We start from the raw sequence: 69,501 nt of genomic DNA, 5'->3' as shown, positions 1-69,501 counted from the left end.
CCCCTCGCCAGCTTAGTTCCTTCACTATCTACTCTCCCCCACTTGGCCTCACTGCCTCATCTGTTAGAATCAGTTTTTCATCACTCTCTCAAAGATATCTTCCAGGATGCCCCTCAAGGTGCTCCAGTGAATTCTCACAGCACCTTTACTCCCATGTGGTTCCACTGGTCACCCTTCATTCTGATAGCCTATTTTGCCCACTAATCTGTGAGCTCTGAGAGGGCAGGGAGTATGTCTTGTTCAGTGTCTGCTGCCCCAGCACCCAGCCCAGTCTCTGCAAAGGTAGGGGCTCAATAAAGATCTGTTTGATGAATCACTGAAAAAATGGATGAATGGGCTTTCACCTTCTGTGCTTGAGCCAACTAGATACAGTCATGTGTCACTTGACAAGGATATGTTCCGAGAAAGGTGTAGTTAGGTGATTTCATCATTGTGTGAACATCAAAGAGTGTACTTACACAAACCTAGGTGGTGTAGCCTACTACACACCTAGGATATATGGTACCAGTCTTATGGGACAGCCATCATGTATGCCGTCCGTCATTGACTGGAACGTCATTATGTGGCACATGACTGCAGTTTGAAGGGCCTTTGTTGATCCTGATTAAATTAAGACAAACATGCATTCCTGGGCTCCAAAGAAGTAAAGGAAATGCACAAGGGCATTAACGAAATGAGAAAAAGAAAGGACATCAAGATGAAATGAATTAGGGATCAGAGAGCTGTAGGCAAAGAAAGTTGAGGTGGCCCTCAGGGCAAATACCAGAGTCCATGCGAGGAGGTTAAATTTAGGCTCTGTCCCTACTCCCATCCCCAGCCCCAGGGTGAGGGAGCTGACCTTGACCTTCAGGTAGGAGTGTCCTGGGGCTCTTGGCAGAAGCAAAAGCAAATCATCTCCAGAGAAAACCATTCACAGTTGAGGCCCTTCGGTTTCCCACAGATTAGGTTCAACCAAATATGACTCCAAAAGAAAAAAAAATCAACACGCATGAAAACAAGCCACCTGAATGAGAGTAGAAACAACAAACAGACTTATATACCCCAAAGACTTCACATCATATTAGAATTATCAGAATATAAAATAACTACATAGGAAATGTTTAAAGAAATACACAATGGAACGAAAAAGAGTGGGCAAAAAATATAAATGATAATCAGATATGTTTGAAAAGGAACCAAAGAAAACTCTTAGAAATAAAAATACATATGATAATTGAAATTAAATACTCAGTGGATGGGTTCAATGGCAGATTAGAGCCAAGTGAAGAAAGAATTACTGAGCTGCAAAATAAATATGAAGAAATTACAAAACAGAAGATTCCAAGAGTATTGGAACTGAATATATTCCTGCATGGCTCCCTCTGCACTCTGCCTGAGGTAGAGCACTAGTCTTGCCAGCTGTTTCTGCTTCCAGTTAGCCTTCATTGACCTGGGTGGTGATGTGGTGGCTCCCTGTCATCCAGGAGGGTACTCTCAAGGCCATTCTCAATCTTTTGATGCAAGATTGGGAAAACCTTTCCCAAGATGTGGCTTCAGGGAAGCATTATTGACCTTAGGTGGTCCAAAGAGAAGCTGTTTAAGGGACTTCAAATAGGTAAAGTTCTGTCTTGGGGAGAAGGAAGCAGGCAGTATTGTTCTGTGTAGTCGTAAGTTGGTAGAACTTGGCCAGTGGGTAGGAGTTGTAGAGAGGTAGAATTGAGTAGTTTTCTGAAAGAGCCGCTCAAAGAAGAAATGAAGGGGGCTGGCCCAGTGGCCTAGTGGTTAAGTTTGCACTCCGCTTCGGCAGCCCATGTTTGGTTCCCGGGTGTGGACCTACACCACTCATCGGCAGCCATGCTGTGGCAGTGACCCACATACAAAATAGAGGAAGATTGGCCACAGATGTTAGCTCAGGGCAAATCTTCCTCAAGCAAAAATATGAAGATTGGGGGCTGGCCTGGTGGCATAGTGGTTAGGTTCGTGTGCTCCACTTCAGCGGCCCGGGGTTCGCAGGTTCGGATCCTGGGAGCGGACCGACACACCGCTCATCAAGCCATGCTGTGGAGACATCCCACATACAGAATAGAGGAAGATGAGCACAGATGTTAGCTCAGAGCCAATCTTCCTCAGCAAAAAATAATAATAATAATAATAAAAAAGAGGAAAATTGGCTAGAGATGTCAGCTCAGGGTGAACCTTCCTCAGCAAAAAAAAGAAAAAGAGGAAATAAAACTTCTTCATGAGATAGTGATCTCCCCATTGTTGGAGGCATACAAGTGTAAACCAGACCCCCAAAGTGTAGTTACATCAGAATCGCTTAGTATGGCATAGACAATTGTTCCCCAACATACTTTTTCTTCATCTTTTATTGTAAATAAGAGTCTCAGTTTTTAGCTGGATGTATGGTTGATCAGAATAAAGACTGCCTCCCAGGCAGCTAGACGTGGGCCATATGACTAACTTTTGTCCAATGCGATGTAAGCGGAAGTTGTGTGTGCAATTTATAGGCAGTGTCTGTAAGGGCATGCCTTTTTTCCTTTCCTCTAAATATTTGCTTTCAGATCTCTCCTAGAACTTGTCACCTTATCAGTCCTTCCCTGACCATCACAGATCAATTAGTGTCCCTCCACTTCTGGCCATCATTCTCAAGCTGTTTATCCATTTATCCTGCCACATTCATAGCACTTAACCCCACCTGATATATACACCTACGTTTCCGAGCCCAGTGGTTCTCAACTTTGAGCATGCCTCTGATTCGGATTCAGTAGATCTGGGATGGAGGCCTGAGGATTTGCATTTCTAACAAGTCCCCAGGTGGTGCTGATGTCAGTGGTCTGGAGACCACACTTTGTCTGTTTAGGTCACTGCTGTATCCCAGCACCAGGAATAGTGCATAAGTGATGACGCTCTGTAAATATTTGTTAACACAAATTACGGGCATTAGCTCATTCAATCTCTTTGAGGTAAGTACCATTATTATCCACATTTTACATATGGGGAAACTGAGGGGCAGAGAAGTTAAGAGATTTGTCCAGGGGCACACCGCTAGAAAGGGGCAGAGACAGGATTCAAATCTGCACTTGTCTGTAACCACAGATGGTGCCCTTAATCACTACACAGTCGTACCCCTGGCAGGCTGGAGCTCAGCGCAGTCAGGCTGGCAAGGAGGCTGAAGAGGAGGAGGAAGAGGAGGACCCTCCCTCTCCCAGCGTCTCTGCAGAGGGTTGGGAAGTAGATGGCGGTAGAGTGCTGAGGGAGCCCCGCAGCTGCAGGAGATTGCGGCTGTCATAGGTGGATGACACCAGGTGGCAGCATTGCTCTAACAGGAAGCCGCCTGCTGGGATGGGGGCGGTGTCTGGGTTCTGGTCTGGGTTCTGCCACCATTAATTCTGAGGCCCTGGGTATATCCCAGTTCTTATGGGCCTCAGTTTCTCCATTTTTACAGAGAGACTATTGGATCTCTATAATCTCCAAAAAGCCCTTGCAGCTCGAATACCATCTATCAGAGACAGGTGCAGCTGCTAAAATTCAAATACCTCAAAACCAAATGGACCGTTTCTCTTCTCCTCCAATGACAAAAAAACAACCACCACCACCACCACAAAAAAAGAAAAACCTACTATAGCACTGTCCAAAAGAAATATAATGCAAGCCACAAAACTGAGCCGCATATGTAATTTCAAATTTCCTGTAGCCATACTAATAAAGTACAAAAAATGACATTAATTGTAATAATATATTTTATTTAACCCAATACATCCAAAATATCTTAATTTCAACATATAGTCAATATAAAAAATTATTATGAAGATATTTTAGGAGCCGGCCCTGTGCCATAGTGGTTAGGTTCATGCGCTCCGCTGCTGGCGGCCCGGTTCGGATCCCTGGCACGCACCCATGCAGCGCTTGTCAGGCCATGCTGTGGCAGTGTCCCACATAAAGCGGAGGAAGATGGGCACGGATGTTAGCTCAGGGCCAGTCTTCCTCAGCAAAAAGAGGAGGATTGGCATGGATGTTAGCTCAGGGCTGATATTCCGCCCCCCACACACACAAAAGATATTTTGTATTCTTTTTGTGTACTAAGTCTTTGAAATCTGGTGTGTTTTTTACATGTATAGCACATCTCAATTAGGACTAGCCATGTTTCAAGGCTTCAACTGCCACATGCAGCTAGTGGCTGCCCTATTAGACAGCACAGCCCTAGAATATTAATGGCAAACGTTCATTGAGGTAGGCACTGTGCTGAGGGTTTTATATGTATTATCTTAATCAATCCTCACAACATCCTATGAAGGAAGATTATTATTAGTCTCATTTTGCAGATGAGGAAACGGAGGCTCAGGACAACTATGTATCTTGGCCAAGATCACACACAGCAAAGAAGAGGAAGAGTCTGGATGTAAACTTAGCTCTGTCTAGCTCCAGAGTATGGGCTCTTCCTCATGACATAATCCTGCCCTGATGGTAGATGCTTAGGATATGCAGTCAATGGGGCCCACTGACAGGGATTCCAAATCCAGGGAATGCAAAAGCCCGGGAGCCAGCAAGCAGGCCTGCGAGGGCAAGAGGCAAGGCTTTGAAGCTGCCATCCTCCCACCCCGAGTTGTGAATTTGGCAATGTCAAGCTTGCCTGGCAAACAACCAGTGACTGTCAAGGAGAAATCATGATTGTAGGAAAATCATATTTGCAAAAAAAAAAGTCTGGCGTCAGGAGAAAATGAAAACTGAGAAATGCAGAATGATGGGAATAACCTGCGGGTGAGTGCAGAAGAAAGTAGAATCCCGAAGGACAGGGCTAGGCCCGAAGTGTGGAGGTTACAGGGAGGCAAGTTGTAGTTCTAGCTCAGGAAAAATAACAATAATGATAATGTCAATAGCTAGAATTTATTAAGCACTTACCAAGCAACTTAAATGTAGCATCTTATTTAGTCCTCATAATCATACTAGTACTAGAAGTAGGTACTACTGTTACCATTTTACAGATGAGGAAACTGAGGCACAGGATGCCAGTAGGTAGCAGAGTGGAGATTCAACCAAAGCAACTTGAGCTGGAGTCCATACTCTGGGTCACTATGCTATCCTACTGCCTAGAACTGGCTGCTTATGGAGGTAGTGAGCTCTCTGTCTCTGGAGGCATGCAAGGCAAACCATCAGGGATGTGAGGAAATGCTCAAAAAGAATCATTCCTGGGTAGGACAGACGCCTGGTGAACTGATATTAAGCTTGTCTGGAGAGTAATGGAAGTAGAAATTGCCCAAATGAAACAAAGATTGGGAAGGAATTCCATCTGCCTTTCTAATCCATCCCATGGGAATAGGGGCCGCAGGAGGCACGGCCTTGACTAAGACTGGTCAAAGTGAGTAAGGGTTCTGTGGGAGGCAGCATGGCATGGTAGGTAAGAGAATGGGCTCTGCAGACAGCTCAGACGTGGGTTGAAATCCCAGCTTTGCCACTTAGCTAGCACCTGCACATGTCATTTAATCTCCTTGAGACTCACAGGGCTGTTGTGACAATAAAAGGAGAAACCACATGGGAATAATGTATATTCAGTCAAACAGGTGAGACAGAGCTCCACCAAGAGACAACGAAAGTCAGGAGCTTAGGCCTTAGTGTAATTCAGGAAGCTTCATTTCTTCCTCAAACCCAGCGGATGGGGCTGTTTGTGGCAGCGTGTGGGACATGAGTTGGCAGGCTGAGGCAGGGGGTCTGAGTCCTGGGGAGCAGGAAAAGGGAGGTAGCAGGGAGCTGGTTTGGTGCCTTGGAGGAGAGGCACTCCAGGGCCACCCAGCCTGGGGAGGAGGCTGCGCGGCAAAGTGACCTTGCTGTGGAGGGCAGCTCTGCAGAAGCACCATGGGACTCGCTGGGTGGGACCCCTCCTCAGCATCATCAGTCCCAGCCCCCTTCTCCCCCGACGCCGAGTCACTCCTATATGCGGACAAACATGGACAAACATGCTCTAACACGGTGACTGCCTGGGTCCTCTTGCAGCTGCTGCCCGCCCCCACTGCTCCCCACCATGCTGGCACCATCCTTCCCCTCCCAGTCACCTCCCAACCCAATGCTCTTGTCCCCTGGTTTTAAATACCGTCTGCAGGTTGATCGTTCACAAATGTATATGTTCACTCTTTGTTAAGTTTCAGTCTGGTACCTTCAATCATCTTGATGTCTACACCTGAGTGGTACACAGAATACAGCCAGAACCAACCTCTGGAGTCTACCTATTTCAGAATGTGTTCTCCCAATCGTCCCCCTCTCACTGAACGCCACCATCCGTTGTCGCCCCAAACCCAGGTACCATCTTTGACCTCACTCCCACGGCGAGTCCTGACATTTGTACCTCCAAAACAGCCGTAGGATCCGTCCGCCTCTCCCCAACCCCACCACCGCTTGAAGTCGCCACCGTCTCTCACCTGAACCACTGCAACTTCTGTCGGGTCTGCTGGCTCCCACTCTGCGCCCCTTAAATCTCTATGGCACACATCATTTTAAAACACAGACCAGACCCAGCCCCTCCCTGCCTGACGCGCTCCGCCAGCTTCGCATTGCTCTCAGAATAACACCGAAGCTGTGACAAGGCCTGCGCAATCAGGCCCTGGCCTGTCCCTTCAACAGCGTGCGAACCCGCTCTCCCCGCACTCACTGGGCTCGGACGCATGGCGCTTCTTTCTGTTCCTCAAACGTGCTGAGGACTTCCTGTTTCTGTAAATGACATCCTCTTCTCCATCACCCAAGCAGGAAAGTGCAGCAGCATCTTGGTCCCAGCCCTCTCTCCATGCCCAGTCTGGCCTGAATCCTGTGGACTTTCCTCCTGACGTTTTCACTGTTTGTCCCATTTCCTCCATGCTCTCAGCCACAGCCTCCATCACGCCTGTCTCTCCAGCTTGACTTTTCACCACAGCCTCCTGACTGATCTCCCTGCCTCCAGCCTCAGCTGTGACCTGACCCTAGCCACAGACCCCTGACCCCTAAGCCATTGGTAGCCTGGTCTCTGACTGATATCTGATTCCTGCCCCACCAGAGACAGGCTCAGCCCTCGCCCTCGTCTCCAAATGGCCCTGTGTCCTGGTGCCTGGCATAGAACTTGTGCTTAATACATATTTGCTGGATGACTGAGTCACAGGGGAGCACTCGGTCAGTCCTGCTGGCTGCACTAGTCAATATCACGTGTCCCAAGCCCAGCCTATTTACCTACCTGCCAGATGGCAGCTGGGGGAAGAGTGCGGGAGTTCCAGATCCTAAACGGGTTGTAGAACATCTGACCTTGGGCAGATCAAACCCTCTCCTCACTCAACTGCCCCTTCAATAAGACAGGAAGGCGCAGAGCCCCTAGTCTCTCTCCCAGAACACTGTGCCGTGTTCAGGGCCTTTTGTGACACAGTGTCTCCCCACCCAGCCTCTCCCTGCACCTTCACAGTGGTCTCATGAGGCAGCGGGATGCTCTGCCCCTACTGTATAGATTCTCAACGCAACAGCCTGAGCCACCCTTTTAAACCACAGGTCAGATAATGACACTCCTCTGCTCAAAGGCTTCCTGTGGCTCCCGATTTCACCCAGAGTAAAAGCCAAAGTCATGACGACGGCCACAGGATCCGGCTCCTACCTCGCTGACCTCGTGTCCACTCACTCTCCACCTCAGTGGCTTCACTCCAGCCATGCTGGTCTCCTTGCTGCTCCCCAACCACGCCAGGCACATCTGCACTGTGGGACCTTTGCTCTGGCTGTTCCTTCTGCCCACAACACTCTTCCCCCGGCCATGGGCTTTGTTAACCACCTCACCTCCTCAAGCCTGTGCTCAATCTCACCCTGTCAACGAGGCCCATCCCAGACCCTATAAAGCACGGCACCCTGCCCCGTCCTGCTGCCCCAGCAGTGCCTTTCCTCTTCCCATCTCACTCATCGCTCTCCAGCAAACAGTATCGTTTACTTGTTTGTCTCTGGCTAGAGTGTCAACTCCTTAAGGGCAGGGATACTTGTCTGCTCCATTCATCGGTATAGCCCACACCCCTAGTAGATACGCAATAAATAATTGTTGAATGAGTGAATGAGGGAGGGAAAGAAGTGAAGTAAGTGACTTGCCTGGGGCAGGTATCGCAGATACGGGGCCAGAGCCCAGGCCTGCTCCTTCCCCACAAAGAGCACATTTTCTGGCCCCTTGTTCATGGCCAAGGAGTACTAGGGCCCAAGGGGGCCCCACACAGACAGGATGGCTGGGCCACTGGGGTGGTGGACAGGGCTGGACATGCACCGCCTGCCACCTGGGTCGGCTCTTCCCTTTCAGGGACTCGGGGACCAAGGAGGAGAATAGGATGGGCCAGAGGTCCCCAAGACTCCACCTCCTGGTTCACCCAGGGGAACCGGCCGGAACTCACACCTCTGGGGCCAGGAGTGCCCAGACCGAGTCAGGGCAGGCATCTCCACCTAGACTAGCTCAAGGGGGTCACCACTGGAGGAGACTCCCAGGAAGGCCCAGAGGGGTAGGGTGAGGCCCCCTCGGGCTCTGTTGAGCAGCTCCAAATCGCTGCACACAGGCACGGTCCCAGATTCAGATTTTAGCAAGTTTGCAGAAACAAATCATATCACTGAACTACCTAACATTTATTGCACACTTATTCTCTATACAGGCATGTGTGTATTAATTCATTCAATTCTCCCAACAACCCAACGACACAGGTTCTATTAGTATGCCCATTTTACAGATGAGGAAACTGAGGCACAGAGGAGTTAAGTAATTTGCTCAAAATCACACAACTGGTAAGTAGTGGAGCTGGAATTTTTTTCCTATCAAAACAAAACTTTTGATAGTTACTGAGAAATTTCAAAGAGGGTTATGACACACATTTTGTGCTTATGCTGTGAAAAGAGCCCATTGTCAATGTAACAATGTGTCAGTGTAACAATGATGGAAATACAGTGTCTTCTAAGCAGCTAGCACAATTCTTGTATAGGAGGAAATTGGATTTGTACACAATTGCCTTTAATTTTTTTCCATTTATTATGAAAAATTTCAAACATACAGAAAAGTTGATGATTCATACACCCACCACCTAGATTCACCTATTGTTAATTTTATCTACCATCTATCTTTCTATCATCTTTTTTTCTGAACCATTTGAAAATAAGTTGCAAACCTCATGTTACATCACCTCCAAGCACTTCATTCAGCCTTCAGCTCCTAAGAAGAAAAATATTCTCCTAAGCAAACTAAGATTCCCTTATCACACTTAAGAAAAGCAATAACAATTCCCAAATATCATCTAATATTCAGTCTATATTCAAATTTAGCCAGCTTCTCAAAAATATTTTTTACAGCTTTTTTTTTCCAGATCAGAATCTTCTTAGGATTTATGGATTACATTTGGTTATTTTGTTTCTTTAATCCTTTAAAATATAGAACTCTCTCCACACACACACCTTTTTTTGTGGCATTGACTCTCTGATGGGCGCAGTTGTCTGTAGACTGTCCCTGGACTTGTCTGTTTCCTCATAGTTTTATTTAACTCGTTCTTCTGCCCCCTGTATTTAGTGTAAACTGGAATTTAGGTCTAAAGGCAAATTCAGGTTAACGATTTTTTTATCAAGGATACTTCCCAGCTGATGCTGATTATTTTACCCCATTAGGAAACATGTAACGTCAGGTTGTCCCGCTATTGGTGATGGTAAGTTTGATCACTTGGTGGCGACTGCAGGACTGCACCGTTGTAAACTGCCTTTCCCTCTTTGCAACCAGCAAGGGCCTTTGGGATGGTACTTTGGCATGTGAATATCCTGTTCTGCCCCAACCGTTTGTCTCGTGGTTTTGGCATCCGTTGGTGGTCCTTGCCCGAATCAATTATTACATTGGGGATTAGGAACAGGTGATTTTCTAATTCTATCTTTTCTTTTGCATTAATTAGCTTGCATTCTTCTCTAACGAAGAGTTTTTCCTCGTCAACTGAGACTGAACTATTGTTCCTTGTAAAGAGGCAGGGTAAATTATTCTAATTGATGCTGGAATTGTCCCTTATTTGACTGGCAAGTGCCCCTTCAAGTTGGCTCCAGGGTCCTTCTGACAAACCCCAGTAGTCTTTAAGCACTTCCTTGCTTTCTGGAAAAAACATGTCTCGGACTCACCTGTATTTTCCCTTCCTCAGCCCTGCGACCGCCATTTTGGAACTTGGATGTGAATCCAGGAAGTCTGCCCTAGAGCTCTTTCGTTTAACACTCACTTTGTACTTCAGTGGCCAGTCTCTGTTCTGTGTGACCTTACTGTGTGACTTTGGGCGGGTTCCTTTGCCCTCTCTGAGCCAGACTTTCTCCATATGAACAATGGGGGAGCTGAATCTGCCTTAACCCTGTATTCCCTAGGGGTATTTCAGATACTAGGCCTTTCTCCTTCGTATCACTCTGTCTCCTTCCCCATACAGGGTGGGTGGCTGAGGCAGGGCAGTGGGGCCTGTGTGACCACTGGGACCTCTTATCCTGTTAGAAGAGACAGAGGGAGCCCTTGGCTGGCCCACCCTGGGAAACTCAGTCTGGGAGCCCATTCTGGCTGGAATTATCTCCAGCGTCCTGAAGGCAAGGACAGGATGATCTTTAGGGTCATCCTCAGCCATGGCCAAAAGTTGCTTCACAAGGAAAAGGTCCTATTTTACTTTGTGTCAAAGTTATAAATTCATGTATTCAAAGGATCAAATCTTTCTATAAGACAGGCTGTGAAAAAGAGCAGTTCCTCACCTTCCTCTTCCTACCACTTTCAAACTTTTTAAGCCACTTCTTTTGGTATTCATCTCCATCTCTCTGAATAACTTCTGGTATTGTTATTTCCTGATTTTTCAGTTTTAAGCTTTATCTGGTTGGTTTTTCACTGTGGAAGATGAAGGTTCAGCCCTCTTTCCTCCTCTGTCCCTCGATGTCACCCTTCCTGTTCTCCTGTCTTCCCATATGCCTCTATTGTATGTTTGGTTAGATAGTCTTCAGTGGTTACCGTATTATGACAATGTAAATGCCATTCAGAGTTGAGCTACCTAGTATACTAGGGTTACTATTCATTTCCTATATAACTTTTGTTTTCCCAAGAGTTAACAGTTGTCTTGGTTTTTCATTTGCTTAATGAATACTCTCCAAAAATGATCTAAATTGCCTCTCAGTACATTCAGGTATATCAGATATGTATCAGTTTTATCTTGTTGCGGAAATGTCTTTCAGAGCCTTCAGGCCTGATCCAATGTGGATCTGTTGTTTTACTCCTAGGATTTCTCTGTATTATCATCCCAGAGGTCCCCATTCCCTTTCTGAGTTGAATTCTAGTTTCCTGTGTCCCAGCTCTTCCTTTGTTTTTAGTGAACTCCTTCATTTTGGTGGAACATACCTTCCTGAAGCTTTCTGAGCAAGAAAAATTTTTTGAGATACTGAATGTCTGAAAATATCTTAACAACACCCTCACCTATTTGATAATTTGGGTCAGTTAAGAGTCTATGGTGGAAATCGTTTTCCCATAGGATTTTGAAGGCGTTGCTCCATGATCTTCTGATTTCCAGGGGTGCTGTTAAGAAGTCCAAAGTCATTCTGATGCCTGGTCCTTTCTATCTGTCTTGTTTTTTCCTTTCTGGAAATTTGCAGAATCTTCTCTTTGTCTTTATTTTTCTGAAACTTCATGATGATGTGCCTTGGTATGAAATTATTTTCATACCTTGTCTTTGGTAATCAGTAAGCCCTATCAGTTTGGAAATTTATGTCCTTGAGTTCTGAAAATTGTACTGAATTATTTCACTGATGATTTCTTCCCCTTGATTTTCTCTGTTCTCTATTTCTGGAACTCTGATATTTGGTTGTTGGGCCTTCTGAACTGGTCTTTAATTCTCTGATTTCTTTCTCTTTGTCTTTGTGGTCTACTTTCTCAGAGATTCAAAAGAAGCTACAACAAAACTTTATCTTCCATCTACTGATTGTTTAATATCTGCCCTTGTATTTTTAATCTTCAGGAGCTGTTGTTTGTTTGTTTGTTTTTCTAATAGTACTTACATCTTTATAGCATCCTGTTCTCGTTTCATGGGTGCAATAGCATCCTTTCTCCCTAAGGCTATTAATGACCATTTGTTTCCTCCATGGTGCTTTTTTGGGGTTTTGTTATTTGTTTTGTTCACTCTCTTTTACGTTAGAGGCTTTCTTCAGATGTCCCATGATCCTTGATTGTCTAAAAAAACCAAATGGAAGACATGACCCATGAGAAGGGCTTATCCACTGAGGGTTTCCCTGTAGAGTTATCTGGCTGGGTTGTTTCATCTGGGAACCCCCAGTGTCAGAATCTTTAGGTAATTCCTCCGGGATGGTCATGCTCCCTGGAGGAGGAGCTTCCCATTTATTGCCTGGAGGGAGAGAGCCTGGCTTCTGGCATTCTAGGAACTGGGTAGGGGAGAAGGCTGGGACTCTCAGTTTCAGAACCGGGCCCATACTCTGCACTGTGCCTGGGGATAAACTTCCAGTATCCTTTCAGAGGGAGGGAGGGGGCACTTGGGGAGGGAGAGGAGGATGGTACCCAACTTTTCATGAACAGACTTCCAACAATCCTCCTCTTTTTGGAACCATCTTTTCCCCCCACCCAGTTGCCTAACACTTCAATCCCTGAAGCTATTCTGCTGTGTAAATAGGGAGCTTCTCAGCTTTTCTACCTGCAAGTTTACGATTCTGCTTTCTGGGGTCTGCTAAGGGAGTTACCTCTAGTTCATCTGCTTTCCAGCTTCCAAAATTCTGCTGCTGTTTTTTTTTTTTTTAATAATTTTATTTTTTTTTTCTCCCAAAGCCCCAGTAGATAGTTGTATGTCATAGCTGCACATCCTTCCAGTTGCTGTATGTGGGACACGGCCTCAGCACGGCCAGAGAAGCACCGCGTTGGTGCGTGCCTGGGATCTGAACCCGGGCCGCCAGCAGCTGAGCGCGCACTTAACCGCTAAGCCATGGGGCCGGCCCTCTGCTGCTGTTTTTGCTTCCTCTGTTTTCTTTGTCCTTATAGATTTATACTTTAAAAAATTCCAAAAAACTCTCTGTCATTTTAGTGACAGAACAAAGTGAGAGAGGAAGCAAAGGTATATGTGTGTTCTAGCCATCCTTACCAAGAAATCTTTTTTTTGTGTGTGTGAGGAAGATTAGCCCTGAGCTAACAACCGAGGCCAATCCTCCTCTTTTTGCTGAGGAAGATTGGCCCTGGGCTAACATCCATGCCCATCTTCCTCTACTTTATATGGGACACCGCCACAGCATGGCTTGACAAGTGGTGCGTCGGTGTGCACCCGGATCCGAACCTGTGAACCTCTGGCCGTCACAGCGGAGCACGCGGTCTTAACCACTATGCCACCGGGCCGGCCCCCAAAGAAATCTTTTTTTAAATTGAGCTATAATTCACGTACAATAATATTCAAGCTTTTAAAATTGTACTATTCAATGGTTTTCTGTATATCTACAAGGTTGTGCAATCATCACCACTGTCTAATTCCAGAATATTTTCATCACCCCAAAAGGAAACCCCATACCTGTTAGCAATCATTACCCATCCCCTTCTCCCCCCAGCCCCTGGCAACCACTAATCTACTTTCTGTCTAAAATAGGATTTGCCTATTCTAGACATTTGACATAAATGGAGTCATGCAATATGTAGCTTTTTGCGTCTGGTTTATTTCATTTAGCATAATGTTTTCAAAATTCATCTGTCTTGTGGCATGAATCAGTACTTCATTCCTTTTTTAAAAAACAACAGTTTTATTGAGGTATTAATTCCTATTTATGGGTAAACAATATTCCATTGTATGGATATACTACATTTTGTTTACCCACTCATCAGTTGATGGATATTTGGGTTGTTTTCGCTTTGGGGCTATTATGAATAATGGTGCTATGAACGTATGTGTACAAGTTTTTGTGTGGAGGTATGTTTTCATTTCTCTTGTGTAGATATCTAGGAGTGGAATTACTGGGTCATATGGTAACTCTCTGTTTAACCTTTTGAGAAATTGCCAAATTGTTTTCCAAAGTAGCCACACCATTTTACATTCCCACCAGCAATACATGAGAGTTTCAATTTCTCCACAACGTTCTCCACACTTGTTATTATCTGTCTTTTTGATTATAGCCATCATAGTAGGTGTGAAGTGGTACCTCATTGTGGCTTTGGTTTGCATTTCCCTAATGATTAATGATATGGAGCATCTTTTCATGTGCTTATTGACCATTTGCATATCTTCTTTGGAGAAAAGTCTATTCAAATCCTTTGTTTGACATTGGGTTGTCTTTTATTGTTGAGTTGTAATAGCTCTTTATATATTTTGGACATTAGATCCTTATCAGATATATAATTTTTAAATATTTTATTCTGTTTTGTGGGCTGACTTTTTACTTTCTTGATAGTGTCCTTTGAGGCACAACTTACTATTTTTCTTTGTTGCTTGTGTTTTAAGAAGTCTTTTTAAAAAGTCTTATTTTCTATTGAGGCATAATTGATACACAATAAACTTTACTTATTTAAAATGTACAATTTGGTAAGCTTTGACATATGCATACATGTGAAAGCAGCTCCACAATCAAGATGATGAGCATAGGGCCGGCCCCATGGCTTAGCGGTTGGGTGCTCGTGCTCCACTGCTGGCGGCCCGGGTTCGGATCCCGGGCGCGCACCAACGCACCGCTTCTCCGGCCATGCTGAGGCCGCGTCCCACATACAGCAACTAGAAGGATGTGCAGCTATGACATACAACTATCTACTGGGGCTTTGGAGGAAAAATAAATAAATAAATAAAATTATAAAAAAAAAAAAAAAGATGATGAGCATAATCATAACACCCAAAAGTTTCCTTGTGCCCCTTTGTCATCCCTCTCTCGTCCCTTCCTGCACTGCACGTCCTCAATCCTCAGGCAACTGCTCATCTGTTTTCTATCGCTGTAAGTTAGTTTGCATTTCCTAGAATTTTATCTAAATGGAATGATACAGTATATACTCTTTTGTTCTGGCTCCTTTCATATAGTATAATGATTTTGAGATTCGTCCAGGTAGTGCGGGTATCAGTAGCTTACTCCTTTTCATTGCTAATTAGTATTCCATTGTATGGATGAACCACAATTCGTTTATCCAGTCACCTCTTGATAGACATTTGGGTTGTTTCCAGTTGTTTTGACTATTATGAATAAAGCTGCTATGAACACTCATGTGCAAGTTTGTGCGGATATATGATTTCATTTGTCCAAATTATCCAGAAAATATCTTAATAGTAAATATTTGAATAATAACAGTTTCATTTCTTGAGCATCTCCTATGATACCAGGCTCTGCGCTACATGCTTATTTAATCTAACAACTCTGCAAATTAAGTATTATTGTCCTTACTTTACAAAGGAGTGTTAACTGAAATGAGCAGCTTTACAAGGCAAGTATGTAAGTTTTAAAGAAAAGATAGGCTTTATTAAAAGGTTTGCAAGCCAGGGAAGTACACCTCGGCCAGCAAATTGATAGATGAGCCCTCCCTTGGTCTTGGGGTGGCTGGTTTTTAAAGGCAAAAAGTGCAGAGTGTGCAAGGTTAAGGCTGAGTCCGGTTCTGATTGGTTGCCCTTTCCAGCTACAGTTTATCTTGTACCCAGGGCTGTCTAAATGTCCTAACCATTGCAGGGAAAAACTACTGCATTGTTCTCTGGCCATCTGGTGACAGTCAAGGTTAAAATGTAATTTTTTATTTTTGCCCATAGCTCAGCCTTGAGGTGGTCACGGTAACCATCACGTTGACTCTGGTCTCATTCTTATCTCTTTCTATTATCAGGAGAAAATCAATTCAGAAAGGTCGAGGGACTGGCTCAAGTCATACAGCTAGGATGTTTCTGACTTGGGATTTGAACTCAGGCCTGGCTGCATCAAAGGCCGTGTCTGCTCTTCTCCCTCCCTCCAAAATACATATACTATCTCCCTTGACTCTTTTTTAAATTTATTTATTTATTTATTTTCCCCCCAAAGCCCCAGTAGATAGTTGTATGTCATAGCTGCACATCCTTCTAGTTGGTGTATGTGGGACGCGGTCTCAGCAGCGGTGTGTCCGTGCGCGCCCAGGATCCGAACCCGGGCCGCCAGTAGCGGAGCGCGTGCACTTAACCGCTGAGCCACGGGGCCGGCCCTCCCTTGACTCTTGAAATCTAAGACTCATTGAATCTTAGAACCACAGTCTTTAAATTTTAAAAAAACTTATTAATGCAAATTTTAAAACACACAAAAGACACAAAGATTAATAAAACAAATATGGTATACAAGTCACAGATAGTAAGGAATAAAACCTTGCCAACACAGTTAAATCTCCCCCGGGCACCCTCTCCTGGTCCCTCCTCCTTCCCTCCTTGCAGATGCCCCCACTCTCCTGATTTGAACCCCACAATTTGAGCATCAGGAGGCAGAAGGATAGAGTGGTTAAAAACACAGGCTCCACCAATTCCTGGATGCATGGCCCTGGACAAGCGCGGAGCCTCTTAAAGCCTCCGTGTCCCTATGTGTAAATGGAGATAATAAAATAAAACAGTCCTCAAAGGGTCACCGTCAAGATGAAATGAAACAAAGCCTGTAAAACGATTAGCACGGTGCCTGGTACAGAGGAGGGCTTAGTAAGTGGTGGAAATATTAGTACCCGAGCCTTGGAACCACGGAGTCAGGTTCATAAAGTGCTTGAGATAGAAGGGAGCAGAGGGAACACTGACTCCAACTTTCCTCCCTGGTTTTTGAGGTGACATAACTGAGGCCAGAGAGAAGGAGTGGGACTTGCCTAAGCTCACAGAGGGTGAGCAGCGACTTCCTGTGCCCACTCATCTATGGTTGAGAGGGGGAGACAGACAAAGGCATTTTCTGCTTCAAAGTGATTTCTCATCTAGGGAGTGAACATTTGCCTGTTTATCCAAATAGCCAAAGAGCCTTATGAATCCAAAGGTCTGCCCGGAAACAAGTGATGAGGGCCCTGGGCAGCCAATGGAAGCGTGCTGGCCTTTCTACCTGCCTAGGGAGCTCCCCCTCCCCATCCTGTCCCAGTAAAGGCAGCTTTGCCCAGTGGGGGTATTTCCAGCTTTGTGGCTTTCACTTCCACTTCGACCAGGTGGGCGGAGTGGCTTCTTGTGGACGAATCAGATTCCTCCTCAGCCCCAACTTCAAGAGGTGAGCCAGGGGTTCAGCGTCCCAGACACGCAGGCGGCGGCGGCAGCAGCAACAGCAGCAGGAGGCGTGGGGACGATCAGAAGCCAGAGCCATGGAAGACCAGCGCGACCTCATCTCCAACCATGAGCAGGTGCCCATCTTGGGCCAGCGCCCTGGAGCCCCGGAGAGGTATGTGTGAGAGCACACAAATCCTGGACCACACAGACGTGCACTGGTGCTGTGGAAGGAGCACTAGACCGGGAGTCACAGGAGGCTCGGGTTCAGGCTCTACTCTAACACAACCTTTTGGGTGATTCTGCGCAAGTCTCCGGCCCGCTCTTGGCTTCAGTTCTCCCTCCTGTAAAATGAGGGAGCTCCTATAGGGCAGGGGTTTTAACTTTCTGTGCATCATGCACTTCCTTCTGAGAATGAGAAGAGAGCTCTGGACTCTCTCCCTAGAGTTTCACACGATATCAAGGACTTCACGGACCGCCCCCCCCCCCAACCCTCGCCAAAGCTGAGCTGTGAACTCTGGGTTAGAAACCTTGGGCCAGATTTTGACAATGTTATGGATCTTAGACGGAGAAACAGAGTTTCTAAAAGAGAGTGGTAGAAGCAGCTCATCAGAGGAGAGTTTCCTCCTAATTTCCGTGGATGGGTATATGTGTTTGTATCAGGTGAATTACGGTTGCAGGTGTCTATAGAGTAGATGGAGACGTCTGCCATCACAGGAGGGATTGAGAGATGTTGGAAGGGGGTCAAGAAAGGGCGAGGGGGGCTCTGGCTAAATTTCTAGAAGGGACTGAGTGTTGATGTGGGCCATGCCCTGCCTGTGCCTCTCTCCCAGCCCCAAGATGGTCTCATCCATGTGTTCCCTTGAAAAAAAAAAAGGTGGTTAGAATGCAGCCACCCCAATGTCCCCGCTCCCCCCAATCTCCACAAAGTAATTTGCAAATTACGGGGATTTACAGCTGTGATGTCAGCTGTTGCCAGGCAGAAAGTGGTTTGAGAGAGACACTCCGAGATGCTGTGAGGAACTGTGTTCTGGGGACAGTAACCAGGTATAGACCATTAGAGCAGTGGCCTATGCAAATCCTGGGGAATCTCATGGCTAGGAGGGCCGATTCTCTTGTGAGGGCTGGATTCTGGTCCAGGTTCTGCTACTGTCACGTGTGACTTGGATAAATCACTGCTTCTCTCTGAGTCTCGGTAATAATAATAATAATAATAATAGTCATGATAATAGTTCCTATTCACTGTATACCTGTCACCAGTCGTCAGCCACTGTTAGTAATTGTTGTGATTAGTTATGTGCCAGACATGTAACTAAATGCTAAATTCAGTCCTAATTCTCATAGTAACCCTATGAGTCAGGTACTTTTATCATCCCATTTTTACATAAGAGAAAATCGAGGCTCATATTAGTAAGTAATTTACCTAAGTTATCACAGCTAGTGAATATTGGAGCCAGAATTTGAACCCAGGACTAGTCAGATTTCAAAGTTTGAGCTCACTCTATACCATCTGGCCCCTCCTAGAGGCATGATTTGCAGGGAGGGGAGGGGGGACTCCTCTGAGCTCAGGCCACCCAGTGAGTTGCAGACCCAGTGTGGGCTCTGTGTACAGAGAGGGTGCGCCCTCATCAAATCCTCCTCTGGTTTTCCTTTTAGTTCAGTTACTGCTTCGAACACTGGCCTGCCCTGTGTGCTCAGGCCGTTCCAGACTTGAGCCTGTTTCGGACCATTTCGTGAACACTTCTGCCTGGCAACACTTGTCTCATGATTCCTGCTAGTTCTGGTTGGCTCTTGACTTTGGTCAATAACTATTTTTTATTCAAGACGAAGATAGTGGAAAGGAGGAAATGAAGAGGGGGTGTGACAAAGATTTGGCACTCTTCCAGAAACGGACGTCAGGGCTTCAAGATGTATAAAGAGGAAGGAAACCAGATGCTAAAGTTAATTATTACCTTCTTTGAGAATAGTAGACAGTGTTACTTATGGAGCGCTAGCTATGTGCTAGGTAGGTATGGAGCCAAGAGCTTTACTCTCGTGATCTTACTTAATATAACAACCCTTTGAGTAGATGTTCTTACCTCAAGTTACTCCGTCAGAGATTGACTTGCCCCTGGTCCCCAAGCTCAGGGAACGGCAGAGCCAAGATTCCAGTTCAGGTTACAGTCCCATCTTCAATATGATTCTCTAGATCTTTAGGTCTTATGAGAAACTGAAGTTCAGGGAAGGGATGGTGGGAAGTGGAGCTGAGACTAGACTGGGTGTCGGCTTGCAGAAGTGGTGTGCATGGGGGGAATGAGCTGGAGAGCTTGAACCCAGGCACGACCCAGGCTTGTTTGGACTTTCCACCACCTTTAGAGGCCAGGCCACCCCCGTTCCTTGGGAAGTCCAAGGAGTGGGATTTGTTTTCCCTTGCTCTCTGGTCTCCTCCTTTTCCCCAGTGAGAATGAGCCATGTTTCTGATGTCATGAGTTACTAGGCAGAAGGGTCTCCTGGAGTTTCCTAAACCATCCTTGCTGGTTGCTGGAGTCAGCACGCTGCAAGCTCACCCTGACGATTTCCAATGGGGTCCTAGTAGTCCCACTCCTCAGTGGGGTGGGAAAAAACAGGTCAGGAACTCTCAGGGTCCTGGGGCAGGATCCTTACATTCCCCTAAACCGCATCCAAGGCCAACAGCTACAAGAGCTCCCTGAGGCCTGGCCACCCAGCCCTGTGCAGCCAGCCAGGCCAGAGAGGGTGAGAAATTCTCCCAGGTCACACAGGCTCAGGCAATGTACTCCTGCTGAAACCCCCCCAGTTGGATATTACCATTTGAAATACTTCTGTGGTCACTGTCAGATCTTACTTCAAAGAGGAAAGCCATCAAATCCTAGAATTGCTGAGGTGAGGGGTACCCGGGTGACAGGCCCAGAGAATGGCAGAGACTTGCTCACAGACACACGGAGAGTCTGGGGCAGAGGACGTGCCCCAGAGGGGCTGGTGCCTGGCCCTGCTCCACTCTGATAGTGTCCAGTGCTCCCAACCCACTCCTAGCATGTCAAGGCCTCGCTTCTCTCATTCAGGTGGGCCCCTGCTCTGCTGTCTGGGTCCCACTGTCTTCCCTTTCTCTGCTTTCACTGCAGGGGTTGGGTGGGTAGGGGGTGAAAACCCCCTTCCCCTGGAGGGTAGCCCTGATCCTCAGGAGACTCCTGACAGAGGGAACCTGGGGAGACCCTCCACCTCAACCCCTCATTGCATAGGTGGGACCGAGGCTCAGAGAGGACACGGCACTTGTCCTGGCGCTTTCCCACTAAGCCCGGGCCCAGGGCCAGCTCCAGGATTTCTCCTCGGGAGGACGGCAGGGGCAGCGATGGTTGGAGCAGGGGGTTGGGGGAATGTTTTCAACTGCGTGACCAGAGGCACTTGTCGTTTGTGCTGACAGCTTGTGTTTGTTAGGAATAGCTTGGGGGGGCTGATGGACATGGCAGGTCCCAGCCAGTCCTTGGGGCAGCCACCTCCGTGGACTGTCCTCTGACCTATCCCCTTCCCCCAACAGCAAGTGCAGCCGCGGAGCCCTGTACACAGGATTTTCTGTCCTGGTGGCTCTGCTCCTGGCCGGCCAGGCCACCACCGCCTACTTCCTGTACCAGCAGCAGGGCCGGCTGGACAAGCTGACGGTCACCGCACAGAACCTGCAGCTGGAGAACCTGCGCATGAAGCTGCCCAAGTGTGCGTGCCCCCCTTCTGTCCTGACACCCCCCCGCCTCTGTCCCTCACCATTCCCGCACCCAGCTGGGCCCACTGTCTTCTCCCTCTGGTCTGGAATTCCAGCCCCTTCTCATCAGGGTCTGAGACCATCGTCCCCAGATCTGAGTCCCCTCTTCCCTGGGCACTGGGGTCACTCATCCTGTACCTCCTGCCCCCACAGCTGCCAAACCTTTGAGCAAGATTCGGGTAGCCACCCCCATGCTGATGCAGGCACTGCCCATGGAAGGCCTGGGGGTAAGGACAACGCCAGGGCGGGGAAGGGGGAAGTGTTGTCCAGCCTGCATGGAGGGCAGGTGCCAAAGGGCAGGGGAGGACAGCTGACCCAGGGAAAGTCCAGCTGGGGAGGGGGTCCTGACTGCTGGGGGAGGACAGGGCCCACCTCAGGAAGAAGAGGGCTCCCAGGTGTGGGGGAGGAAAGAGCTTCTGGGGACCATCCCCGGGAGGAGGGACCCGCCCTCCACAGCTTACTAAGCGCTCATTTTTCATAGCATCTCACAGTGCTCCCTTCTCAAGGCCCTTGTTACCATATGTGGATAGTGTTTCTGTCCACACAACTTTCTGCTGTCCACAAAGCCCTGGGAGGAAAGCTTATGCAGATTGACCAATAAGGACATTGAAGCAGGAAGGTCAAATGACTCGGTCGAGCTCTCACATTTGGAGGTGCCAGAGATGGGCCCATTGTGCACCTGGGACTCCAGACTCTTGCCTAGACCCCAGCTGCTGGCTCCCCATCCAGGGCCCCTCCTCCATGGGCCAGTGCTGGTGACCCTGTTCCTTCCTTCCACAGCCCATGCAGAATGCCACCAAGTACGGCAACATGACTCAGGACCACGTGATGCACCTGCTCCTGGTGAGTGGGCCTCGGCCGGGCGGCCCTGCCTGCCCACAGGCCCCTGGGACAGCCACACACCAGGGCTACACCATGCCCGGGCCACAGCAGACATTCAACACGACTCACCAGATTAGGGAAGAAATGCAAGTGTGGCCCTCAGACGTTATATGGAGTCCAGCCCCATCACTCCCCGCATTTTTGTGTTTGAGATGGAGAAACCGAGGCCCAAAGCCTGGAAGTGACTTGCTCAAGATGCCCATTTTTTCCTTTTCAAATTTTTACTGCAAGTCTACTCTGTGCCAGGCACTGTACAGGCTCTGGGCCCACAGTGGGGAATGATCAGACCCAGCTCCCAATTCCATGGAGATCCCAGGCTAGCATGGGAGACAGACAAATGACCAGGTGATGAGGCATGTACAGGTGGCTTTGTGAAGAAAGAGGCAGAGGACCCAACCTAGCTGGGGGGTGGGAGTGGGGTCAAGGAAGTCTTCCTGGAGGAGGTGAGACCTGAAAGATGAGTAGGAGTCTGCAAGGTGAGATGAGAAAGATGAGAAGACTGGGGGTTATTGGTAGAACTGGGCCTGGAACCTGGGTCTTCTGACTCCCAGCCCTGGGGTCTTGTAGCCGAGCAACTAGACTGCTCTTACAGCCTACTCTCCTCCTCAGCTCCATCATGGCTGAGGTCCAGGGTCCAAGCTTAGTGCAGCTTGGGTACACCCTTCAGAATGGAGGACCGGGGGAACACAGGCTGCACATTTCACCTTGCCTGCCAGGGGAACTCTTTAACCTTCCTTCTTGCCTTGCTATCTTGCAGAAGGCTGACCCCCTGAAGGTGTACCCGCAGCTGAAAGGGAGCTTCCCAGAGAACCTGAAACACCTCAAGAACACCATGGAGGGCCTGGACTGGAAGGTCAGCAGATTTTCCTGCACTGGTGCCCTCTCTTTCCTGACATCTAAGGCAGGGCTGGGAAGAGGTGTGGTGGGGCGTGGGCCAGGGAAGGCATTCTCAGGAAGCTGGAGGAGGCTTACTAGCACCTACAAAGCCACAAACACGGAAGAGTGCTTGGGGTTGAGGAACCACCTCGACCAAGCCCTGAGGGTCTTAAGGGGGAACCAGGCTGTAGCTGGACTCAGGGGTTTTGGGAGAGCAAAGCCAGGCAGGGGTGGAGAGGGCTACTGAGCCTCACCCCCTGCCTCTATCCCCATTAGGTCTTTGAGAACTGGATGCATCAGTGGCTCTTGTTTGAAATGAGCAAGAACTCACTGGAGGAGAAGCCCACTCATGCTCCAACAAAAGGTAAAGGGAGTGGAGCCTTGCGGTGCCCGGGCTTCTGGAGCTCCCCCAGGGCTCCTCTGGAGCTGCAGGGTGCGGGCCTGGGGCCTTCCCTCATCACACCGGACTCTCCCAGCCACTCTCACTCTCACTCATCTCTCCTGCCTGTTCCTTCTGGGCTCGGCTGCCCCTCAGCCCCCAACCTGCCTCAGGGCCCACGGGGTCAGAGGCCTCCCTGCAGGAGGCGACCTCCTTTGTGGAGGATCACACTGCCCAAGCGGGCCTGGAGCAAAAGCCACCCGCAACATCCCAGGAGTCGTCACAATGACCCTCCCCACCCAGCACTGCACTCCACAGGTTCCAGTGAGGGGGCTGGGTTCAGAGGGGCCTCCCAGAGGTCACACAGTCAGCGGGTGCCAGACAAGGGGGCCTTGGAGTTCTTCCATCTCGTGGACAATGTATACCAGGATTTTCAGCCCTAAAGCCTTCAAGAGCACCATGTCCTCCTGGTGCTGTCTGATTCGCTGTGCAACTTTGGACAAGTCTCTTCCCTCTAGGCTTTGGTTTCAGAAGTGGCAGATCAATGGCCCACCCTGCCGTGGGCCTGATTTTTCTATCATAGATTCATAGAAGGCACCTTGGATTCCATATCAACCAACTCCCAGCTGATGTCTGAATCCTCTACAACATCCTGAAACAAACCCCTATTTCTACTTGGATACCCCCAGTAACAGAAGCTCAGACTTACCAAGGTGTCCATTGCTTTTCTCTAGAAATCAGAATCATAGGTGCACTTCCAAACTTTAATAGGCATTGAGTGTCAGAAGAAATTGTCCAACCCTAGGATGAATTAGCCACATAGCCATTCACTTCCTCTTTGATCTTGGACCTTGTTGGTCCAGGCCTCAGTTTCCCCATCTGTGCAATGGTTAGAGAGAGAGTATAATCACTTGGGCAGAAGGCATTAGGCCCACAGCAGTGGTATGTGGATCTCTGGTTCTGCTGAGACCCAGGCCCAGAGCCCGCTCACTCACTGTGTTCACCATGCCTGTCGCTTCAGTACTGACCAAGTGCCAGGAAGAGGTCAGCCACATCCCCGCCATCCACCCGGGCGTGTTCAAGCCCCAGTGCGACGAGAACGGCAACTATATGCCGCTCCAGTGCTATGGGAGTACCGGCTACTGCTGGTGCGTCTTCCCCAACGGCACCGAGGTCCCCCACACCAGGAGCCGCGGGCACCATAACTGCAGTGGTAAGCAGTAGCCAGCATGCCAGGGAGTGTCAAAGGAGCAGGAAGGACCAGGAGGGCTGAGGGGCAAAAGATCCCTCCTGGGGCACATGGGGCCAGGACATTCCAGGGGGCAGCCACTCAGCCATGCATCCACCCATTTCTCCCTCCACCTACATGTGCATTCCTCGTCTGTTTGTTCATCTGTCATTTCTCTCTTTACATCCACGCTCATCTACTTAATTATCCTTCAGTCCTTTCATCTGTGACCTCCACCATCCATGCACCATCCACTTATGCTTCCATGAGTGCTACAGACCCACCCATCTCATCACCTTCTTTCTTGGCCTTGCTCTTCAATTCCACTTCATGGCCACCATCCAGGAAGCACTCTTCCATCTGGCACCTGCTCTCCCAGGCACTTGGCCTGTGGCTAGGTTGGGAAGAACTAGCCCCAGGCCCCTTGCCAATGGGTGCAGTAGGCTGGATGACGAGTAACAAAGGGATTTGCTGCTCTTTTGCAGAGCCACTGGAAAGTGAGGATCTGTCGTCTGGGCTGGGCATTACCAAGCAGGATCTGACCCCAGGTAAGGGCCCCTGCAGGGGTCACTGGTCCTCAGCAGCTTATTCCCGGAGGGGCTGACTCCCTTGTGGGTGGATGCCCAGCGCAGCATGACCCCCGGCCATCCTCCAACCTCCCTGGGTTGTCATTTGCTGCCCCTTCCCTCGTTTCACAGACGAGGACTAGGGGTCGTGGGGGGCTATATAATGGTCAGTACTTGTACCCAAGCAGGCGGCAGTGGAGGGTGGGGAGTCCTCAACTGCTCTGAAGTCCCAGGATGCTGGGAAGGGGCAGGGACAACAGGTGAGTCCATCCCTAACTTGCTGCATCTCTCTCTGTAGGCATTTGAGAACAGCACATGCAGCCACCAGCACCGAGCCAGCCCTGCACGGCCGCAGCTTCCTTGCTCCCTTCTGTCCCCCAACCCTAGCCCCTCTCCCCTTCCCTTACACCCCCCTGCTCCACCCGCCATCACCCACCCTGCACCTCATTCTATGAGACTCCAGTGCCTGGTTCTCCATCATCCTCGGACACAAGAAATCACCTCAGAACAGCACAGATGAACAATGCAGGATGCCCAACACCTCATCCATCAGCAGAGACGCCAGGCCCAAGGAGGTGGAGCAAGAGCTAGGCTGACCTCCATCTCTGACACCACAGTAGCCTCTAATCTGGAGCTCCAAGACCTAGGCCCGTGGATGAGGTGGGCAGGTGCAGGGAGAGGGGATGACGCTGCCCCAAGCCCCAGGCCTGACACATTTGCTGTCCCTTCCCTTCTGGCTTTTGGCCTCAGCTTTCCAGCCTATTTAACTGGGGGAATGAGCCACGCTTTCCCTCTCCCGCGCATCACTTGGCCAGGAAAAACCAGCCTCTCCACCCACAACCCCTCCTTACTTTCTGCCAACCCCCAGTTCCCTCTGCTCAGCAGGCTTGTCACCAGCCCTCAGGGCCACAGCTCCCGTGAGAATAAAAGGTAGTAAGTAGAACACTTCCAGCTCCCGGCTGTTCTGTTGGGATCCTGGTCCTTTACCCCAAGGAGGTAACTGAAGACCTTGAACTCAGTGCTCTGGGTGGGAGAACGCAGCACAGGGAGCCCAAACACAGATGCCTGGGGGGCCGGGCCGGGCTGCGGGGGTGGGAGACTTTGGACACAGACACACTTGGTTTCCATGTTTAACACAGAGGAACACTCTTGACTTCCAAAAAGAAATAAGCTCTTGCCCATAGTTCTTTAAGTGCAAGCTCCTCTGGGTCCAGCTCCCATCGCCCTGTCCCATTTCCATCTCTATGCTGAGAACGGTACAAGTGTGATAACAGATGGCAATGACAGAGGGTCCCAGCTGGCTGCTGTCAGGACGGAATGGAGGCCCTTGTTGCCCGATTTCTTGACTTTAAAAGAGGAGCCCAAAGTCAAGAAGTTCAGTGAAATCTCTCCATTTCTAAGTTTAAAGACTTGCTGTGGGTCAACAAAGCCCCCGAGTACACTACTCTGCGGCCTCTGTTCTAGAGCAACTTGTAGGGAGAGAGAGCTCCCCGGGAGGAGGGTACAGCTGGATGCCAAGCTGGGTCTCCAAGACCTCCAGCCCAGCACTCTCACTTTTGCACGGCCTCTTGCCGTCTCTAGCAGAAGGCTAAGAGCCCTGGAGAGAGCCCCCATGGCCTCTGGTGCTCCACTGCTCTGGGCCTCTGCATTGCCGGCCATCACCAAGTCCTGAGGCATCACCCTGACACATCTTTCAAGTTCATCCACTTCTTGCCTTCATCATCACAGAACCTTTGTTACCTGGACATGAGGGCAACTTAGTCCTAACTGGTTTTCCTGCTTCTACTGTGCCTACCATAGCTGCTCTCTACCAGGTACTCCAAAAGGGCCTGCCTCCAGCTCAGTCCTAACTTCAAAAGGGGGCTCGGAAGGCCCCCTTTCCATTTCCTGCCTCTGGGTATTTGCCTGGCCTACCCCAGCATCTGGAAACCAACCACAACCATGCTTGAGCTCACCCTTAGCTTAGATGCCACCTCCTCCAGGAAGCCTTCCCCATCCCAATTCAGCACCCAGGGTACTTCATGGATTCTTTTTCTCTGGCAAACTCTCCCACTCCCCACAGTATCCAGGGCCTTGATACATGGTCAAGAACAAATCCTGAGCGATGGTCTGTTCACCTCCAAGCGTCAGCCAGACTCTCCCTTCCAAGAATAAGTCAATTGCAAGACGTTTGCCCCAGATACACCAGGAACTTATACCCTTCCTTCGAGTCTTTTATTTTCTGAGTTCTTACAAAAAAACCACGAACAAAATGCAGAAAAACTGACAAATGGAGGACAAAGCCTCAGCATCAGCTGGAGACCAAGGACATGGAAGGAGCCACAGGCTGGGCCTCACTGGGTCTGCAGGGCAAAGAGGTGGCAAGTCCGGAGGCCTCTGGGCATGTTGGGCTGGAGGGGGGAGGGGCAGGTCACTTAAAAAAATATATATACTGTACACATCTCTACGAGGCGTTCTGTTGGAACAGGAGGCAGGGGGCCAGTGAGTGGAGGTCACGGGAGCTGGGTGCACCTCCTCTTCCTGGAGCAGCCTCTCTGCAGGGCTCACCGGCTCAGCCAGCACAGACACTGCGGCTAGCCGTCTTCTTCTGGGGAGGGAGGGGAAGTTAAAAATTCAACCAACCCATGGTGGGCAGAGGGCAGAGGCATGGGGCTGGTCACCACTTGGCAGAGAAATCCCTGGGGGAAGGAAACACATCCAGACGTAAGATTTCCCGACCGTTTTCCCCATCAAAGAGAGTAAAATAAAATCAAAACCCAGCATCTCTGATGCAGAGGAGGTGCATTAACCAGCCACAGTGGACACTTCTGAGCGCTGACCACGTCCCAGGAATGGGGCTGAGTGCTCTCGTGCTTCACTTCATCTAATCCTCACCAGCAGCCCAGGTGGCCCTGTGAGGGGCGGCGGGTAGAGCACCTAATCCTTTACCACCACCCGGGAAGCACAAATCCATTGGAATGGCTTGTCTGGAGCAAACCATCTTCCTTCCCAAGAGGAAACGTCCTCGAGTTACAAAATCATAAGAAAAAGGAACTGGACAGCAGTGAGGGAGAGACAGAGCTGTATCCGACCTCAAGCCTGATCCTCATCTACAAAGAGGAGCTAGCCCAGGGCCCACCTCCCTCAGGAGGTGCAGCACAGCCAGCACTCAGGGTCAGCCACTGCCACCGCTGTCCTGGGTCCTTCTGCTTCTGCAGCTCCGGCTCCTGGCAGCACCCCCGACTTTGAGGAAGGAAACCTCTTTCTCCAGCCTCCCCTTCTCCTCGGGGCCTAGCTACCAGGCCCCTCCTGGCTCCCCGGGACCATGGCAGATGCCGGAGCTGCCCTCGCGCCCTCACCAGGGAGTGGACAGTCAGCAGGGGTTCCTGGGCCGGGAAGCATACCTACCACCTTGCGCCCTCAGACAGTCTGCTCTGCTGTCTTCTTCTGTGAGGAGAGAAGTGAGAGGCTCTTGTACCGGAAGCGTCTCCCCACCTATGCCGCCCCCACCAGGAGGGGATGTGATGGTTCCCTCCTGAGGATTCGCAGCGCCCCCAGGAGATACTGGGTATACAGGGACGTCCCCCCACCCGCCCCCAGGGCAGGGATGGTGCCCCATGTGCTGTGGAGGAAGGAGCCCAGGACTTTACAGCAACGGATGTTCAGCTTTTCTGAACACAGCTGAGACCCTGATGGCCATGGTGAGAACTGTACCTGGATAAGGTGCCGAGGCCACCCCCCCACCCCCCCAGTTCAGGCCATCAGCCTCTGACACCCCTGAAGCAGACAGGTGTGTGTTTCTGCGGTGGGGATACCCTGCCAGCTGGGCACACACATCCCAGGGAATGTTTCCTCTCACCTGGAAACCTGCAACAGCTTTCCTACCCCCTGGGGGGGGGTCTCTCTTTTCTCTACCCATCCCAAAAACATCCCTCTACTTCACAGACAAGACAGGGTCACTCCCATGGCTTCCACACGCTCAGACCCTGTCCCTCCTCAGGGAGCACATCCCCCCGCGGCTCTTCTCTAGCGTCACAACTCACAAGCCCCCTGCACTGGACCCTGAGAATGGAAAGGGGGCAGGGACCAGGGCTGGCTTGCCCCACCCTGTATCCTGACACGCACAGGACAGGGCTGATCACATTCACCCTGGGGACTGAGTTTGGATCCCTTTTCTGGCCTGAGAGCCTTCAGGACCACATGCTACCTTCTTCTTCTTTTTCTTCTGGGTTAGTACGTCAGGGGCTTTGGTTGAGGCCTTTTTCGCTTTCTTCTTCTTTTCCTTTTTTTCCTTGTCCTTTTTTCCTAAGGGAAGAAAAAAAACTTCCTAAATGGCACACTTTAACCTTAAGTGTTGGGGTCAACATCAGGAGACACACAGGGCAGGTCTCCAGAGGTCTTAGAACTCAGCGCTGATGCCAGGTCCCCAGCTCACCCCACACCCTGGGGAGCCATCAAAACACAGGCCCACAGGCCTTTGTGACCACCCGCCCTGGCCTGAGAGCCCCTGGGGCCAGCCTCATGATTTCTGCCCCATCCATGGACCACTTGGACTTTTACTATTTAACTCACTTTTTAAAACTTCTACAAATTCATTTTATTATTTATTTTTTCCGCCAAAGCCCCAGTAGATAGTTGTATGTCATAGCTGCACATCCTTCTAGTTGCTGTATGTGGGACGCGGCCTCAGCATGGCCGGAGAAGCGGTGCGTCGGTGCGCGCCCAGGATCCGAACCCGGGCCGCCAGCAACGGAGCGCGGGCACTTAACCGCTAAGCCACGGGGCCGGCCCTACAAATTTATTTTAAAAAGACACTTTCGGAGCCGGCCCAATGGCACAAGCGGTCAAGTGCACGCGCTCCACTGCGGCGGCCCAGGGTTCGGCAGTTGGGATCCCGGGCGTGCACCGATGCACTGCTTGTCGAGCCATGCTGTGGCGGTGTCCCATATAAAGTGGAGGAAGGTGGGCACGGATGTTAGCCCAGGGCCAGTCTTCCTCAGCAAAGAAGGGGAGGATTGGCATCAGATGTTAGCTCGGGGCTTATCTTCCTCACAAAAAAAAAAGACACTTTCTACCTGTGAAATGGGAACAAAATATCACCTATTGTCCAGGGCTGGCACGAGGGTTAAATGTGGGCCCTCTGCATGCAGAGTCTAGCACAGGGCTCAGTGAGGGGCAGCCAGCACCTCTGAGGAGAAACTGCCATCCGAGGGCTTGGACCCCCAAGAAGTCTGAAGCCGAAAGTGCACGTGACTGCCGGCAGCTGTGAGTGAGCACTGGGCTCTGGGGGGGCCACGCCCTGAGCCACAGGTGTCTCCCTGGAGCGTTGGCCCCGGTGCTCTAGGATCCAGCTCTGGCCTTGCCACTACCTGGCCCCGCACAGCCCATTCCCCCCCCCCCACCTTCTGTGCTGGTCGAGGGCCCGTCCTGCCTGCGTGGTGACCGACAGCCCTCAGCGAGGGCCGGGGACATGTGCTTTGCCGTGGCCACTTACTCTTGTCGGATCTCCTCTTCTCCTTCTTGCTCTTCGTGTTGCCTGGGTCTCCATCCTCAACCTCCACCGTCCCCGGCTCCCCTTCTGGCTTCTCCTTCTTCTCCTTGATGTCACCACTTGCTCGGTCTCTCTTGGACTTTCCCTTGAGAGTCCTGGGGGCCTTTTCTGGGGAAACAGCAGCCTCCCCACCTTCCCCGGCCGCCAGCTGCTTCTTCTTCTTGCTCTTGGGGGTCCTGGCGGCCGGCTGGTCTTCCGACAGCTTCCGCTTGCGGCCCACCTGGCCCTTCCTGCTGCTCTCCTTGGCGGCATCCACGGCCTTCTTCCTCTCCTGCTCCAGCAGCTCCGTCAGGACCTTCACCACCGAGGCCTGGACCTGGGCCTCGTTCAGGGGCCAGGGCTCGCTCAGGAGGCGGCGGGTGATGTCACTCTGCAGTGCCAGCGTTGAGGCTTGGGGGCTCCCAGCCCCCTTCCTGGGCTTCCGGGTCTTCTGAGGTGTGGTGCTAGCCTCCCTTCTGCCTACGGAGAGAGGACTTGCGGTCACGGACCTGGGAGAGTCGGGAAACAGACCTCTCGTGGTATAAGAGCCAAGGAGGTCCAGGGATAAAACTGACCTCCTCTGACAATGGTACAGATGAGGAAAGCGGGGCCTAGGGGTCACTATGAGGAAAGCGAGGCCCAGGGGTCACTCTGCTCCCACTGGGTCTCCGAGCTCACAGCTTTCTGCCCGTTCCTAACTTAGAGATCTTTTCTTTGTCTCCTCACACTAAGAACTCAAGTTTGGATGGGGGATGGAAAATGACTCCAGCATGTTAACGAAAGGGCCTGAAATCTATCAACGAAATGAAAGGTCAGACAGGAAGGAGATAGGAGCCCAGAGGCCTGAGTTCTAGGTCTGATTACCGCCAACTGGCTCTCCAACCTGTTTCTTCCCACGGCCTCTGTTTCCCTGTTTGTAAAATGAGGGGTTAGATGGACAGTGAGGTCCCCTATTCTAAACTGTAGATTCATAATAAGAGCAAAAGCCATGCAGCCATTCAGCTCATGCCCATCTACACACAGTGGGCCCATGGCCCTTCTGGTCAGGGGTCCAGGTGGTTTGGGGGTCATGGGTGCGGTGCATAGGCACGTGGCGGCTGACTGAGCAGGTTTACTGCCTGCCAGAGTGACTGCTGGTGCAGCCTTTGTTTAGAATTTTCCACGCCTCTGCTATCCTTTGATAATTGTGTGCTGACTACATGTGTGAAAACCTTCCACAGCCCCCTCTAAATGTCTCCCTGTCGCACCCGCCTCCCACAGAGAGAACACTGGGGAAGAAAGTGAGCAATGCCTCTTCTGCTGACCTGCACTGGGCAAGCTGCAGCTACAGCCCAAGCACTGCTGGTGGGGGGGGGGCCGGGGGAGAAGCACATGGGACATCAGCACTCGTCCCAATGCTGTCCCTAACCTCCCAGGTGACTTGGCAGGTCTCCTCTCCATTCTGGGCCTCACAGGCACAAGAGCTCCTACATGCTGGGCTCTGAAAGGTGCCCAGTGGCTTGGCCCTGCTCCATGTCGCAGGGGCCTGTTCCCTACAGCGTGCAGTGGGCCCCAGGGTGGGGTCTGAAACAGCCCTGGGTGGGCTGGGGGAGGTAGGCCGAGCAGAGGGGGTCCCAGGACAGACGGAGGCCCAATTGAGTCCTTCGGTGCTTCCTGCAAAGGTAGGAGGCAGTTGGAGAGGGAAACTGAGGAGGGCACAGTTAGCCCTGGAAACCTCTTCTCTGCAGCTCACTTCTCTGCTTTCTGTCTACAAACACCCCAAAACACCTAGAGCTGTCCCAGGTGTGGCCACTTGAGATACCTGTCCCTTAGCACTGGAAGAGTCATGGATGGCTGATGCCCCAGGCCAGGTGATGTGAGCACTCCAGTCTGCCTTCCAATTTTCTTTTCTTTCTTTTTTTTTTGTTAATAATTTTATTTATTTATTTATTTTTCCCCCAAAGCCCCAGTAAATAGTTGTATGTCATAGTTGCACGTCCTTCTGGTTGCTGTATGTGGGACGCAGCCTCAGCATGGCCAGAGAAGCGGTGCGTCAGTGCGCGCCCGGGATCCGAACCCGGGCCGCCAGCAGTGGAGCGCGCACACTTAACCGCTAAGCCACAGGGCCGGCCCTGCCTTCCTTTTCTGTGTGCCATGCCTTGACCCCGAATGGATGCATTACCCCCTGCCCTGTATGGTTAATACACAGGGGCCCAGAGTGGCCAGGGGCTTGTCTGAGGCTTTAAAGCAAGTCAGTCCATCACCTGGGGTCTTGGCCATGTGCTGGAGACTTCTCCAAATGTGGCTCCCGCCTTTTGTCTGAGCTACCCTGAGTTCCTACATCCCACGCCATAAGCCCATCTGTTAGGAGAAAAGTCAACAGACAGCTAAAGAGCCAAGGCCCACTCGGCAAGCCAAGGTGCACTTCCTCTAAGGCAGGGCTCACCCTGCCAGGTGCACCAGCATCCCACAGGGCTGGATAACCTGACTTCCAGGCTGTCCCAGACCACAGGAGCCAGACACCTGGGCCTGGGCCATCCCTGCACTTTGATGAGCACCTCTACGCTTGACGCAGGGGTACCAGGGCTCGCTTGGAGAGGCCCTGGTGACAGACAGGCCCATGCTGGTGGGACTGTTCCTGAGGGAGGGAAAGAAGGGGCCCACTGCCTTCTGCCTCCACATCCTGCTGTGCCCTTCCTGCAGCCCTCAACTCACCTGTTTGAGGGGACATGGTGGCTGCTGCTTGTTGGGGCTCCATTTCTCGCTTGCCGTCTGGGGCATCTTTGGTGGCCGGAATAGAGGAAACTGAAGGGTTGGAGTCTGGCCTGGGAATGGCCTTTGAAGCCTGGGAATTGGCCAGAGTCAGCCCAGGGGTCACATAACCTGAGAGGAGAGACTGAAGAAGCCCACTGTGAAAGAGGCTGGGACCCTGCCCAACCCAGCCTGAGTGCATGGCCTGCTGGGAAGAAACCAGCCCAGGGACCCCTAAGACCGGGTACATCAGCCCTTCACGTGTACTTCCTGCACTATTTTAATTAGTATATATTTTACACAGGCACATTTAAAAAGAAAATTTCTTACTACTAATGCAAATGGAAAATCACGAGCACTTGCCATGTACAGATGACAACCTTAAAAGAAATCCCATCTGCTAAAGAATGTTTTTATCTGAGAATCACCCAAAATCAAGGTAAGCCCTTTCTACAGACTCCGAGAGTCAGCTACTCATGGCTTTAAGCTGAAATGGGGCCTCAGGGGAGGAGACAGCCTGGCTCCACAGACAGGACCCTGCCCAGGGCCCCTGGGAAGAGGTAGGGCCCAGATCCCTGACCTGGGGGATGGCCTCAGCCTATGACTGCATCAGGTGGGCGGAAGCCTGGCATGGGGCTCCTGCCCGAAAATCCCTGAGGTTGCCAGCCCTCTCCCTTGCAGTTACCTGGGAAGGCGCCACCACCTCATCCTCGCTGGACTCTGCTGTGGTCTCCTCCACCAAGGTCTCCCTCCTGGAGGGGGCTGCACCTACTGGAGAAGCGCAGGGAGCCTGCTGGGAGCCCTTCTGGAGGGCCTGGTCCCTCTGTATGCACCTCACCCTCCCGCCTAAGGCTTCATCTGCTCCTAGCGCTCCCTTTCAAGGTCAGCTGCTATTCACCGCATTCCGGGCAAGAACCTCAACGCTAAAGCCTTCTGTTCTCATCCTGAGGCCTCACTTACCCTTCTCCGCTTTCTTGTTGGAGGGCCCGGCCCTGAGATTTTGGGGGGTCAGTTATAGGAGCCTGATACCAAAAGGCTAGGAGCAGTCAACCAGCAGAGTCAGAGGGTCTTGGATATCATTTGGACCAACTTCCTCATGGGGCCATACAGGACAACTAAGGCCAAGGTCGCAGAACCAGTGGAGATACAAACAGAGGCCCAAGCCTAGGGCTCCACCAGCGGCCTCTCCCCTCCTCCAGGCCCATGCAGACTTTCCCTCCCGGGACCCTCACCCAGGTTATGGGGCCCCTCAGCATCCTCCTTGCTCCCTGAAGAGCTGCCACTGCTGTCCTCGCTGTCATCCGAGGGTCCAGAGGCCTTGGCTTTGGAGTGTCCCAAGGGAGTGGCCAAGGCCCGCCGGACCTCAGGAACCTTGGGCTTTCTGGGCTTGTTGGTCACTTTGGCCGGAACAGGGGTGCTCTGGGGACTCGTCACAGGGAGTGTGCCCAGAGCACTGTCAACCTAATTTGGTGAAAGGAGAAAGAGTTGAAGGAAAACTGAGGGGAAATAAGATCTAGTGGTTCTTGCACACCTCAGTCAGGGGCCGGGCCCTGGTAGCTGCCACACAGGCCTCCTTACACCCTCCCATGGCTCTCCAAGATGGGCAGCCGAGGCCCAGGGAGGTAAGTGCGTGTGCTAAGCTCACAGGGCAGGTAAGTGCTGGCACTGGGACTCAGGCCCCTGCCTGGGCCCTCCCTTCTACCCTCTGTAGTCTTTGATCACCGTCCCCCAACGATAGGGCCTGGCACCCTGGCTTCCCAGCTCACCCCACTTGAAGACGGGGTCCTGGCAGCAGGAGGCTGGGCCTCACTGGCTTTCTGGGCAAGGACCTTCAGGGCGGCCTGGGTCAGCGGGAGGTCAGCTGGGTTCTTCTTTGTCACCTGTGGACAGCCAAAGGCAGCCCTGAGACTCCTGGCTTCTCGGGATGCCACCTATGCCATGCCCAGGTCAGACCCTGTCTGGCTGGGGTGGGAGGGGACCTGTATCTGCAAGAGGAGCCATGGGGCTGGAGTGGGGGACTGAGGGCTGGTCAGAGGGGCAATATCACCATCTGGGCAGAAAATAGTGCCAGGCTTCCAGTTAGGAGATAAGCATATCGTTCTCAGAGGATTCAAACACAGCTCCCAGCCCAGGGAAGGGGAGCAGCTCTGGCCCCACCGCTCAATCTGAGCCTTCACTGGGGACATGTCTCTAGCCTGGTGGCTGCAACAGCTTCCTCCATGGTCTCCCTGGTGCCAGCTTCCCACATCTGCCAGCAATCAGGGAGAGAAAACTGATAACAGAACTGGGCGTGACTCCTCGCTGAAAACCTCCACGGCCCCCACTGCCCTCACGGTGGCCTGCCGGGCCTGGCCCCTCACCCCTTGCTACTTCCTCCAGCTGCCCCGCCTTCTTCCAGCTCTCCCACCCCCAAGCGCTTCCCCAAATGGTCCTTGTCCCTGGGTTTCCCTGGCTGGAGTGCTCCCCAGCTCACCATGGCCCGGCTGCTTCTCCTGCTTCAATGTCACCTCCTCGGGGAGGCGATCCCTGCCCATCCTTTCTGAAGCAGTTCACTCTGTTATTCTCCAGTTTCTATTATTTCCTTCAAAGCGCTCACCAGCTGGTGAGTACTTGATTTTGTTTCCTTGTTTAGTGGCTGCCTCCTCACTCACTCGGGGACTCCAAGAGGGCAGGGACCCCCCTTGTGTTGTTCCTGCTGTATCCCCAGTGCCTGGCATGGACAGATGTCAGCACCATCTGCTGGCTAAATGGCTCAAGGGATGCAGGTTGTTGGGTGTGATGACCACGGCCCAGATCCCCACCCAGCACCCACGCTCCCGGGAAGCTCTTCTCAGGCTGTAGCTCGTGGTGGGCCCTCTGAGCTGGGGGTGCCCAAGGCCCCCCAAGGCCTACACAGTTCTCTCTGCCCTCTCAGAAGGGGGCGGGAGCCATGAGGCAGGAAAACACACCGATGCGGCCCAGAGCACAGTGGACTGGGGGTCAGGAGACCTGGGTTCTGGTCCCGCCTAATCGGAGACAAGTCTCAACCTCTAGTTGAGAAGACAGAGCTCAGTTTTATCATTGGAACAATGAGCTGTTAACTCTACCTGCCCAGTGTTTAGGTTCAGGCAAGGACTGAGTAAAAACGCACTGAAAATGGTGAAGGCTGCAAAGAATGCCCAGAGGCACTACTGTGAACACTAAAACACGGCCACTTTCGTTCATGGCATTTCAAATCTGGGGGGAAACAAACAAACCAAAAGCCCGAGCAAGCTGGAAAAGCTGATGAGGGACTCTGGGAGCAGCGCTGGTCTGCTGGGTGCCATGTTCCAGAGCACTCTTCCCGGCCACTCAAAGGTAATTCGGGATCTTGGTTTAGGGTTGTAGCCAGGCCAGGAAAGGCTCTGGCTGCAAGGGGCAGCTACTCCTACAGGGGGGTGGGTGAGAGCAAGTGCAACGCCACCCAGCAGTATGTGTGAGTAAGCAGAGGGAGAGCGGGGAGCTCCTGACCTCTGCTGGCCTACAGAGCCCTCCCTTGCCCACCAGGTACCTGGGTGACTGATGCCTCCTGCTTCTTGCCTTCTGACACCCGACTGGACTCCTCACCACTGCTGGCCCCAACAGCGCCAGCTCTGAGGGCTGTCCTTGGGTGGGCCGTGGGTATGGTCACCACGTTGGTTCTAATGGCTGAAATGGAGCCGGATGGGGTACACGTCAGGACACAGAAGCCCCGTAGCCTTCTCAGCTGAGGCAATACCCAATTTAACAGCCCCTTCCGGGGACGTGGCGTGGTGCTCAGGGCTTATGAGGCAGAAGCCTGTTTAATGCTCCCTCCAAGCCTTCCAGGCAGGAGCCGTTGCTATCTCCATGTTACAAGGCTCAGGGAGATTACAGGGCTGCTGTGGCAGTGACCCCAGGCTTTCTTCTCAGCCTTTCCCCACACTTCAGTCCTCCGTGATGTTCCCCTCAGCTGGCCAGGCTGCTGCTCCTGAGCAACAGGCGGGAGCACTGGGGCCACATGACACTCCCCGTGCATTTAAGTCTCTCGTGAGAATCACCGCGGTCATCTGCAAAGGCCTAGTTACACCATGTTCATGTAGCACTGTCCCAAAAAGCCACCCAAACAAAATCCTCAGCTCCCTCCAACACGGCCCTGGCTAAATGAACTATGGTATGTGCACCCAAAGGACTACTTTGTAGCCGGCAGGAATCATGCCGTAAATACGTAATGTCACAACATATCAAGTAAAGATTACTGAGCACACCTACAGTACGGACTCACTAAAAACACACAGGTATATCTTTGGTCTTTGTAAAGTTAACAGTCGTAAAATGTTAACAGTAATTATCCTGGGTAGTGGGATTACAGGTGACGTTTTTTTCTTTTGTGCTAATCTGTATTTCTTAATTAGCCTACCAAAATCAGGTATTAATATCCTCATTAAAAAGTGTTACAATAACAATAGCAGTAATTAACCATTTTCTTGCTATCACAGGGAGAATCACAGATTCTCAAAAGAAAGAGAAATCCCTGGGGCCGGCCCGGTGGTGCAAGTGGTTAAGCGTGCGCGCTCCGCTTTGGTGGCCCAGGGTTCGTAGGTTCAGATCCCAGGCACGCACCAACGCACTGCGTGTCAAGCCATGCTGTGGTGGTGTCCCATATAAAGTAGAGGAAGATGGGCACGGATGTTAGCTCAGGGCCAGTTCTCTTCACAAAAAAAAAAAAAGAAAAAGAAATCCCAGATCTGGTCCTGTCTCTCGTTGATAGGTGGAATTCTTCCTTACAACGTCAACGTCTGTTTAGGGATTAACTAACCCCCTTTACATGCCACCAGGAACGGGAGGCTAATTACCACCTCACCCTGTTCAGGCAATCAGTTGTCACAAGCTCTTCCCTAGACTACATAGAAACCTGGTCCCTGCAGCTTCCAGCCTCTGGTCTGGGGTCTGCCCTCTGGAGGCAGCACAGAGAAGCCCTGGCAAATATTTCTCCTGAGCCAGCCCCTCATGGGGATGAACCAATGCAGGGCCCAGAGACCTTGCCCCAAGCCCCTGCCGACCAACAGCTTGCTGTGTGCCTCAGCCCCTGCTGACCAACAACTTGTTGTGTGCCTCAGCCAGCGTCCTCTCCCTTCAGGGCCTCAACAGAGGGGTGTGAGTGTGCTAGCGGCCCTGCCCAGCCGAGCCTGGTGGTTGCAGCAGGTGTGTCAGCCCTGCGTAGCGGGCCCGCGCTCACCAGGAGTCAAGCACTGCGTAGCGGGGACCACGTCCTCATCCTCGCTTTCTGAGGAGGAGCTCCTGGCTGTGCTCTCCGAGGCCCGGGCCTTCCTTGGGGCGCCTGCAGCCTGGGCTTGCGCGGGGGTAGCAGCTGGCCCAGCTGGACTACGATTAGGGTCGACAAAAATCAGAGGGGGTTTAATCACCTTGAAAAACAAAAACAAAACACACCCCCCCAGCGATTAAAGGCATGGCCAGGGGAAGGGGAGTAGGGGTGGGGGAGGGTTTTACAAGGCAAGGGGTGCTGAGAGCTTAGGGCAGCCGGGCAGAGGCCATTCCAGCTGCCCGGGGCACTCCCAGCTCACTCCCAGCCCGTGCACCTGCCAAGACCCAGCACAGCACCTCACAGCTCACAGGAGCCCATCTGAGCCTCACGACAAACCATGAGGTCAGCAGCATTAGCTCCACTGTACAGATGGGAAAACCACAAGTCCAGAGAAGGGATGAGTTGCCCAAGGTCACAGAGCCTAACTGAAGCAAAGCCAGGGCCAGAACGTCCAAATCGGCCTTCTTTCCTCTGGCTAACTTCCGAGACAGAGACCCGCTGACTGGGGCACTCTAAGCAGCGTATCCCTCGGCTGCCTCGTCATAACACACGATTCACCCAGGGGGTCGTTCACAGTCTAGTGTCCCCACCTAGGGACTCTAATGTGGCCTCCTGAGACGTGGCCCAGGATGCAGCAACCCAGCTACATGGACCCAGTGTCTTCAACAAAGAAACTGCACGGGTTACAGCAACTAGAAGGATGTGCAGCTATGACCTACAACTATCTACTGAGGCTTTGGGGGAAAAAAATAAAAATAAATTAAAAAAAAAAAAAAGAAACTGCATGGAGAAACCCAACAGATTAAGACTTAAAGGACCCAATGCAGTGTGTGGCTCTTATTCGACACATGATATAAAAAATATTCATGAGACAATCAGGGAAATGGGGATGCTGACAGGGTAGGTCAGTTTCTCAGGTGTGATATTATACCATGGTTGTGCTTGGAAAAAAAAAGGAAAAAAGGAGCATTATAAAAAAAGCTCCATAATCCAAGAGCATTGGGGAATGGAGTGGAGGCTTTGGGTGAAATGAGCCTGGGCACGAGCTCAGAACTGCTAAGGCTGGAGATGGTTTGCAAGGGGTCTTCATGTCGTCCTCTCTTTGGGTACACTTTTAGTTTTCCAACAAGACTTTAAAAGAGAAAGAAAGCAGCAGCGTCCTGGTATTCTGCGGACCAGTTTGGGAACCGCAGCTCTGGTGAATATGCCCACTGCATGTGAGGGCCCCCTGAGAGCACACGCAGCCATGACCCAGGGAGCTGGAGGAGTCGGCTTTCCATTCCCACATGTCAGGTCTGGCCCGAGTCCTGCTCCCTCTCTGGCCAGTGGCAGGGTCGCAGGGCAGCAGGAGGGAGCTGCCTGAGGTCACGTCTGGGACCCAGGTCTCTTCCGTGACTCCACACCCGGCCTCAGGGTGCCATGGGAGAGGTGAAGGGAAGAGCGGAGCAGAAAGGTGCCCACCGAGGAGGGAAGCTCTGCCGGGCTGGGGCCCTTCCTACTCCTGCCAACAGCCTCCCCCGCGGCTGCTCTGATCTGCCACTTCCAGAGCCTTCCTTCCCACATGATGAAAGAGAGAAGGATGGAAAGTGGGAGAAGGTTTACAGTTGAAGGAGGGGGGATCTATATATATGCGAGAAGACAGAGGAACAGATTGTCGGGGATGAAGAGAGGCAACGAACCCACCGAGGCAAACAATAGCGTCTGGGATGTTAAAAGCAGCTCCACAGCAAGAGCCTCCGCCTCCTCCTTGTTCCACCTGCCCACACTGCCCGCCCTGGCCTCTGGGCTGCGCGGGTGCAGGGCGCTGGGCTGCGCGGGTGCAGGGCGCTGGGCTGTGGAGGGCAGGGGCACAAGGAGGGCCATGTCCAAGCCCTGCTTCTGACCCCACCTCTGCCACGACCTCGCTGTGTGGTTGAGCCTGAGCTTTGTGAGCCTGTTTCCCACCTGCTGAAAGGGCTGTTAGTAATCCCAGCCAGGGCATTCACTGGAGGGCTCTGATGTGCTCTGGTACGCACAGCACAGTACACATGAGGCCGACGAGGCCTTCCTTCTGGGGTTGGTTTGACTAGGTTCATTGGCAGCTGCAGCAGCCTGAACATCTGGCTGTGCCTCCCTGGAGGTGCTGGGCAGTAAGGACCCAGAGGGAATGCAGGGACTCCCTTCCTCCTGCAGGCTCTGATGTCCTCCTGCAGGACCAAACTGGGGAGCCTCTGGGCAGTGCCCCCCACCCCCATCACAGCCGACCTCATCACAACTGAACCCTCACTCTAGTCTGGGGCAGAGTAGAGGCGGGGGGCTGAGTAGCCCAGGCTGCCGACCCCAGGGAAGGATCACAGCCACAAAGGAATGTGAGGTGGCGGAGCTCGGAGGGCAGCTCTTCAAGAGCCTCTCTCAGAACTGCCTGGAGGCTGGTTAACAGATCCAGCGCTCGCTCCACCCCAGGGAACTAAGAAACCCCACTCTCTGGGGATGTGGCCTGGATGGTGCAGGCCTGGAAGTCAGTTCTTCAGGCACTAAAGAGGAGCTCCTTCCAGGACCAACCATGTGAGGCCTCTGAGGTGACACCTTAACTTGGTTTCTTACAGGTCTCCCTTCTCTCTGCTTCTACCTGCAACTCTGAGAGCAGGGTACCTATGTCTTTTCACTTTGGTACCTACGCCAGGCCCCAGCACAACAGGGCTGAGCCACAGACCACCATCCTGAAGTCTCTCTTAGAGCAAGAGAGTGGGCCCCTTCCCTGTGGGCAACTGAGGGGAGTGAGGGCGAGGGGCAGACTGTGGGGAGACTGAGGCACAGTGAGGGGGCTTGGGAATGGAGCCACAGTCCTCTCTCCGCCTCCCCGCCTGGGGCTCTGCCCACTACCCTGGCATCGGTCCCTCTCCCCCAATGATGGGCTAATAATAAAAACAGAACGAAACTTGTCAATAGAGAAGTGCTTGATAAATGCATAATAACGATAATCATCATAATCAGCGAGTTGGGTATTAAGGAGCTGAAAATCCCCTCTTTGGAGGAAGCTGCAGCTTCCCCAGGCCGTGCTGTCTTCCCTGAACCCTCCCAGGGGAATGCACAAACTGCTGACTTTTTTCTCTTCTTCTTTTTTTAATAGGGACTCCTTTAGGACTAACGTACCAATTAAACGGTTCAGTTTAAGCGTGATGTTCATTTTAATTGTGTTAGTCCGCCCCCGCAGAGAAGGGTGAAGCGGCCCCCTCCTTCCCAGCTGTTTAGATCCTGCTCAGAGGAGGCTCCACAGAGCCAGCGGGCAATGCCGGGGCCCTGCCTGCCTCCTTCCCCGCAGGGGAGTGTTGGGGCAGTACCAGGGGGTGGGGTGGAGTGCAGACAGCCTGGGTTCAAACACCAGGTCTGCCCACTTGTTACCAGCCATGTGATACCGGAACAGTTTACTCAACTTCTCTGAGCCTCATTCCTTCCTCCTTAAAATGGGAGTAACAGAAGGACCCACCCCGACAGGGCTGTTGTGGGATTAAAGAGAATAATGCAAGTATGGAGCTAAGCACAAAGCCTGGCACACAGGAAGTGACCAATCATGTTAGTTGTAGCTGTTCATCATTACTTTTGCAACCTGTGTTATTGAAAGGCAGTGAGCACCCCATCACTGGGGGTGTGCAAGCAGCATCTGACCTTAATGATGGATTGATTAGCATGTAGTATGATATGTAAGGGGAAATGGTTAAGGAGACCCCACTGGTATGGGAGTTGCAGGACTCCAGCATCTGTGACAAGCCTGGCAGAAGCTTCTAGGAGCTTGGGGCTAGAGGAGGAAATAGGGCAGTGCTGTCTTCAGGAAAGGCCTGGGGTTCACACAGAAACTTGCATACCAGCCCAGCAGACTTGGGAGACAAGGTGGGCCTGGTCCTGCCCTCGGGGGCGCCACCTGGGGCAGTAGAGCATGTGGAGATGTGCCACAGGTGCTCGAGTGAGGTCTTGGGCCAGGCCCACGGGATTCCCATGAGCCCTGCAGAGAAGGCGCCCAGGCCCAAACAGGGAGCAGAGATACACAAGGGGCCAGGGGACGAGTGTGCACCCCTTCCTTGGCTTCTTACGGGTCATGAGAATTTGCGGAAATCACTTCAACTCACTGGGCCTTGATTCCTGACGTCGAATGGGCAACATCACGCGCCCTCCTGCAGCGCTCCCTGTCAGGGAGCACACTGTGCCAGTGCACAGACGCAGAGGGGAGGACGATTACCCTGCCTGTTCTACAGAATGGTTAAGGCGTGCCCGGGGTCATGGAGCTGGCAGATGGGACAGCTGGCCTATGACCCTACAGCATCCAGCTCTGAGGCCTGGATATTCAATGATGCTCTGCTGCCTACCTCACGGGGTTATTGTGAAGATGAATGTGTCAAAATGGAGGAAAGAGCTCTGGGAACTGTGAAGTGCTGTTTCAGTGGGAAAGATCTGCCCTTGCCCCGCTCTCCCCCGCAGAGGCCCGCCCACCTGCCTGCCCAGCTCTGAGCCTGCAGCGTCTCAGAGACAAGGCACGGCCTACCTGGCTTGCCGGCAGCTCCTCGTCACTGCTCTCTGACGACGACTCTGCCTTCTTCTCCGGGAGTACTGGGGCCAGGGTCTTGCTTCGGACAGTTTGGGAGTTACCTTCCTTCTGAGGGGACAAGCACATAATGGGGGAGAGGGAGTGTTAGCTGAGGGGGAGCACGACTGAGGGGCTAGGGGTGGGAAACCACGGACAGCAAGCAATGCCCCTTGCACACGCTGGCGCTCCAGGGAAGGCAGCACAGGCCCTTCCTACACCCACACACGGCGGGCGGACAGCTGCCGGCCTGGCATGCTCCACAGCCACTGGAAACACCAGCCTCCACTCTGCTCATCCTCCTGCCAGAGCTCACTCTGAACTTGAAAGGGATGTCTGAGTCAGACACCACTAAAACCTGACGGCTGGGCTGCTACTGGCCAGGCGTCTGAACGAGAGGTGACAGCAGCCTGGGACAAGGTTGCAGGGGTGAGCCAGTGGCCCCAGCACAGCTCACATCCGGCTATAACACCTCTGGCGAAAAGCAGGAGCTGACTAAAATGTTCGGATGGCTGCCATCCCCTCGTGCCAGCACAAGGGGAGCTGGCTGGGTGGGAACTGCAGTCGGGAGGCCAGAGATGGAGCAGGACCCAGCAAGCAGTGCGTAGCAGGCGCCAGTGGTGACCAGCTCAGCATTGCCCAGGGCAGGGACAGGGGCAGGGGGCACCTCCACTGGTGTGAAGGCCTCACCTTTCACTACTCAAACCAGTCAGAAAAGTGAGACCTAGGTCGCTGGGGCCTCCAGTTTCTCAAGAGAAGCTAGAAGATCCTGATTTGTGTGTGTTATTTCCCAATTTTTAAATGGGTCAACTACAACACACACTGCAACAGCCACATCTCCGTGTCTTCCTTGCTAACACAACCGTGACTCTGTTCTGGTGGCCCCCACAGCAGGCTTTGGGGAGGGTGGCTCCTTCTCCCAGCTAATCACGGGAATTGCAGGCCCCGCATCAGTGAGTGGCTTTTTTTGGGTGCAGGGGAGGGAAGCAGAAGGAGCAATGCCTTAGATCTGGACAAGGAGACAAGGGGAAGGGAAGTCAGCTGGGGGATTTTGTAGCTCTTTAGGAGATGCTGCAACACTGCTGTGACAATGAGGCAGGCAGAACATAGAGACGGAAGAAATCTGGGTCACCAATGATGCTGAGCTGAAAGAATCACCTTTACAGCAGCCTTGCCCTGAAATTTCATGCACTGTGAGATAACCAATCCCCTTCCTATCTAAGCTCTTGTGAATCAGGTTTTCTCCCGCAGATTAGGACATCCTGATATAGTAACCCATTTAAAACTTAAAGAAAAAAAAAAAATGCTGCACAGTCCAACACACAGCTGGGGCCCTTGTGTCTGAGTCTGGCATTTAGGCCCCCATAAATGTTACTGGTAACAAGCGACTAGAAGTGACTGTCGCCTACGGGCCGGCTGGCCTTTGCTGAACCCACCTGACTTCACCTCCCCTCCTCTTTGCATACACTTTGCCCCCCTGGGTGCCTGTCCCCACTTCTGTGCCTGGTGAACCTCTGGTCTTCCTTCAAGCTCAGCTCAATCATCTCTTCTTCTGGCCTCTCAGAGACCTGTTCTCCCAGCTTCATCAGACAGAACTACCGGAATATTTTCCAATAATCCAGTCACCTCGTCTTGCCCTACAGACTATAAGCTCTTGAGGACAGGGCCAATGTCTTTCATCCCTTTCTCTATCAGCGAGACAGAGGGCTCACTGGTTGGTCTGGCGCACTGAAGGCAGTGGTTATTGCTAGGGACACCAGCAGACTTCTTAGTGCTTGTTTTACTCATGAAGAGAACAGAAAGCCAAGAGGGGGCGGAGCATAGCCTGGCACAGGGAGTTCCAGTTCCCTTAAGAAATGGAAGGTCTGGCCACACAGAGGGTACATTTCCACAAGGTGACAACTGGCTGGAGCTGACAGGGATGTCCTCCTAGATGGGGCAGGGGCTCTCCAGTCAGCCCTACCTGTCACTGCTCCTTACTATCTCTCCTGACACCAAGGCTCAATGTCAGCTGCCATCTGACACCTCCACCAGACCTATGTCAATCATTTCCATCACATTTCTGAGCCCGGTAAGTCCTGGAGTTTGTCACTGTGAACTTCTGCAGGACATAGCCACTCCTACTGCCTTCTGCAAGCCAAGGGAAAATCGTCCAGATGCAAGTCAGTTCCTCAGTCCTTCTCTCTCCCCACTCCCCATACTAAGCTACACAAGCCCTCCCTGGCGAGATGCACATGCCTACATGAGGGCCCAGGCAAGGGATGTGACTTCCTCCAGCTCCCCAGGGCCTCATGGTACCTGCATCACAGCCCAAGCCTCCTCATGACTCTCTGACTGTGACATCTTTGGATTCGTAGCCTCACTTGCCTAGTTGCCAGCCTAGCCTCCCATGGGGCTGTTGCGTCCACTCGTGTTACGGAGCCCTTGGTAGATATGGGAGTGTCCAGAACATCTTTCATCGGGGAGGCCTTGGTTTGGGGGATTTTTAAGCAGGTTTCACCTAAGGAGACATGGAAGACAGCAGCTGGGGGAAACGATCCTGGAGTCAGAGTCTTAATCTGGTCTTCCTTCCTCACCTGGCCCTGAACCTAAGTTCTGACCAAGAAGTGGGTGGCAGTGGCTCAGAAGCCTGGCACCGTAGCATCTTCCTCATTAGGCCTCACCTGGGCTGGTGTCACAGCTGCTGGCACTGCCCCCTTGCTGTCTGACTCTTCCTCGCTGCTGCTCTCTGATTCTTCCTCCTGCTTCCCCGCCTGGGTGGCTGTGGATCCCGTCTTCCCAGGGGGTGCGGGGGCAACCTCTTTCTTGGGGGACCCCTTGGTGGGGGCTGAGGCAGTTCTGACCTGGGGAGTCTTCCCTGAGGGCTTCACCTGGAGTGAGACCAACAGAATTAGGGAAGAGAGCCAGAGGGACGGCACAGGGCTGCTCTCCACCCTCCCCAGGCCTCACCTGAGCAGGCGCGTCCCCCTCACTGTCTGACTCCTCGCTGCTGCTCTCCGAGTCCTCCTCTCGCTTCCCTGCCTGAGTGGCTGTGGGTCCGGTGGCTGTGGGTCCCGTCTTCCCAGGGGGTGCTAGGGCAATCCCTTTCTTGGGGGACCCCTTGGTGGGGGCTGAGGCAGTTCTGACCTGGGGGATCTTCCCTGAGGGCTTTGCCTGGCATGAGACAAACAGAATTATGGAAGGGAGCCAGAGGGACGGCAGAGGGCTGCTCTCCACCCTCCCCAGGCCTCACCTGAGCAGGTGCCTCCCCCTCGCTGTCCGACTCTTCCTCACTGCTCTCCAAATCCTCCTCCCGCTTCCCTGCTGGGGTGGCTGTGGGTCCGGTGGCTGCGGGTCCTGTCTTCCCAGGGGGTGCTGGGGCTGCCCCTTTCTTGGGGGACCCTTTGGTGGGGGCTGAGGCAGTTCTGACCTGAGGAGTCTTCCCTGAGGGCTTCGCCTGGAGTGAGACAAACAGAATTAGGGAAGAGAGCCCTGAAGGACCCCAGAAGGCTGCTCTCCACCCTCCCCAGGCCTCACCTGAGCAGGCGCGTCCCTCTCACTGTCTGACTCCTCCTCGCTGCTGCTCTCCGAGTCCTCCTCCTGCTTCCCCACCTGGGTGGCTGTGGGTCCTGTCCTCCCAGGGGGTGCTGGGGCGGCCCCTTTCTTGGGGGACCCCTTAGTGGGGGCTGAAGCAGTTCTGACCTGGGGGGTCTTCCCTGAGGGCTTTGCCTGGAGTGACAGAAACACAATTAGGGAAAGGAGCCCAGAGGGACGGCACAGGGCTGCTCTCCACCCCCCAAAACCCCTCCCCCGGGGGCCTCACCTGAGCAGGCGCCTCCCCCTCACTGTCCGACTCTTGCTCACTGCTCTCCGAGTCCTCCTCTGGGCCCCTGACTGGCCCTGGCTGGGCCTGGGCTGCTGCGGCCACTGCCTTTCCCCCAGCTGGCACAGCCACCTGGCCCCTCCCCGAGATGGCACGGCTCTGGGGGGTTCTTGCTGGTGGCTTCACCTGAATCACGAGGAGGTAACAGTATTGGGGAGGAAGGGCCAGCACGGGTCCTTTTAGGTTAAGCCCCACCCACGGTGTGAGTGCCGGGAGGCTGCTCCTGCCTGGGCAGGGGCCACTGCTTGGTCTTCCTCTCCACCCCACCCCTGGCACCTCCTGTGGCTTCTGGCCCCACTTGCCTTGGCTGGGGACCCCTGTTTGGCTTGAGCAGCTGCAGTGACCACTTTTCCGGGAGCTGACGCTGCCCCTTTGGCTGAAGCCGCTCTGGCAGAAGCTGGGCTGGCTTTGGTTTGAGGAGTTTTCACTGAGGCCTTCACCTGGAAGGAGAAAACAGAATTCCAGAAGGAAGAAGGTGAGCTGCAGTACATCAGTCAGCCAAGAATGCCAATTCTGGATTCAGATGCTTGAGTTTGGATTCTGGATCCTCCATTTAATAGCTGTGTGAACCTGGGCAAATCATTTCATGTCACTGGGTCTCAGTTTCCTCCTCTGCAAAATGGGAATAATAATAAGGCCCATCCACAGGGTTATTGTGAGGATTAAATGGGAGATTCACAGTGTTTAACACAGTGCCTGGCACATAATAAGCACTCAAATAAACTCACTATTGTGAGCACTTTTCTTAGTGTTAGCTAAGCACAAGATTACCCAGAGCAAAGGTGTTCTCCAGGCTCCCTTTCTCCAGGCCAGCTAAGTGGCCATGTGATTAACTTCTGGTTAATGAAAAAGTAAGTCGAATATACATTTGACTTTCTTACACATGTAGGTACCATGTGTCTTCATCCTCCCTGTTGGTTAGAATGCTGAGGTAATAGCTGGAGCTCAAGCAGCCATATTAGTCTATGAGGTGGGAGACAAGTACTCAGGATGGCAGAACGAGACAGAAAACCATTGTTGTTTGAAGTTTTATTCAGCTTGACCTAATCTTAACTGGTATCCAAGGAATCCCCAAAAAGCCTGTCAGGGGCCCCAGCAAATGTAGACCTAGAGAAACGAGAGCAACAAAGAGCAAAATCCTCGACAGCGAGATCCTTGACAGGAGTGTGGCAACAAGCCTTGCTAATGTGAAATAGCATGAGGAATTTGGCATCATCTCAAGGCCCCTGCCTCATTCATAGATGTCACCTGATCAGTGACATCCCCTAGGCCCCAGCTTCCCTCATCCATGAGACCAAGTGACATTCAGAGTCAGGACTTCAGGAAAGAAAATCCTCTAAAGCGTAGACTGTGTATGACCAAGGCCAAGGTGTTTATGAGCACAGAACTCAAGTCATCTGGAGGGGAAGGTCTTTACGTAGACTTATGAAAATAAAATAAAAGACACTAAGAGTAAGTTGACCTAACAAATCTCAATAAATTTAAAAGGACTGAAATCATACAAATTATGTTCTCCAGCCACAATGAGAAATTTAAAAAAAAATCTGCATAATCCCAGATATTTAGGAATTAACTCACTTCTAAATAACCCACAGTTCAAAGAATAAAATAAAAAATACATTTCAAACTTCATGGGACAAAGCTAACGAGTCCTTAGAGGGAAATGTACAGCTTTAAATACTTATGCCAGAAAGAGCTAAAATTAAAAATTTAGGATTCCACCTTAAGAAGCTAGAAAAAGAAGAGCAAATCAAACCCAAAATAAAAGAAGGAATAATAAGGATCAGAGTGGAAATTAATGGAATAGAAAACATGAAAATGATAGAGAAAAATCAATGAAATCAAAAACTCTTTCTCTGAAAAGAACAAAATTAATAAGTCTTTAGCTAGCCTGACCAAGATATGAGACAGAAGACACAAATTCCCAAAAATTAGGAAAGAAAGCAGGACATCACTATAGACTCTATGGAAATTAAAAGGATTATAAGAGAATATTATAAACAAATTTATGCCAACAAATAAGACAACTGAGAAGAAAAGAGACAAGTTTCTAGGAAGCCACAAATTATTAACTGTGCACAAAATTATTAAAAGGCACAAAATATAAACTGACTCAGGAAGAAAAAAACCCTGGATAGACCAATATCAATTAAAGAAATTATTCAGTAATTAAAAATCCCCCCCTCCAACAAAACAGCCCAGACCCAGATGGCTTCACTGGTGAATTTTATAAAGAAAGAAATACTACCAATCCAACACAAACTCTCAGAAAGTTGAGTCTTATGAGGCCAACTCATCTTACGAGGCCAGTATCACCTGATAAGAAAGCCAGACAAAGCCGTCACAGGAAAACTACAGACCAATATTCCTAATTAACACAGACACAAAAATCCTTAACAAATGATTCACAAACCAAATCCAGCAACAAATAAAAGGAGTATACACCATGACCAAGTGAGATTTATTCCAGGAATGAAAAGTTGATTTAATACCTGAAAATCAACTAAAGCAATATATCATATTAATAAAACAAAGGGGAAAAACATAAGATCACCTCAATAGAGAAAAAGCATTTGACAAAAATCCAACTCCAATTCATGATAAGAACTCTCAAAAAACTAGGAATAGAAGGAAATTTCCTCAACCTGATAAAGGGCATCTATGAAAAACCTACAGGTAACATACTCAACAGTGAAAGACTGAATGCTTTACCCCTAAGGTGAGAAACAAGGCAAGGGTGTCTGCTCCCACCACTAATATTCAGCACTGTACTGGAGGTTCTAGCCAGTGCAATAAGGCAAGAAAAAGAAATAAAAGGCATTTAGATCAGAAAGAAAAAGTAAAACTCCTTATTAGCAGACAACGTGATCTGTATATAGAAAATTCTAAGGAATCTGTGAAAGCCACTAGAACTGGTAAGCAAGTGTAACAATGTCACAGGACATAAGATCAACATACAACACGAAGTCAGGCCCAGAAGGCATCCCACCACTTAGCCAGCCATTCATCAAACACTGACAGAACATCTCTCCTGCCCTTCTCACCCAAGGGTTGTCTTCCTATGGCATTTAAATCATGAATCATCTCCTTTCTGAGTCTCTGGCACATTTGGCTTTCCAGAGCCAATCCTCTTTGTTTTTTTTTTTCTAAATTTGTTTTATTGAACCTCAACTCCCAAATGGATGGTTTACTTTGAGCTGGCTGAGTGTCTGAGCAAATCAGAGACTCTGACTCATTTCTGACCCCAGCAATGCTGAGCAGCATGGTACCCAGTCAGTGTGTGCAGCGTTTTGAGGGTGAGGCTATACAAGTGTTATCTCATTTGCTCCTCATGATAAACCCTACAACAGAGGCGTAATTATTATCCTCATCCTTCAGATGAAGGCAAAGAAAAGACGGTGGTCAACAAGACTCCTCCTCCCAGCCCTGCCTGTTTTAGCAGAGGCTCTTCAGACCTCTTGAAGACAAGAAAAGCACCATCTTCTGACAGGGCATCAGCCTATAAGGCCAGGCTACTAGACAGAGATTAGCTGCTCTATTTTTTACCCTGAAAGACCCAAAAGCATAACCATTTCTGTGGCTGGAAAACTTTTGGCCAAGATCTGTCATCAGGAAGTGGGAAAGGCAAATGCTTTTGGGGCACAGGCCCGGCTCTGACCCTCACTGGCTGGCTGAGCTGGAGCAGGTCACCAAACAACTGCTCTAAGCTCCCATTTCCTCCTCCAGAAACCAAAGCAAATGAACACCCATCTCATGGTACAGGTGGGAGGCTCAGATGGGAAGACAAATATTTCAGTGATTGGCACACTGAATTTGGCAGCATCTCAAAGCCCCTGCGTCATTCATAGATGTCATCTGGTAAGTGACATCCCCCACACCCCAGGGTCCCTCATCCACATGAGATACTTTTAAGGCATTGGTCTGGAATGTGTCTGCAGCTTGGAAAAAGGGGACAGGAGCCTGCTGAGCTGAGACCCCAGCTCAGACCAGCTGAGACTCCAGGTGGGCCCATGCAGAGTTTGAAACCTCACTTTCACAAGTTAACAGTGGGTCCCACAAGTTGACAGTGGGGGGGGGGGGTGCAAAAAAACCCCAAAAACATAGAAATGTGCGCTCTGTACAGAGGAAAAAGAAACGACTAATCTCTGAGTGGTTACTGAAAAAAAGACTGACAATTAAAAATAATAAACAGTGGGTGGGTGAGTGCAGGGAGTGAGCTATCTTCACTTCTCCCAGCTCTTCCAGGCTGGGAGACGACTCCTGATTCTGTTCCACAGCAGTCTGGCCCACCTCAGGGAGAGGGATGAGAGAGCTTGCTGTACACAGGACCCTTGCGGGTGTGGCAAGCGAGATCTTGTTAAATTCTCTGCTCTGTGAGGTTGATTTCCAACTTTAGAAGAGTAAACAGTGGCCCTGATGGATCACATCACTTGCTAGGACATGAACCTGGAGCTTGAATCCACCCAGGCAGTCTGGCTCCAAACCCCCTGCCGTTCACCCCTATCACACCATCTCCCCCAGCGACCCACCAGAATGCTCTGCTTGGGGCAACTCACCCAAGCCAGGCACTCCCCCAGCCCCTGGCCTTTGCACAGCCTAGTTTCTCTGCCTGGAACACTCCACTTCAACTGTCCAACTCTTTCAGCCCACAGTTCAGACGCCACTTCCTCCAAGAGGCATTCCCTCCTGAAAAACCCCTAAAGGCTGTCACTGCCATGCTCTGCTGGCCCAGGTACACACTCTCTATCTCAACCCTATCACACCACACTGAAATAATCTGTGTGCATGTCCATGCCCTCCATCTAGGCTGGGAACTCCCTGAGGGTCAGGCCACAGAAGCCCCAGGCAGGATAGCACCTGGCAGAAGGGGTACTCAACAGAGCTGGTGGAAACCATAAGGAATCGCAGTGGAAGCTCAAAAGGCCACAAAGGAGACCCTGGAGCTCTGACGGGCAGAGGAGAGAGTCAAAAGTGGAGAATGAGGCTGAGCTGAGGCTGCCCCTGAGGCTTCTGCACACCCGGGGACAACAGCAGCCGAGACAAGCCCCTCATCAGCCCCATCCTGGGCACTGGTGGGTGAGTGGGATGGGCTGGCCCCGCCTAGGCCTCACCTGTGCTGGAGTCGCTGCCGCCTCCTCACTGTCCGACTCCTCCTCACTGCTCCCCGAGTCATCGTGCGCCTCAGCCTTGACCTGGGCCACCGCAGGCCCTGCCTTCCCAGGGAGTGCTGGGGTGGTCCCTGGCCCTGAGGGCGCCTTGGTGAGTGCTGAGGCAGCTTTCACTGGGGGGTTTTTCCCCACAGACTTCACCTGGAATGACATGGAAGAGAGGTGTGTCCCAGGAGCCCAACGGGCCAGCCCTGAGTCAGCCAAGCACACCTGGCCTCACCTGTCCAGCTGCTGTGGCAGGAGCTTTCTCCTCCTCACTCTCTGACTCCTCGCTGCTTGAAGAGTCTGCCTCTGGCCTCTGGGCACCCCTGGCCACAGCTGGGGATGACGCACAGGCTGGCGAAGTTGCTGCTCCTGCTTTCCAGGGGGCTGGTGTGCCCACTCGCACTGGGGGGACCTTGGCATTTGTGGGAGTTACGGGGGTGCCCTTTCTTGGGGAGGCCTTGGGCTGAGGAGTTTTTATAGCTGGTTTTGTCTGAGGGGACACAGAAGTCAGAAGCTGGAGACGGATCCTGGATTCAGAGCCCCCACCTATTCTGCGGGGTAGCCCCACTGCCATCCTTCCCCAGATCTCCCTGTGGAGCTGCCGAGGGGGTGGGGGGCAGCTCAGGGTCAGGCTCTGTAGTTGCCCCTCCTGAGGCCTCACCTGGGCTGGAGTCATGGCTGCGGGCATCTCCTCCTCACTGTCCGACTCTTCCTCGCTGCTCTCTGAGTCTTCCTTGGACTTTTCGACCTTGATCTGGGTGGCTGCAGGCCCTGCCTTCTGAGGCGGCCCCTTGGCAGGACCTGTGGCAGATTTGACCTGGAGGATTTTCCCAGAGGACTTTGCCTAGAGTGAGACACACAAGATCAGGGGAGGGAGCCCAAAGCATGGCTGTGTGCAGGGACACAGAGACCAAGAGGGCAAATGAAATCATAATGTGCAGAGAGAGAGGGGCCCCCAGCACGGACGGGGAGAGAAGAGCATGACAGCCAGGGGCCTCACCTGGGCTGGGGCAACGGCGGCTGGCGCCTCCCCCTCGCTGTCGGACTCCTCCTCGCTGCTGCTCTCCGAGTCCTCCTCCCGCTTCCCCACCTGGGCCAAGGTGGCTGTAGACGCTGCCTTCCCAGGGGGTCCTGGGACGGCACCCTTCCCTGAGGGCCCCAAGCCCACAGCCGAGGCGGCTCTGACCTGGGAGTTCTTCCCCAAGGGCTTCGCCTGGGAGTGATAAAGGACAGGATCAGGGCAGGAGGCCCACAGGGGGCATGTGTGAAGACAGGCAGATGGGGGGCAAGGGCTGTAGGTGCAGAGGGGCAGGACAGGCCCACAGGAGGCTCTCTGGGCAGGGCACAGGGCCATGCAGGGCGTCCCCCAGCCATACCTGAGCTGAGCTCGAGGTTGGAGGCACGGCTGCTGGCACCTCCCCCTCACTGTCTGACTCCTCGCTGCTGCTCTCCGAGTCCTCCTCTGGCCTCCCTGCCTTGGCCTGGGCAGCCGCGGGCCCTGCCTTGCCAGAGGGTGCTGCGACGGTGCCTTTCCTTGGAGACTCCTTGGCGGGGACTGAGACAGCTTTGACCTGGGAGGTCTTCCCTGAGGGCTTCACCAGGAGCAAGACAAACAGCATCAGGGGAGGGAGCACAGAGGGTTGACGTGAGGAGACAGGAGACCAGACAGAGCCAAAGATATCACACACGCCACACGTGAGAAGGGTGGGGTGGGGCTTGGAGCATGCCTGGGGCTCATGCAGAGGGGAGAACGAGTCCTCAGAGGGCCTGCTGAGGAGGGGCGTGGCTGCACGGGCTCTCCCTCCCCGGGCCTCACCTGAAGTGGGGTCTTGGCAGCCGGTGTCTCTTCCTCACTGTCCGACTCCTCCTCGCTGCTGCTCTCCGAGTCCTCCTCTGGCCTCCCTGCCTTGGCCTGGGCAGCTACAGGCCCTGCCTTCCCAGGGGGTGCTGGGGTGGCTCCTTTCCCAGGGGTCCCCTTGGCAGGACCCGAGGCAGCTCTGGCCAAGACAGTTTTCTCCGAGGCCTTCCCCTAGTAAAAGAAAAAGCACAGCTTGTTCCCCTCCTCCTCCAGCTCTGGTGATGCCTCCAGGATAAAGCCTTTGCCTTACTAGGGCTCACAAGACCCTTCTGCTTCTCTTTTCACTCCCTACCTCGACTGGTACTCTGGCCTGGCCTATCAGCTTCACATTCAGTCACTCCTGGGGCCTTCACACCCCCTGCCCATGTCACCTGCCACCACTGCTTCTGGGTCCCAGACAGACACTAGCTCCGCATGGCAGTTCTCCGACGCTCTTGCACTGCCTCCAGGGTTGCCCTGCACGCAGGTGTTACAGCCTCTCCCCGCTGGGCACCCCCATCAGCGGGAGAGCTCTCTGAGCACAGGTACCAAGTCTGGCTGACCCCTCAGTGCTGCAGTGCATATCTGACTGGGCTTAGAGGAGGGAGTATGCAAAGGCCCAGAGGGAGGAAACAGAGCAGCCTGGATGTGGTGAACAGAGAGGCAGTCCGAAAGCGAAGAGGGGACAGAGTGAGGCCCTCCCTGGGCTTTCTGCAGCTGGACAGCAGGACGACCCCTGGGAAGCCTCTCCTAGCCTCCTGGAGCAAGGTCCTCAAGACCCAGGCCTCCTCTTTGCGGGGCTCAGACTCTGCTCCTGGCCTCAGGGCTTCAGCAGGCGGCTGCAGACCCTGTCTTCTTTGGAAAGGTCAAGGCTGCTCAGCCCTGGGCCAATCACCTCCAAAAATCAACAGCTCTGATTATTTCCCTTCTAAAAACCTTCCCATGCAGAGGGTACAGGCTGCTCCAGACAGGTTTTTTGGCTTGCTCCTTTTCAAAGTTTTGAACCCACATGGAGAAAGTAGACTTTACATCAAGTTCACGTTTGGGCTCCTGATGAAAAATAGGTGCCAGGCAACACTGGGTAGCCCCTGGGTACAGCAAAACAGACCCAAGCTACAAAGCAGCGGCCCCCTGCAGATAGGGTCTGCACTCTGATCCGTCACAGCTCTCACTCCTACTCCCCTATCAGGGCTTTGGCACTGGCTGTGCTCCTGGCCTGGAATGCCCTTCTTCCAAACGTCCACATGGCTCCCTCCCTCTTCTCCTTCAGGTCTTCAAGTCTTTCCTCAAATGTCTCCACTCGAAGGCCTTCCCTGCGTGCTCTGTTTTAAATGGTCATTCCCATGTCCCTCCCCACCTTACTTTCCTCTTTAACATTCACTGACATCTAGCAAAGTGAATCTTATTTAGGTGCTTATTTATCGAACGTCTCCCCCTTATCATCCTGCCCCAGGCCTGGGTGTGGGCTGGGACCTCTCCTCCTGGGCCTCACCTGGGTGGGCTCAGGGCTGCTGGAGCCTTTTACCACTGCTGTCTGACCCTTCCTCCTCCTGGCACTCTGATTCGAACAGCTTCCCAGCCTCTGACTTTCCCTTGGGATGCACCCAGAACCTTCGAGGCTGCAGCCCTGGCCACCCACCTGGAGGAGGGGGTCCCAGCAGATCAAAGGTAACTGGACTCCTGTTAGCTACCAAGCCATGATTTGGCCTGAGAAGCCAGCGGACAGGGCAATTAAAACTTCTCAAGTCCTTTCACAGCAGGACTACCTGGGTCTAGGATAGGAGCCCATTTACTAGACGGAAACTGAGGTAAAGGGGAGGTTCTGACTGAGTGGAGTACAGGCCCACCCTCTGGGAAGCAGCCATTCTAAGTGGCTGCTTGGGCAAGAAGGGCAATTTCCACAGGTGGCTGAAGCAAGCCCAGCTACCCTTGCCCTTCAACTTGCACACTCCCGCCTCCCTCTCCCCAAACTCCCAGGCAAGTCTTCTCTGGCAGAGGAGGTGCTCACTACATAGCTACTCTGTCAGTCTCTGGGAGCCATGGGGGAGCCCCAGGCTGCTGGAGGACCAGGGGATCCTCAGGGGGAGCCCTCCCCTGTGCCTCACCTGGCTGGGTTTCTCCGCAGGGGCCCCCTCTTCACTCTCAGATTCCTCCTCGCTGCTCTCCGAGTCCTCTTCTGGCTTCTTGGCACTGCTGGCTGGGGTCACGGCACCTCCTCTGACTTGGGGTGTCACATTCCCCGCCTTCCCAGGGGTTGGGGCTGCCCTTCTCCCTGGAGACTCCTTGGCAGGGGCTGGCGAGGCTTTGACCTGGGGTGGTTTTACTGAGGGTTTCACCTGGAACAAGAGGATGGAATTAGAGAAGGAATAATAACCCTTACCCCTGAGGGTATAAGATGCTTCATGGTTTATAAAGTCGTTTCCTAAGATCATCTGATTCTCAAACAACTCCCTGAGATAGATAATATCTTTACACCTGTTTTCCAGAAAAGGACAAGAGGCTCAGAGAAGTTAAATCACTCAAGACCAACACTAAGGGGCAAAGCCGTGACTGGAGCCCATGTCTGTGTGGCTTTGGGGGCAGAACTCGCAACCACTGTGTGGCACACAGGCCAGCACAGAGAGGCCGCCTCCCTCAACCAGGAGAGCACACCCTGCCTGCCCTTGCCATCCTGAGGGCCAGGATCTGAACACCAGTTTTGCCATCAGCTTGCTGAGATACCATGGACACATCGCTTCCCTCTCTGGGCTCTTTCTTCGACTTCTAAAATTCTGAGATTTCCAAGGCAGGCAATTCCCTACCTCCATCTCCATCAACAGTTAGACCTCCTCCCTCCCTGGGTTTCTGGGGCAGCCATCTCCTCAATCTCAAATTCCTCCTCACTGCTGCTGGGGCCCTGTGCCGGCCTTGGGCCCACCGAGACTGTGGCATTGGCTGCTGGTTTCCCAGGGCCAGGAGTGGTCCCCTTTCCCTTAGCAGATCCCGGGGAGACAGGAGCCCAGGGCGTCATTATGGCTGTATCCAGGGCCCAAAGGTGAAGATGGAATGTGGGGAGTGGCCCGCGGCCAGGCCTGGGGTAGACAGGAGTAAGGTCTCCGCCTTTGTGGGTTACTGGGTGAGGTGGGAGGCGAGGTGGGAAGTACTCTGGGCACCAGATCAATCCATCCCTGAATCCTGCTGGTTCTCCCTTGACAGCATCTTTCCCTGGGCGCCCAGCACCCCTGCCAGCATTACTCTGACAGCCTGCTCAACTGTCTCACTACTTTTATGCTGCACCGTCCTCCAATCCAGGCGACAACCACACCTGTTTTTAACACAAATCAGGCCATCTTACCTCCATGCCTGAAACGGCTTCTCACAGCCCCTGGAATAAAACCCAAAGTCCTCCCGGCGGTCCTCAGTCAGGCAGTAGATCTGGCCCCTGCCTACCTCTGACCTCATCCTGCACTGCAGACCAACGACATCACATTCTTGTTACTGCTCCTTGTGGCTCTCTACATTTCCCCTTCATAGTAACTATCACACTATCACCCTTGTAGTTCAAATTCTGAAGGACCCTCCACTTCCCCACAACAGCAGAAACCCTGCACAGCTTGCTCATCACTGTATTCCCAAGGCCTGGCACTTGGAAGGTACATAAGGAATGACTCTCTGGTCACAGTTCAGAGAAGAGACAAAGCCACCAACTAAGACTTGCCCATCTCCGGCCAAGTGCCGAGGCCTGGCACTCACTAACAGGCCCAGAAGCCCCTTAGCAGCCTCACCCCACTCATCCCAACCGCATCACAGGACGGCCACCCTCCTACCCCAGGGCCTTTGCTTGTGCGGCTCTTCCTGCTTGAACACTCTTCCCTCCCCATCCCTTCCTGGTGAAGTCCCCTGTGCATCACGTCAAGGCCCTGCTCCAGCACCACCTCCCCCTTCTCACAGGCAGGATGGCGTCTCTCCCCCATAACCCTAGACCCTTCTCACGCACAAAGTGCAATGAGTAGCACTGGCTCCCTACCCCCCGCTTCCCTCCCCAGGCCTCAGCTTTTCCAGTTCCTGGTCACCCTGAAGCACTTGCTGAACTGATCTGGTGCCACTGGTGTGTGAAGCCCTGGCCAGGCCTCCGGGAGGGTTAGAGGCTTGCAGAGGGCAGCTCCCGAGGATGGGTGGCAATTACCTCCACGTATGTTTCATCGCTCGAGGTGGAGGTGTCCTCACTGGAGCTGTCCACCTGGCCTGCTGATGCCATTCCTGAGGGACGAAGTGGGAGAGGACTGAGGGCTACCCTTTCCAGACTCACCTGCCCCTCCCAAGCACTCCACCACGCCAACTAATCAGAGCCAGGTGCCAAGAGCTCGCTTCTCGCGTGCAGAGCGTCAGCTCCACCCTCTCTTAATGCCCCACAGCTGAGGTGGGTACCACTCGAATCCCTGTGTTCCTGCACACCTCTGAGGCCCTGATAAGGGACACAGTAGGTCTGAACACACGTGCACCAGCACCTGATGGCTTAGAAAATCTCCTTCCATCATCACACTGAGGCAGGCAGGGCAAATGCCTATTTTACAGGAGAAACTGAGGCAAACCCAGGCCTCTTGGTTTAGTCTCTAAGGCTGCGTTGTGGGCCCTTTCCTCACCTGAGAGCAATAAACCAGAAAATGCTCCAACACCACCCAGGCTGCCCAATCAAACTCCCTCGGCAAAGCCTGACTTGTCTCTGCAGCTGACCCTCCCTCATCAAGCAGAGGGGAAAACGGCCTGAGGTGTGGGGCCCTCACTGTCATGAAGACAACCCTTTAGAACTCCAGAATGTCCCAGAGCTCGACAAAGCAGTGCCCAACCTGCCTCCCCAGCCCAAACTCAGGGGGCTTGGCTCCGAGAGGTAGGGGTTTCTCACCAGGCTTGGCAGTGGTTCCAAGGGCCGGGACGCTGCCTTCCTCCTCAGTTTCTGAGACCAGGATGATATTTGTCAAGGGCCCTGCTGATTTCCTGGGGGACTTCCCAGAGAGGAGGTGGGCCACTGCCTTCCCAGAGGCAGGGTGTGGTGTGGAGTTCACCGTCTTGCTGGCTTTCTTGGTCTCTGCCTACAGAGGAACAAGTGACAGACACACCTGGGTATGGCCTGGTGAACTAAGGGCACAGACTAAATCTGAACCCTACTCTACCACTCCTGAGCCATGGGAGTTTGGCGATTACCTCCCTCAGTCTGTTTCTTTATCTTTAAAGGGGGGCTAAAAACGGTACCTCCCCTCACAGAATTGTGGAGAGAACCAAGTGACAAGTCTTGGGACATGGTATTACTTGCAGAGTGGTCAGCAGCAGTCTGTTGTGGTTATCATCACTGCCCTTCATAATTATTCTTACACACTGTTGCTAATTCCCACTAACAGCCTTTACGTGTCTCTAACACTGCTTTACGGATTACCAGAAAATGGTCCTACTTTTTAAGTAGTTTCCAGGTTAGAAAATGCTTTTAGAGCTTTCAGAACCATAGGCGTCTCATTCACTCGTGTGTCCACTGCCCCACACAGTGCCTGGAATATAACTGTATCTGTAATGATTTGCTAAGTGAACAGGGGAATGCAGGGATGAAGGAGGAAAGAAACTGTCTATTCCAGGTGTATAACGTGCCCAGTGGCCCATGGCATCATCCTCATCTTACAGAAAAAGGAACTGAGGCCCAGAGTGGTGAAGGGACTCACCAAGATCACACAGCTGGTGACTCAGGCTGAGATCTGAATGCAGGTTGGGCAATTACCTACAACCCTATCCTTCCCTGACACAGGGGACTGTCCCCTACAAGGCACCTCAGCTCCCACAGGCAACAGCTGGGAAGGGGGTCCCACTCACCTTGGCTTTTTCTTTCATGCTTGAAGGCAAAACTTTCCCCACAACTGAGGAGTTGGTAGACGCTAGTCTTGGGGCTGCAAGACACAAACAGCCGCCGGATGAGCCAGATGAGGTTTTTCTCATGTAAGAACAGCACGCAGGTTTCAGCTCGCCTAACAATTCAAGTGGCGTGGCTGCCTAGTGCTGGCGTGAGCATCTGAGGTTGAGCCCAAACCTGAGCGGAAGCTGTGGTGCATCAGCCACGCCCACCAGGAGCAAGAGAGAGGGGCAACATCAAAGCTACCCATCTGTGCCCTGATGCAGTCCCAACTCCCTGGTGGCAGAGACACTGAGGCCCCCAGAGGAAAGAGGACTGGCTCATGATCCTCCTGCACATACCACGAAGGCACGGCACAACTCCAGGGGTGCCAGTCCCACAGGCTACCACACTGTGGCCCTGAAAGTCACTGAGCAAGATGGCGGCAGCGGTCAGATGGCCAGCCCCAGGTCCACAGAGAAAGCTGCTTGGAAGTTACACTGTTTTTTAGCGGAGAGGTAGCTGCACCACGAGACGGGGACCTGATTAGATGTTGAGATTTCTAGATTCCTGGTGCTTTTACACCAGGGTGTGGTCTCGTTAGAGCTCGGATAGGGAAAGATTTCTAAGATGTGCTATAAAATAAAAGGATGCTGTTGAGATGAATGGCATGATCTAATTCTTTTCCTGGCATTTAACTCCATCTCTTTTTCTTTAATTATGGAAAATCTTAAGAATGTTCACAAGTAGAGATGAAGTATATTGAACCACCCAGCCCCAACCATCATCAGCCTGTGGCCAATCCTAGCTCAACTGTCCTCTCAGTCCCCCTCCCCTATTGAGTACTACTCAGAAGAAAATGCCAGACATTTTATCATGTTGCCTACAAATATTTCAGCATGTTTCTCTCGATAGGACTCTTTAAAAAAATATAATTACAATTCTATTATCACAGCTTTAAAAAGTCATTAATATCTGGGGCAGGCCCAGTGGCGCAGCAGTTAAGTGCACGTGCTCCGCTTCAGTGGCCCGGGGTTCGCGGTTCGGATCCTGGGCACGCACCGACGCACCGCTTGTCAAGCCATGCTGTGGCAGCGTCCCATATAAAGTAGAGGAAGATGGGCACGGATGTTAGCCCAGGGCCAATCTTCCTCAAGAAAAAAGGGGAGGATTGGCATCGGATGTTAGCTGAGGGCTAGTCCTCCTCAAAGAAAAAAAAATTCATTAATATCGAGTAGCCAGTCAGTACGAAATCTTACAATTTTTGTTTTAAATAGTATGTAGGTATGGACGTATGCATGTCTGGATGGCTATCTGTACGACTGTAGGTGCAAAGGAGAAAGTTCTAAGGTTACCCAACAGGAGATGCATTTAGGGTGTGGAAGGGGAGCAGTGGAGGAGAATAGGAAACCTCCTAGTTTCCTTCCACATGCTTTTGTACAGTTCCAAGTGAATTTGGTTCACATTTATAATTTTAAAAGATTAAGCCAGATATAAGATATACATTCAGTATGATCTCAAATATTTTAAAACACATGCTCAGGGGGCCGCCCATGGCCTAGTGGTTAAGTTCGGCGCACTCTGCTTTGGTGGCCCAGGGTTCATGCAGACCTACACCACTTGTCAGCCACGCTGGGGTGGCGACCCACGTACAAAATAGAGGAAGACTGGCACAGATGTCAGCTCAGGGCGAATCTTCCTCAGCAAAAAAAAAAAAGCCTCAAGAAAAATAAATGGAAGAATAATTTGCCAAACTGTAGGTGGCAAGAATATGGGTAATTTTTCCTGCCTTTTTTAAAAGTAATTTTCATATATTCTATAATGAATACTCCACAATGAATCCTATATTTCTTTTATAATCAGAAAATATGTTTAAAAATTAAGAAATTACCTTCTATGTAAGCAAGAAAACAATACAACGCAGAGAAGAACACCAATTCCTCTGTGGAGTTAGGACTGCTGCTGGTTAAAGCACAAATTGCCCTGAGAACTTGGGGTGAAGGGGCTGTGAAGTCCTCACTGGGTCACCCCTGCCAACGCTTGAAACCAAAATGCCCAGGACCGCCTCTTAGTGCTAACTTTTACAGTTTCAAAATACCAGGAAGATCAGCAACTCTCGAAGCAGCCCATAGGCACACAGAAGAGGTGCCCACCAGCTGCCCTCTCTGAAATCTCTCTAGCCATTCTTCTAAAAATGTGGCCTTCTTTTCATCTTTATCAGAACCACCAGTGGGCTTGTAAGAATGCAGCTCCTGGGCCCCACTGGAGGGGCTGACTATATGTACCCCAAATTAGACTGTAAGGGCCCATCTAAGTTTTGTTCACCACTGGATTCCCAGCACCTGGGCACACAGTGTTTGGCACAGAGGAAGCGCTCAAATAAATACTGAAACAGATATGTGGGGCCCTTCCAAGTTTCCCTCTAAAAGATCCTGGTCTTCCCACGGCTCGCTGAAGGAGAAGCTGGAGGAGATTCTCCCTAGAAACAATCCAATATCCAATAGCCTGTTCCCAAAAGGTGCAGGGCCGTGGGCTGAGCCCCTACAAGCACCAACAATGGGGGCTCCCCCCACAGCAGGACTCTTACTGGCTTTGGAGGTTTTGGCTTCTGCCTCCTCCTCCTCCTCTTCCGAGCTCTCCGAGCTGCTAATGGGGTCTGACACACGGCTCTTCTTGGCCTGCAGCGCTGCATCTTCCTCTGCTTTCCGCTTCCGGCCAACCTCCGAGGTTCTGCAGGACAAGGGTGACTGGCTATACCAACTGGTGACAAGGACAACTCCAGATTTGAGAAGAAAGACCTTCCCACATCCTCCCACCTTCCCTAAAGGAAATGTGCATAAAGAGAGTTTCAGTAGCAATGAGAATGCAGTGTAGATACAATTCTGTATTTTTACTCGTTTCATAAAGTGTTTTTACAATTGTCCATAAGTGTTCAAATACAGTCATGCGCCACATAACCACGTCTCGGTCAACAACAGACAGCATACACGACAGTGGTCCCATAAGATTAGTACCGTATAGCCCAGGTGTGTAGCAGGCTACACCACCTAGGATGTCTAAGTACACTCTATGAGGTTTGCACAACCACGAAATCACCTAACGCCACGTTTCCCAGAACGTGTCCTGTTGTTAGCGATGCATGACTGTAATCAGGAAGGGTGGATATCATTATATAATAGCAGCAACTAACAGTCATCGAGTGACATGTGCAGGCACCTGCAGGCACTTCACAGAACCATCCAGGCTCCTTCCTCCTCCAGAACTTGTGCACCCGCAGTGCCCTCTTCCTGGAAGACTCAGCCCAGGTCCTTCCTGTCCTTCAGGCCTCAACTCCAACAGAGCCTCCTCAGAGAGGCCCTCCCTAATCAGCCCCCTCCCCAAGACATGCCCTGCCCTGTCACCCCGTTTCCTTTTCTTCAGAGCACTTTGCTCTCTCTTGTTGTTTTACTTACTTCCTGCTTAACTCCCCCACTACCGTCAGGGAGGAAGGGCTGGCAGGAATCTTCTCCGGCTCACTACAGTACCTCAAGTGCATAGCATGCATCTCGAAAAATGGATGACTAAGTGACTTGCCCAGGGTCAAAGAGTAGGTTTGGGGCACGGTAGGAGAAGCACCCAGATGGCTGAGTCCCCGGAACTTTCAAGTATCATCTGCTTTGCCCCCAACCCCACCCCGAGGGAGTCACAGTCTATGCCCCATGCTCTCCACAGGGACAGACACTGCTCTGCCACAGTTGGGATGCGCTGCCTGGGTCCCTTGTTCCCAGGAAGGCCACTTGTTGGGAATCTCCTGCAAAAACAGGCTTCATTGGGTACACGAATCAACTCATTCTGCCTCTCTCCTCCCAACAGAACGTAAGTGCCAAGGGCAGGGATTTTTCTCTGGTTTGTTTCCAGCTATACCAAGAACAGTCCTGGCTCATCACAGGTGCTCAATAAATATTGGGGGAAAAAACACCTCCAATGGCCAGGTTTAGCACTTTATTTATAGTACTATTATTATCTTCATTTTACAGATGAGGACAGACTCAGGGAGGCCACATTTGCCCTGGAGTTTGAACTTTGCTGGGAACCGCTAGGCTAGTGCCTCTGGTGGATGGGAGGTCCTTGTCCCACTCAGCAACCCTCACCCATAGAACGGGCCAGAAGGCTTAGCGATTAAGTGCGCGCGCTCCACTACTGGCGGCCCGGGTTCAGATCCCGGGTGCGCACCGACGCATCGCTTCTCCAGCCATGCTGAGGCCGCGTCCCCCATACAGCAACTAGAAGGACGTGCAACTATGACATACAACTATCTACTGGGGCTTTGGGGAGAAAAAGAGAAAAAAGGGAGGAGGATTGGCAATAGATGTTAGCTCAGGGCCAGTCTTCCTCAGCAAAAAGAGGAGGATTAGCATGGATGTTAGCTCAGGGCTGATCTTCCTCACAAAAAAAAAAAAAAAAAAAAGAAGAGGCCAGAAGGGAAGGGCTGCGGTGCAGCTCACTGAAGCGGCTCTCCGGGGAAGGAAGTGCTGTGAGAACCCCCAGACACCTGGGCGAGTCGGAGAGGGTGAGGGAGAGGAAGTGCGGGGTGTGCCTGTGCTCTGAGCTCACTTTAGCAGCAGAGGAGGGCCAAGAACGGAGGGCTGACAGAGCTTTCAAAGGCCTTAGCTCTCCCCTGGAAGCTGGGATCCCTTCCACAGCATCCCTGCCGTTACTCACACACCTCTGATGACAGAAAGCTCACCACTCCGCTGTAGTCTCCCTCATTTTTGGATAGTTCTGATGACCAAAGGCATGTTCAGAAGCTGAAACCTGTCTTCCTAAAGCAGGTACATATGGGTCCCAGAGAACAAGCCACTCTCTCTGTCCTCAAAGATGTGCAGACAGTGGTCCCTCACTCGCCCCTCTGCCACCTCTTTTCCATCCTAGACAATTCAGTATTCTTTATCACTCCTTATGGGGCATGACTGCAGGTCCTTCACTCCCTAGTTGGCTGTGGTCAGGCCAGTTCATGGAGAGAACGATTATCCCCTCCTTCATTCTCAAATTATTCCTCTGTTGATATGCCCTTGGATTATTCCCCGTTCCTTGTTTTACATGTTTCACAGGCATTTCACACTCAACATGTCCTTGAAATCCAAATCAGGTTCCCCTCCAGCTCCATGCACGGGCCCACCTTCCATCCAGATGAACAAGCCAGACACTTGGGAGTCAACAAGACTGCTTCTCCAAACCATCCACAGATCTTGGTTTCATCCCCTAATATTCCTGGAATCCACTGTCTACCTCCTCTGTTAGTCCTGTCTCAAGCCCCATCAGCTCTTGCCTGGATGCTAATGTCCACAGCCCCAGCCAGTCCCACTCAGAGTGATCTCATCACTCTCTGCCTTCCACGGCTCCCACTGCTCTTGGGGTAAAGACACAACTTCTCATCACGGGTGATCAGGCCTCACGTGGGGTGGGCCCTGCCGACTGCCTGGCCTTGTCTGTACCGTGCTCGTGGCAACAGGCCTCAGCACCAGCGGTTCCCTCTGCCAGCGACATTCCACCTGCCTCTCCATCCTACTGCCTAGTTCACTCTCCGACTCCCTGCAGCTCTCACATCAAAGGTCACCTCAGGGCAGCCTCCCCTAAACCCCCAAATGAGGCTAGGCTAAACTGTTTATGAGGTTTCGGCACCAGGTCCCTCTTTTACATAATCCTTACTACCACTGTAATTTTACATTTGTTTGTTTCATTGTTTGAGGCATGCCTCCCTCCCCGACTCCAATGTGAGCTCCAGGACAGAAGGAACCATGTCTGTCTCACTCACGACAACATCTCCATACTTAGAACAGGGCCTGGCATTCAGTAGGTACTCAATAAATGTTTGCTGACTAAATGAATAACAAGCTGCTGAAAGCTTCTGTCCTTCAAAGACATTGATTGCAGCTCTCAATATCCTCTCCGACTCACATCCATGTGACCTGGCTTCCCGGGGGTGATAATGGCGTCCACAGTGGGCTATAGGGACAGATTAGTATCCCAGCTTATTCCAAGCCGAGAGCTCGGCGTGTCCCTACTCCACTCCTTCAGCCCCAACAGACTTACTGTTGCCAGTGTGTGTAGATGTCCAGAAGGGTTACAGGCTGAGTCAGGAAACTTTTCTGCAAACAAGGAAAGAGAAAACAGCAATTAACGCTCCAGCACAGTAAGGGTCCTCCTTGGGCCCAACTCTCCACGACCTCCTTACCTGCACAGACAAGCGGTTGAGAAAGGGGTCTTTTTGCTTTGGGAAACATGTCTGCTTGGCCCTGCCTGTACCACTCAAACCTTCCAGAGACAAGCGGGACAAGTATTTCCAGCTAAAACCTTTTAAGACAACATGTTGGTGAGAGGTACCTTTGACCGACTAGAGCTGGAATCTTCCAGGCTAGCATTTTTCCAGCCCCCAGCCTCCCTGCCACTCTCTATGCTTAGAGGCCACGAGACAGGGCTTTTTCTACCTCTGACCTTTCAAAAGGCTTTTAAAGGCCAGGCTGGTCAATCTCCCCAGGGCAGTACAAACCACAGCCCAGACACCAGAGGCATCCGGGTGGCATGACTGCAGTCCACTCATCCACTGGGAAAAGACTGGAACCAAATGATGCCAGTCCCTTGGTAGAAGCAGAGGGAACCAGCTGGAATCTAGGCCTTTGGAGCCGATGCCAGAGGGCCCACTCTCGGTGCAAATGTCAAGAACCTGGGTGTTAAGTGCCCCAAGGAGGCTGAGTGAACAATGTGGGGCAAGGGCAGTGTCAGGGGGTACAGAGTGGCCAGGAGGGTGCACCTGGTGTCAGGCAGAGCTCCTCTGTTAACTGGCTGGACTAATCTCTTCACCTCTTCAAACTTCAGGTTCCTTCTTTATAACATGGGGACAACGGCAGTACCCACCTAGCAGGTTGCTATCAGGCCTGAATGAGACAACCTGGTCAGCGCCCCCAGCACATGAGCCAATAACACAGAGACTGCGAGCGTCAGTTTCACTCTACTGCGACCCAGGCCCACTGGCCTCCTCACTGTCCCTCAAACGTCTCAGGCCACCCGGCCCCCATCAGGGCTTGCTATTCTTTCTGTCTGGAATGTTCTCTCCTGCTAACTACACAGCTCACTCCCTCCGTTCCTTCAGGTCTCTGCCCAAATGCCACCTTCTTGGTGGGGCTTCCTGACCATCCTATTTATAACTGAACCCTAATATTCCTTATCCCCCTTGCCTGCCTTATTTTTATAGCTAACACCCACCATCACCCGACACACTATATCATTCGCTTCTTTTTCCTATTTGTCATCTGTCTGCGCCTGCTAGAATGTATGCTCCATAAGGGCAGGCTACTTTTGCCTAGGCAAATGTTCCAACGAATGGGCGCTGTCTCCTGCCCCTCTTAGCTGTTAAGGGATATAACTGGAGTAAGAAGGGCAACTGAGGTCCAGAGAGGGCTGGGAAAAGCATAGATAACGTCTTAGGGCTCATCACCCTTTAGTCTCCCTGGGAGGTCCTGAGAGCAAGCATCAGGACCAGAGCCTACACCATATTGACTAATCAGGCCAGTGTCCACCATACCAGCTTAAAACCTTTCAGTGGCTTACCACTGCTCTTTAGATGAAGCCCAAATTGCCTACAGTAAGGCTCCAGCCAGCTCCCCCACTATCTTCCCAGGGACCTCTATCACCCTTGTACCTCACACTTAAGCCACAACAAGCTCTACTGAGGCCAGTACCTACACAAGTTTTCTCCCACCGCAGGGCATTTGCACCTCTGCCTGGAATACCTACCTCCCCTCTCTAAGATCTCAAATCAACATCCACTCCCTCAGGAAAGCAGCCCTGGCTATCGCTGACAAGGGCAATCTGCCACCTCTGTCTTAGCACCCTATGCCTCTCTTTCTTGGCACTTAATGTAGTGTTAAGTGTACAGTTATTTTGGGGATTCTTTGATTTATGTCTATCTCCTTTACTAGACTTAGATTTTGTTAGTTCTAGGAGGGCTGGGGGACCGTGTGCTCTGAGCACCAGGTGAACAGTTGCTGTAAGAATCAATGGAGTAAGAAATGACTGCACCACGAGTTCGAATCCCAATGCTGTCCGACTCAACACCGAAGGACTGCTAAGGGCCTGAGCTCCAGCTCAACTGAGGGGACACAGGCCCCTTCTCCCGGCGCTCTCCTTCGCCCCCAGGGGCTGGTCGCTATCCATCCCTCAGACTCGCAGCAACCTTCTCGCCCGAGGGGGTCACGCGGAGCCACGTGGCCCGAGATTTAGGAAACTTTAAACTGCCGCCACCAGGAAAGGGGTGGAGGTACGGGGCGCGGGAATTACAAAACCCTGCGCATCCGATCACAGGTCCCGGCCCGCCCACTGCACAGATGGGAAACTGAGGCCCAGAGGGACTGGGAGCCGCAGGAGGGAGCAGAAGCTGCGGCTCCTTCGGCACCCCTGGCCGCGTCCCCGAGCACCGCGGGATCCAGTTCCGGGGGCCCGCCAGGCAGCCAGGACAGGGGGTGCGGGCCGCCGCTCTCCAGACCCTGCACGCGGCCCTCGCACACGGCGCGCGCCGCTTACCTGGCCGCTCTGCTCCTTCACTTCCCGCGCCGCGCGCACGTAGCCCGCCTGCAGCAGATGCTGGTAGATCAGGGGAAGCAGCTCCCGCCGCTTCCTGGCCTCGGCCATGCCAGCGACCCCAGGCCAGTCGTCTCACCTGCACGCCCCCCTCAATCCCCGCCCGCCACTTCCCGCGTGCCCTTAGACCTCGCGCGCCCCACTTCCGGCTCCTCGTTCGCCGGAGCCGCGCGGCACGCCGGGAAATGTAGTCTCCTGTAGCGTGATCGGCCCCTCCCCGGCGGGTGAAAGGGGCGGAGACTCGGAGGGCAATGAGATTTCCCATTGGCGGGGAGAGGGCGTGGTTAGACCTGGACCCACCCCTGGGCCGGCCGTGATTTGGGTAACTCCCTCTGAAATCCTTCAGACTTGTTCCTTGAAGAGGTTAGTCTTGCTTGTTAGCTCTCTGATGGCTGCGATCGGGTTTTACTCATGTCTGAACATCCTCATCTGCATCTCTCTCCAGACCCAAACTTCCAATTACCCACTCATTTATTCATTTCACACTTTTTTCAGGCACTATTTGTCATCATTCATTCATTCACTGAACAAATCATTATTGAGCACCGTACCTTGGGCTAGCGCTCAGTTAGGATAGGGGGATAAAAAGATGAATAAGCCATGGCGGCTGCCCTCAAAGCTCACGGGGACAACAGAGATAGTCGGTGCTTTCTGTGCTTTCTCGGGGATAGGCACAGCCTATGTGAGCAGGGAGGAGGGGCACCTAACCCCCAAGAGACGTTTCAGTGGAGGCTTAAAGATGGAATAGGAATTTCTAGGTGCAGAGAAGAGGACTGGCACCCCAGGCAGAGGGCACCTCCTGAGGGTAGACAGGAGAAGCCACGGGGCATAGGCCAGAAACCCAAACATAGAACCCAGTCTGTGCTGCTGGGCTATAGAGTTGGGGGGAAGAGGGAACCAGTGAGGACACAGGAGGATGGAGAAGTAGACAGGGCCTACAGCATCCCCTCCCCCAGCAGAGTTTTTGCACTTTTGCTCCAAGGGCAATAGATAGTCTCTGACTGGTTTAATGCAGGAGGGTGACCTGGGTTTATGTTTTTAAAAGATTACTATGACCAAAGCATGGAGGATGGATTTGTGGAGAACAATACTAGCTGTGAGGCTATCGTAGTTGTTGAGGCGAGGTTGGCAGGGAGAGGATGAGAGAGGCTGGAGAATATTTGAATCAGCTGTTCTTTTTTTTTTTTTATAATTTTATTTATTTATTTTTCCCCCAAAGCCCCAGTAGATAGTTGTATGTCATAGTTGCACATCCTTCTAGTTGCTGTATGTGGGACGCGGCCTCAGCAT

At 52.1% G+C, this 69,501-nt stretch overlaps 2 protein-coding genes across 5 annotated transcripts; one reads left to right on the top strand and one right to left on the bottom strand.

Moving 5' to 3' along the window:
• The first annotated feature begins 17,019 nt into the window (after positions 1-17,019).
• CD74 (CD74 molecule) lies at positions 17,020-25,739 on the top strand. Of its 2 annotated transcripts, XM_058544103.1 has the most exons (9): positions 17,020-17,289; positions 20,647-20,819; positions 21,019-21,092; positions 21,646-21,708; positions 22,505-22,600; positions 22,900-22,987; positions 24,024-24,215; positions 24,716-24,778; positions 25,095-25,739. In XM_058544103.1, the coding sequence occupies exons 1-9, from the start codon at positions 17,213-17,215 to the stop codon at positions 25,100-25,102; spliced, it is 834 nt and encodes a 277-aa protein (XP_058400086.1). In that variant the 5' UTR covers positions 17,020-17,212; the 3' UTR covers positions 25,103-25,739. The 2 variants fall into 2 exon arrangements, with proteins under 2 accessions (XP_058400086.1, XP_058400094.1); XM_058544111.1 differs by lacking the exon at positions 24,024-24,215 and having other exon boundaries at positions 17,026-17,289.
• A 1,252-nt stretch (positions 25,740-26,991) lies between these two features.
• Positions 26,992-68,294, bottom strand: TCOF1 (treacle ribosome biogenesis factor 1). Of its 3 annotated transcripts, none has more exons than XM_058544073.1 (30): positions 68,155-68,294; positions 65,668-65,723; positions 62,183-62,325; positions 59,580-59,653; positions 58,627-58,813; positions 57,910-57,983; positions 55,850-56,080; positions 53,724-53,936; positions 53,284-53,499; positions 52,908-53,120; positions 52,569-52,751; positions 52,143-52,397; positions 51,866-52,063; positions 47,057-47,194; positions 46,695-46,880; positions 46,409-46,600; positions 46,125-46,328; positions 45,842-46,045; positions 45,556-45,762; positions 42,854-42,964; positions 38,251-38,437; positions 36,565-36,701; positions 34,802-34,915; positions 34,268-34,496; positions 33,721-33,806; positions 33,000-33,180; positions 30,270-30,785; positions 28,983-29,080; positions 28,184-28,222; positions 26,992-27,474 (listed from the first exon to the last, which is right to left on the bottom strand). In XM_058544073.1, exons 1-29 carry the CDS (start codon positions 68,260-68,262, stop codon positions 28,196-28,198), a joined length of 4,968 nt encoding a protein of 1,655 aa, XP_058400056.1. In that variant the 5' UTR covers positions 68,263-68,294; the 3' UTR covers positions 26,992-27,474; positions 28,184-28,195. The 3 variants fall into 3 exon arrangements, with proteins under 3 accessions (XP_058400056.1, XP_058400075.1, XP_058400065.1); XM_058544092.1 differs by having other exon boundaries at positions 33,721-33,803; XM_058544082.1 differs by lacking the exon at positions 46,695-46,880.
• Between the last annotated feature and the right edge of the window lie 1,207 nt (positions 68,295-69,501).

This window comes from Diceros bicornis, chromosome 1 (genome assembly GCF_020826845.1).
Source record: "Diceros bicornis minor isolate mBicDic1 chromosome 1, mDicBic1.mat.cur, whole genome shotgun sequence".
NCBI lineage: Eukaryota > Metazoa > Chordata > Mammalia > Perissodactyla > Rhinocerotidae > Diceros > Diceros bicornis.
The sequence above is the reverse complement of the archived record's forward strand: the minus strand, read 5'-3'. Positions and strand labels throughout refer to the sequence as shown.

Bases quoted from the DNA above. Each gene is read 5' to 3' on its own strand.
- TCOF1 (XM_058544073.1), bottom strand. From the start codon at position 68,262: ATGGCCGAGGCCAGGAAGCGGCGGGAGCTGCTTCCCCTGATCTACCAG. The intron at 62,326-65,667 runs GTAAGTCTGTTG...CTTGTCCTGCAG, and splicing joins ATCTACACACACTGGCAACA to AACCTCGGAGGTTGGCCGGA. The intron at 46,601-46,694 runs GTGAGGCCCCCG...CTGTCACTCCAG, and splicing joins AGGGGGAGGCGCCTGCTCAG to GCAAAGCCCTCAGGGAAGAC.
- CD74 (XM_058544103.1), top strand. From the start codon at position 17,213: ATGGAAGACCAGCGCGACCTCATCTCCAACCATGAGCAGGTGCCCATC. The intron at 21,093-21,645 runs GTAAGGACAACG...TTCCTTCCACAG, and splicing joins TGCCCATGGAAGGCCTGGGG to CCCATGCAGAATGCCACCAA. The intron at 24,216-24,715 runs GTAAGCAGTAGC...GCTCTTTTGCAG, and splicing joins CGGGCACCATAACTGCAGTG to AGCCACTGGAAAGTGAGGAT.